This window comes from Rhineura floridana, chromosome 3 (assembly GCF_030035675.1).
Source record: "Rhineura floridana isolate rRhiFlo1 chromosome 3, rRhiFlo1.hap2, whole genome shotgun sequence".
Classification (NCBI taxonomy): Eukaryota; Metazoa; Chordata; class Lepidosauria; order Squamata; family Rhineuridae; genus Rhineura; species Rhineura floridana.
The window spans coordinates 221,490,837-221,562,925 of NC_084482.1; the positions used below are offsets into that span (position 1 = coordinate 221,490,837).

At 43.0% G+C, this 72,089-nt stretch overlaps 1 protein-coding gene, 1 long non-coding RNA gene and 1 pseudogene across 4 annotated transcripts; all 3 read left to right on the top strand.

Annotated features, from left to right (window-relative positions):
- The first annotated feature begins 3,960 nt into the window (after positions 1-3,960).
- On the top strand, positions 3,961-19,973 carry LOC133381709 (zinc finger protein 91-like). Of its 3 annotated transcripts, XM_061621113.1 has the most exons (3): positions 3,961-5,202; positions 9,232-9,239; positions 17,964-19,972. In XM_061621113.1, the coding sequence occupies exons 1-3, from the start codon at positions 4,003-4,005 to the stop codon at positions 19,603-19,605; spliced, it is 2,850 nt and encodes a 949-aa protein (XP_061477097.1). In that variant the 5' UTR covers positions 3,961-4,002; the 3' UTR covers positions 19,606-19,972. The 3 variants fall into 3 exon arrangements, with proteins under 3 accessions (XP_061477097.1, XP_061477099.1, XP_061477098.1); XM_061621115.1 differs by lacking the exon at positions 9,232-9,239 and having other exon boundaries at positions 17,701-19,973; XM_061621114.1 differs by lacking the exon at positions 9,232-9,239 and having other exon boundaries at positions 17,875-19,972.
- Positions 19,974-22,738: 2,765 nt separating this feature from the next.
- LOC133381727 (uncharacterized) lies at positions 22,739-42,311 on the top strand. Its single transcript, XR_009761714.1, has 5 exons — positions 22,739-22,802; positions 24,612-24,711; positions 37,876-38,046; positions 39,125-39,269; positions 42,237-42,311. It is a non-coding gene; the product is annotated as an uncharacterized LOC133381727 (long non-coding RNA).
- A 5,271-nt stretch (positions 42,312-47,582) lies between these two features.
- Positions 47,583-70,312, top strand: LOC133379024 (zinc finger protein 208-like; annotated as a pseudogene).
- Positions 70,313-72,089: the final 1,777 nt, after the last annotated feature.

Below are 72,089 nucleotides of genomic sequence, written 5' to 3' on the forward strand. Positions count from 1 at the left end.
CAGAGGGAGTACCCCAACACCTCAAATACCCCACGCTTCCCCCACATAGGTGTAGGGTTGGCAATAGCGTGTGCTATGTGTCTTTGAAGCACTCTCTATTTTCAGCAGTAATCAAAAGTGTGACATCAAATATAAATGCTTTATTAAAAGAGGAAAGAGGAAAATTACAAGCATGCACACTTGCTCTCAGATCAGCAAAGCTTCTCCAATGGATCCTTAGCAGCAATGAAGTAGCTTGTAGGCATGAAAGATCTTCCTTACTCTGCCTGCTGAGGAACTCAGCAGAGGGGCACCCCCATGCTCCAAAAGCAATGCCCAGGCTGCTGGGACTAAGTGCTAGCTCAGAGAACATAGGATCCGCCTCTGGATGGTCAGGGAGTGATGACGTGTTCTTTATATACCCTCACGGATGTTCCCCCCTCCTACTTAAAGATGTTTTAATGTCAAATCTCTGAAATTAGTTGGTCACTAGCCTTCCACATCTCCTTCTTTCCTGGAAAGTGTCTGCCCTGACTACATAAGTTGTTTTCAAAGTGCACACTTGTTCGACTTTTTGAAATTAAACTTTGTGGTTTCTGTCTCCTTTTGGTTTTGCTATTTGTGACCTTCGGGACTTTCTAAACCTCAAATATCAATCATTGGTGACCCAAAGTGACCTGCTCTTTTAAAGCTTTTCCCTAACAAATACTGATGCCATTTTATGATTAATTGAAACCTATAGAAACCCTAAAGTTATAATCTCTGTTTAATCAGTACCACTCTATTGGCATTATATTAGCATTTAAAGCATCTTCCTTTCTTGCACGTGCGTCCCAGGTTACCTTCCTCAGTTTATCCAGGATGTCTCCCTTTCATCTCTGAAATTAGTTGGTCACTAGCCTTCCACATCACCTTCTTTCCAGGTTACCTTCCTCAGTTTAGCTTTCTTGGAGCAAACCAGGATGTCTCCCTTTGCAATCCTCCAGCTTGCTACTGTGCTTTGCATAGAGACATTTAAAATTTCTTGTAACGAATTCACTCTTGCTTGCATTCATTTGTAAATTACTCCCTATATATGATGAAGCTTCATCTCCTTTGAAACTAGATTTTATAGAGTTTAAATCATTTGAACATTGACATGAAATCGAGCCTTCAGTGTCATCGGCCCAGTTCTCTGGAAAGCTCTGCCAACAGAGGTTCAGCAGGCGTCTTCTGTTTTAACTTCGAAGCGCCTGCTGAAAACCTTTCTGTGCCACCAGGCAGGCAATTAAGAGCATGCTCTTTTCACAACACTTGACCTTTGTTTGTATTGTATATTTGATGTTTTTAATTTATCGTGGTTGCCTTTTCTTAACGTGTTGTAAACTGCTTTGACGTTTCTAATGAAATAGCGGTATACAAAGAGCCTATAAATGAATAAATAGATGTGATATCTCTGGAATCAGAAAAACAGCTGGAGCTAAGTGATGCCTTCATGTGCTCCCTGTAGACTTCCCATCTGCATCCACTTTGGCACTGTGAGGATGCTGGAATAGATAGGCCTGTGGTCTGATCCAGCCAGGCTGTTCATATAAGGAGGGAGAATGGCATCCAGGTTGAAGTTTCCTTCCCATCTGCTGAGAAATCCCCCAAATTAAGATAGCTGGATTGGTTTCCACAGTGTCACTGAATTGAGATTTTTGAACAGTTTCTTGTCCACAAGAGACATTTGGATCTACATGTCCCTGTGCTATTCATCTCCAGGAGATCTAAGATCGTTCTTTGTTTTGGAGAGAGGAGAATAATTTCAGTTCAGAATTAATTAGCTTATCTGTATCTTTGAAAGAAATGTCAAACCTGGGCTTAGTCTCTTGGCTAGAAGAACAAGATCTAATTGTACAGGGCTTTGATGAAGGGGAGAGATCAGTCGGGCATTCCCCTTTCGGTTCAGAGCATCATTGCAAACTCGTGTAGTGTTGGTCTTTGGCCATCCCTGTCTTAGCTCAGCTAAGTTTAATCCCTTGAATCTTCAGGTGGAATTTAGAAGTGTCTTTATCTGAAAACCTGCAGCGCAGCTGCCAGCCAGTATTGACAGTACTGACCTCGAGGGACCAGGGTCTGATTCAGTATATCACAACTTCATTTGTTCCTATATTCCTGTCTGACCAGCTGTTTTGACTGCAGTCAAATTATTAAGAATCAAGGAGAAGTGAGCTGTGCCCAGTTTGTCCTGTTCTGCAGTCTTGCTGCCCTTCTCTTCCCCCACACCCCACTTTTCATTCCATACTATTTTAGAAATATATATCACAGTTGTATGGCAGTAGGAGGAAAATCCAGACAAATCTGGGCTTAATGACATCAAGTGTTATATGGACCTGAAAGGAATTTATGTTGCTGTGTGAGACTGTAGGATATTCAGGTAACCTTGCTTTCATCTGGCCATGCAAAGATAACGTAAAATCTTTATTACGGTCCAAGACCAGCGGTATAATTACGGATCCTCTGAATATCAGAGTGGAGATAGAATACAATACAGTATCATTGCAGTGAGAAAGCTAAAAAGCTAAAACCGGGTCCACATAGTAATCTAGCTAAAACCTTCATCTAATAGACATCGCATTAGGTCCCTCCTGTGAGCCATAGCAGCTGTGCAGAACGAGGCGACCTCAGACTGATCCGTGATTCTGAATCTGCCATTAAATATTGTAAAATCATAGCTTCTGGGCTCAGAGGAAGATTAGATAAAAGTGGGGAGATGAACTTAAGGCGGAGATCTGAATAAAAAGGGCAGCAAAGTAGTACAAGGTTCACTGTCTCCACCGCATCTGCTCCACAGGGGCAAGTTCGATCATAATTATCAACGCCCCTGTATCTACCATCCATAGTGCCGAGGGCAGAACATTGAATCGTGCCAGGGTAAAAGCTCTCCTGAGTTTTGGGGTAGATAAACTTGGAATGTAAGTGGCCAAGTTACAGGGATTTACATTAATACTGCATTGTGAATAAGCGGCAACTAGGCTCATGTTGTTCTGATACTCAACATCTTTGAGGTGTTGGATGATTGTTGTGTTAGCGGTCGTATGGCCTAGGGCACCAATCGCTGGGAGCGAAAAACCGAGAGTTCCGAGTTTGTGAACCATTACCCGTTGCCATTGAGATTGGAAGGAATCTTCCAAAGTTAATGGGGACAATCCAGTGGGTAAAAATAGCAGCTTCATCTAGTAGTTAAATTTTAATATCCAAGCGTGGGTCTCAATCAGAAGGGCACCTAATTCCAAGCATAAGGTCACACTGGGGACACATCTCAGAGCGCCCAAAACAGACCTCATGAATTTAGATTGTACCCTCTCCAACAATGCGTAATTGCCTGCACTACAAATTTGGGTCCCGTAAAGCAGTTGAGGAAGCACCTTGGCGTTGAATACCTGGACTGCTGCCGGAATGTACTGACCGCCCTTTGTATAAAAGAAGGTCAGTAAAGCTCTGGCTGATTTCTGTGCAGTCGCAGCAGACTGGACAAAATGCGCATTCCAAGAACCTAAGGGATGGAATGCAATGCCAAGGTAACTGAAGGCGTTGACTTGGTCAATAATATGGTTGTCAATTTGCCAGCGGTGTTTATGTCTACTTTTGGCAAAAACTAAAACCTTGCATTTCGCATAGTTAATTCTCAAAAGTTCATCCACACAAAAGGAGGCAAGTTCTCTTAAGAGATGACATAAGCCCACCTGCGTTTGGCATAACAGGGCAATGTCGTCGGCATATAGAAGGCAGGTTAAGTGTCTCCTTGCCAAGACAGGAGGGTGAGAGTTTACTGCCAACAGGCGTTTTGTCAGCGAGTTTATATAGATATTGAATAGGGAGGGAGGGCCATGCAAAGATAAAAGGGGGAGAATTATGGAGATGTAAAAATAGAGAAGCAGATAATTGGGCTTCATCTGTGATGAAATGCTTTGTTTTTGCCTTGAAATTCCAATGTGTTTTTTTCAACCCTCTTCCCCCTCAGCAGGTGACCGGCAGAATGAGAATTATAGAAAACCACAGATGGTGCCACTGGTAATAGCCAAGACTGAGAGTCAAAAAGAGATATTTGGAAATCACAGGGGACCAAAATCATCTGAAAGAAAGCAGCCAAAGAATGGGAGCAAGAAATCCTCTACTTGTCATAGTTTTCATCAAAGAACACACACCGGAGAAAAACCATTTAAATGCATGGAATTTGGAAAGAGCTTCAGTGTAAAAACTAGCCTTACTTCACATCACAGAACCCACACAGGGGAGAAACCATTTAAATGCAGGGAATGTGGAAAAAGCTTTACTCGGAACGATCATCTTACTTCACATAAAAGAACCCACACAGGAGAGAAACCTTTTAAATGCAGAGAGTGTGAAAAGAGCTTCAGTCTAAGCAGTAGCCTTAAATTACATCACCGAAAACACACAGGGGAGAAACCATTTAAATGCATGGTGTGTGGAAAGAGCTTCAGTCAGAGCAGTGACCTTACTTTGCATCAAAGAACCCACACAGGGGAGAAGCCATTTAAATGCAAAGAGTGTGGAAAGAGCTTCAGTCAGAGTGGTAACCTTACATTACATGAAAGAACACACACAGGGGAGAAACCATTTAAATGCATGGAGTGTGGACAGGGCTTTAGTCAGAGAAGTAAGCTTACTTCACATCAAAGAACCCACCCAGGGGAGAAGCCATTTAAATGTAAGGAGTGTGGAAAGAACTTCAGTCATGGCGGTCACCTTACATCGCATCAAAGAACCCATACAGGGGAGAAGCCATTTAAATGCAGTGAGTGTGGAAAGAGCTTCAGTGTAAGCAGTAGCCTTACTTCGCATCACAGAACCCACACAGTGGAGAAACCATTTAAATGCAGGGAATGTGGAAAAAGCTTTACTCAGAACAATCATCTTACTTCACATCAAAGAACCCACACAGGAGAGAAACCTTTTAAATGTATGGAGTGTGGAAAGAGCTTCAGTGTAAGCAATAAACTTATTTTACATCAGAGAACTCACACAGGGGAGAAGCCATTTAAATGCAAGCAGTGTGGAAAGAGCTTTAGACACAAGCGGTACCTTACAGTACATGAAAGAACCCACACTGGAGAAAAACCATTTAAATGCAGTGAGTGCGGAAAGAGCTTCAGTGTAAGCAGTAGCCTGAAATTACATCACCGAACACACACAGGGGAGAAACCATTTAAATGTATGGAGTGTGGAAAGAGCTTCAGTGTAAGCAATAATATGGTTGTCAATTTGCCAGCGGTGTTTATGTCTACTTTTGGCGAAAACTAAAACCTTGCATTTCGCATAGTTAATTCTCAAAAGTTCATCCACACAAAAGGAGGCAAGTTCTCTTAAGAGATGACATAAGCCCACCTGCGTTTGGCATAACAGGGCAATGTCGTCGGCATATAGAAGACAGGTTAAGTGTCTCCTTGCCAAGACAGGAGGGTGAGAGTTTACTGCCGACAGGCGTTTTGTCAGCGAGTTTATATAGATATTGAATAGGGAGGGAGGGCCATGCAAAGATAAAAGGGGGAGAATTATGGAGATGCAAAAATAGAGAAGCAGATAATTGGGCTTCATCTAGTGTAAGTCACTTTATTTGCTGTCAAAGACCCATAATACAAGGTAAAATACAAGAGAAAAAAATAAAATACATGGTTAAACTGTTTTGTACTATATACAGAAATCAGAGTGGAAATAATTCGCAGGCTAGACAGACTACAGCTTTGGAGTGGGCCAACGTGACATGAGATGGATTAAAGCCTGCCCGAGGGTTGGAATTGGGCATTGGACTGTTTGTTTTGGTTATTACTTTTGACTAAGGTCATGGACATGGAACAATAATATGTATTTCTGGGTATAGGGTACTGACATTGGAAATTACTCCAGGAACTTGTGCTGTTCTGGGGGAGGAATTTGGTTTTATCTTCCGACTTGTGGTCGGAGAGCCCAATTCTTCGGGTTGCAGGAAGCGCATCTCAAGCCAAGAAGAGCTAGTTGATGGCTTGGATACACCCGGAATCGGATCATAATGTTGGGGTCTAAGTATCTTCCTTCCTTTATCTGGGGTTAGGGGTCTATTAATATTGCTTGATAGCAAACTGTGTGAAAGAGATTGGTTTGTCATAGTTCTAGACGGAGATTTGTTAAAATTATCTGAAACTAAAGGGAAGGCTTGGGGGGAATCAGCTCTGTTTGATTCGGAGCATCGCTTTGTTAAGCTTTGGATAAGATAAGCCAATCTCTTAGTAATTCCTTCCTGATCTGGTTTAGGTAGACGGTCATAAGATTCCATAAGGAGGAGCTCTTCATGATCTAGTCCCTCCTGCCAGTGAAGTTGAAGTTGGCATTGGGCCGGGGGGTTAGTCCGAATGGGGAGCTCCTGACTATTCTGACTAGTAGGGGGTGTCTGGGGCCGAGATCTTTCTTCCCTTGATTGCAGGAGGGAGCGGTTAAGCAGTGAATTAAATGGAGCCTTATTTACAAAGTAGCGATGAATCCGGATACCATGGGTATAGAGGTCTTCTCTAATTTTGTAAATCTGTTCGGCGATAAATATCAATTGGAAGGTGAAAATGACACGTTTTTCGGGAAATTGTGAATAGAGATAAGACACATGCTTAACGCAGTTCTTGTATGGAATGTTCGGAGAGTAAAGTCTAAGGCAGGACTTACATGTTTTATCCATGTAGTCGATCTCTGCTCCAATTGCGTAGGTAAGAATGTTACTGCTAATTTGTCTCTCGCCAATTGCAAGTTCCAGTTTGAGGCGTTGCAGAATCTGTCCGGAAGTAGGTGGGCATCGGTAGATTCATTGATATCTGAAATCCTGGATCCATTCTCTGACGTTTCTGTGCTGGGCTCTATTAAGGATTTAGTTTTCTTTCTTTTTTTTTAATAATTTTTATTCAAATTTTTCAAAAAACAAACAAAACAAAGTCAAAAAAACATAACAATACAACAGAAAATAAAAATAAAATAGTTGACTTCCGATTTGTCGCAGATCAGCTATAGGTATATAGTATACATCAAACCTGTCCCTTAATGTATACATACAGAATCCCTTTTCTCCATAGGCTGTCTTAATTAATCGTCAAATCCCAGTATCATCATTTTATTTTGATCTTTCAACAAAAAGTCTAAGAGAGGCTTCCATTCCTTAAGAAATGTATCTGTCGATTTTTCTCTAAGTAAACACGTCAATTTATCCATTTCTACTAAGTCCATTAATTTCAATAGCCATTCTTCCATTGTTGGTGTTGATTCCATTTTCCACTTTTGTGCATATAATAATCTTGCTGCCGTAATCATATATAATATTATTCTTCCATATTTCTTTTCTATTTGTTTATCCATAAAACCCAATAAAAAAAATTCTGGTTTTGACTGAATATTTATCTTTAGAATTTTTTGCATCTTCCTACCTATCTGTGCCCAAAATGATTTTGCCTTTTTACACAGCCACCACATATGATAAAATGATCCTTCTTGTTGTTTACATTTCCAACAAACATTAGAAACATTACTATACATTTTTGACAACTTTTCTGGAGTCATGTACCAACGGTACATCATTTTATAAAAATTTTCTTTAAGATTATAGCATAGTGTAAATTTCAAGCCTTTTTTCCACATATTTTCCCATTGATCCATTTGTATGTTATAACCAAAAATTTTTGCCCACTTTACCATACACTCTTTTACTTGTTCTTCCTCCATATCCATTTTCAGTAAGAGTTTATACATTTTCGCAATTATATTTTCATCATTTGTACACAATCCTATTTCAAAAGCAGATTTACTTATTTCAAACCCATACATTTTCTTGTCCATTTTATATCTTTCTAACAATTGTAAGTAGGCAAACCATTGAAAACTATATCCTTCCTTTGTCAGTTGTTCTCTCTCTTTCATTATATATTCTCCATGTACATTTTCTAATAGTTCTTGATAAGTTGACCATTTCTCTTTTCCAGCCATTTCTCTTCTGTAAAACGCTTCTTGACTTGAGACACATAATGGTATTTTCGAATAAAACCTTGGTTTATATCTATTCCATATTTTCAACAGAGGACGTCTTATAAAATGATTGTTAAAGTCTACATTTACTTTTACTTTGTCATACCATAGATATCCATGCCATCCCCACTTCAAATTATGGCCCTCCAAATCCAATAGTCTTTTATTCCTCAATAAGATCCATTCCTTTATCCAGACTAGACAGCAGGCAGCAAAATAAAGTCTCAAATTTGGTAATCCCAGTCCTCCTCTTTCTTTGGCATCTTGTAGTAGTTTAAATTTAACTCTTGGTTTTTTTCCTTGCCATACAAATTTAGAGATATCTTTTTGCCATTGTTTAAAAGGTAAATCAGAGGATATTACAGGTATTGTTTGAAACAAAAACATCATTCTCGGTAATACATTCATTTTTATCACAGATATTCTACCCATTAATGACAGTTGTAGTTTATCCCATCTTAGCAAATCTTTCTTAATCTCTGTCCATAATTTTTCATAATTATTATGAAACAACTTTGAGTTTTTATTTGTCATAATGATACCTAAATATTTCAACTTTTTCTCTATTGTAAAATCTGTCTTGTCCATTAACTCTTTCTGTTCCCTTAAAGTTAAATTTTTCACCAACATCTTTGTTTTTTGATTGTTGATCTTAAATCCTGCTAACGGTCCAAATTCTTTTAATTTGTCCATCAATACATTAATTCCTTCCAGAGGGTTTTCTAGTACAATTATCAAATCATCAGCAAATGCTCTCAATTTATATTCTTTTTTTATCTTTAATCCTGAAATTCTTTTATCTTGCCTTATATCTCTAAGCAGCACTTCTAAGACCAGAATAAATAAAAGGGGAGATAAAGGACATCCCTGTCTTGTACCCTTTTGTATTTCACATGAATCCGTTAAATCTCCGTTAACAATTATCTGAGCCTTCTGAGATGTATAAATCGATCTAATCCATTTTATAAAATTGTCTCCAAAATCCATTTGCTCCAAAACCTGAAACATAAATTTCCAATTCAAATTATCAAATGCTTTTTCAGCATCTAAAAAAATCAAAGCTGCTTGTTTATCATTTCGTTGTTCTAAATATTCCAAGACATTCAAGACATTCCTGACGTTGTCACGTAATTGTCTTTTAGGTAAAAACCCTGATTGATCTTCCTGAATAAATTGTTTTTTCAATCTTTCCGCCAAGATCATTGTAAAAATTTTATAGTCATTGTTCAATAGAGATATTGGTCGATAGTTTTTTGTTTTAGTTAAATCTTGCTCCTCTTTAGGTATTAATGTTATATTAGCATTTTTCCAACTATCCGGTATCTTTCCCTCTTGCAGAATAAAATTCATTGTAGACTGTAAAGGTAGTAAGAGTTCTTCCTCCAAACATTTATAATACATTACAGATAACCCATCTGGTCCTGGTGCCTTTCCTAATTTAATTTTGTTTATAGCTTCAGATATCTCTCTGGACGTAATAGGGCCATTAATAGCTTGTCTCTGAAAGTCTGTAATTTTAGGCAAATTCTGTTTAGATATATACTCTTCTATTTTTTCAGATGGAATTTCCTGACATTTGTACAATGTTGAGTAATATTGATGAAAAATCTTTTTGATTTTTACATTATCTGTCAACGTCTCATCTCCTTCTTGTATCTTTAAAATAATATTTTTTGACGTTCTTTTCTTAATTTATATGCTAACCATTTCCCAGGTTTATTTGCAAATTCAAAAGTCCTTTGTTTAGCAAAATTTAGTTTTCTTTCAATTTCTCTAACTGTCAGCATTGATACTTGCTTTTGTAACATTTTAATTTGATTTACAATAGAAACTTTAGTTGGATTCTTTTTCAATTCTTCCTCTTTTTGTTTTATTTCTTCCAAAATTAATTGCATTTTCTGTTGTTTCTTTTTTTTTAATTCAGAGTTACATTTAATAAAATATCCCCTCATCAATGCCTTACTTGTATCCCAAACGATATTTTCACTTGTTCCTTTATGTAAATTATGTTCAAAAAACTCTTTTAATTTCTTCTTACATTCTTGTACTACTTTGTCATTCTGTAATAAAGATTCATTTAGTCTCCATCTAAATCCAAGATTTTTTTTTTTAAAGTTAATATCACAGGATTATGATCCGAAAAAGTTTTTGGTAATATATCCATTTTAAAAGTATCCTTCGCTAAAATTTTAGACATCCAAATCATATCAATCCTCGAGAATGTTTTGTGTCTTTCTGAAAAATAAGTAAATTCCTTTGCATTATCATTTATATATCTCCAGGTATCCACCAATTCTAAATGTTCCATCAGTTCAAAGCAAATCTTCGGTAATTTACCCTGTGTCTCTTTGATATTTTTTTCAGAAAGCCTATCAATTTTTGGTGAGATTACCCCATTCCAATCACCCATGACACACCAATGATCATATGAAAACTCTGACAATTTTTCCATAAGTCCTGTGTAAAACCTTGTTTTATCTTCATTGGGGGCATAGATACCCACTATCAAAATGTTTGTACCCTGTAGAGTAATTTCAACCCCCACAAATCTACCACTATCATCCAGTAATACCAATTTAGGAAGCAATTGTGGGTTAATGTAGAGAACAACTCCATTTTTTTTTTTTGGTCCAGCCGAAATAAATTCTTCACCCAAATTTTTACAAATCAGATATTTGGAATCTTTCTTCTTAATATGAGTTTCTTGTAAACAAATTATATCCAATTTTAATTTTTTCAAATAATGAAACACTTTCTTTCTCTTCTGCGCCGTGTTAGCTCCATTTATATTCCAAGTTAGATATTTGTAATCCATCTTTAAGCGTGTAATTTAAAATGTGCCTGATGCTCCTTTTAATCCATCATCTTCCTTCCCTTCCTCTGCATATCTTTGTTGACTTTGTTCCCCAGGAATTATATCCATATCTTTGAGTTTATCTTCATCCATATCTTTTGAAGCTTTTCTCAAGAAGTCCCTTGCTTTTTGAACAGTATTCAATCTATATTTCTGTTGTCTGAATGTAAAGATCACTCCTTCTGGAACATCCCATCTAAATTGAATTTTACGTTGCTTAAGTTTCTCTGTAAGGAAAGCATATTCTTTTCTCTTACGTAAAAGTCTAATAGGAATTTCTTTCATCACCAGTATTTCCTTACCATCAATTTTAAAGGTATTTTTAAAGTGTTGCTGTAATACCATATCTCTGGTCGTCTTCTTTATAAAATGAACAAGCACATCTCTTGGAATTTTATTCATTGTTGCATATCTGGAATTAATTCTATACACTTTGTCTATTTCAAATTCCATCCGATCTTCATTCAAATCCAGAAATTTTGCTAGAGCATTAACAATTTTATCTCTGATGTCTTCACCTGTTTCCTCAGGGATTGCACGGAATCTCAAACAATGTTCTTTATTTCTAAATTCAGTCACAGCCATATAGTCCAAGTTTTTTTCTAATTCCAGATTTAATATATCTGTTCTATTCTCCAAGATTTGTACCTTTTCTTTAGTGTTTTTTGCATCCTCCTTTATTTGCCCAATTGTCCCTTTAATCTCATCCACTTGTGTTTTAATATAGTCTTTTATATCTGTCAGTTCAGTTTTCATTTCCTGTTTTATATCATTAATCCCTTCCATTATTTTTTGAAACAAATCTGGGGGTATAGCCCCTTCCTGTGGATCAGTAGAACCTCTTCGCTCCTGGGCCTTAGTTGCTTTTTTAGTTGTCATTTTCAAGAAAAGCCTTTAATTTCTGATATTAATCACTGTTCCAAAACCTAGAGGCAGTCTATTTCTTTTTTTTTTCCTCCACCAACAAAAGAGTTAATATTCCAGGCCTGTTATTATAGTCCAGCCAGCACAGCACAGTTCTTATCTACGTCCAAGAATGCAAAACAATTCTGGTTCCCAACACCAAACGATTAGTAACATATACGAGCAGCAGATTCGTCCAAAAAGAAATAGTCCAAGCAGAAAAATAGTCCAAAATATATTTCCATCAAATAATAATTACCTCTCATCCGTTTTTAAACTTTAAAACTCCAAATTCAGGCCAGCTTTTTGTCGTAAAAAAAGTATATAAGTTGTTTACATTTTCTTTCTTCCTTAATTATATTTAAAAGAGAAAAAGTATGACTCACCCAGGTTTCTCAGTTGCTGATTCGTAAACAAATCCCTTTTATTGTAGTAATTTAAGCCGAATGATAAGATTTAGACAGAAGTGGGCTCACTGGTTAAGGACGTTTTTTTAAGAAGAAAAAAAAAACGCTTCGCTTTTTTCCAGTACAGCTTGCATGGAAATCCTGACTCCGTCTTCAGCCGCTCGGCATGCCTTCTTATCTCAGGGATTTCCTGATCAATTCCAGCCGCCGACAGCTCAACGAAGTCTTGTGGAAAATCTGATCGGTTCTCCTATACCTTGGAGAACATTTAAGCCAGTCAAAGTTTCCTCTTGACTGGCTTTTAACCTGAAAAAAGCTTCCTCTGAGGCAGAGATCTCTCAGAGACAGTCACCAGCTGAGCACTCACTTCCGGGAAGTCAAGGATTTAGTTTTCTCCAACAAGGGACTTAGCTTATTTAAATGTTGAGGGCTGGTTTTGGGGGGTATTTTTGTTTTGCAAGCTTGCATGGAAGTTAGCTGAGTTTTAATTGGTGCGTTCAATAGCTTGAATAAAGGGTTAAAATTCATTCTCTTTGTTAAAACAGGTTTAAAATTCTTTATATTCTTTGGTTTCTTCATTTTGTTAGCCCTCCGGTAAGCCCGATGCAAAGACGTAGCGTTTTTTGCTTTCAGTTCTGACTTCCGTGTCGAGCATTCTCGAATAGCTGGGGTAGCAGAGGTGGAGTCAGGGGGGTTTAGTTCCTCCGACAAAAGCGGCCCCAAAGACTTAATCAGAGTACTGAGTAGACTATTTGTTTCAGCTAGGTAGGCTTTTATCAAACTCAGTTCTTCGGTAACAGCTATTCCCCAGCCTAATGACGGCAGGTTCAGTCCTGTCATACTCTGCTGTGTTGAAAATTTATTTGTGGACTGATTCTCTGGATGGGCACACCTAGGTTCTTGTGATTCATTTATATCGTCTATGGTTAATATTTCTGAAGGAATCTCCTCATCCCTCAGAGTTAGATTGCAATTAAAGCCTGCATCCTGTAATTCTTCACCCAGGCTTTTACTATGATTATCCTCCTTAGGTAGCTTGATTGTTAGTTGATGGTCTAATGACCAATCATGTTGGAATAGTGGCTGGGAGGTCATCGTTTGCATTGTTTGTTGATAAGGACTGGGAATAGTGAATAGTAAAGTTTGGTGGAAAGAATTATCAGAGCTTGAGATAGTTGAGATGGTTCAGGGGGGGTTCCCTTCCCCCAAGGAGATACCTAGGGGGGGACTTCCGGTTCTGGTCCCGGTAAGACGCTTTCTTCTTCAGCTCTAATCTCAGCTCCCTTAGTTTACAACTTGTAATCTTTTAATTCCTACCTGCCTTCTGGCAATAGAGATGGCAGGATGCTTAAAGACTTGGCGATTAGCCCAACATTGTTAATTCTACTTCAAAGCTAATGGGTAGCAGTAATTAAGATAACAACCTGACTCCCTCCACAGAGCGTATGCTAAAGGAGCAGGAGAAATAGGACATCAAAGCAAAATACTTATGTCCCTGCTACATGACCCCTGAATAAGAACATAAGAATATAAGAACATAAGAAGAGCCTGCTGGATCAGGCCAGTGGCCCATCTAGTCCAGCATCTTGTTCTCACAGTGGCCAACCAGGTGCCTGGGGGAAGTCCGCAAGCAGGACCCGAGTGCAAGAACACTTTCCCCTCCTGAGGCTTCCGGCAACTGGTTTTCAGAAGCATGCTGCCTCTGACTAGGGTGGCAGAGCACAGCCATCATGGCTAGTAGCCATTGATAGCCCTGTCCTCCATGAATTTGTCTAATCTTCTTTTAAAGCCGTCCAAGCTGGTGGCCATTACTGCATCTTGTGGGAGCAAATTCCATAGTTTAACTATGCGCTGAGTAAAGAAGTACTTCTTTTTGTCTGTCCTGAATCTTCCAAAATTCAGCTTCTTTGAATGTCCACGAGTTCTAGTATTATGAGAGAGGGAGAAGAACTTTTCTCTATCCACTTTCTCAATGCCATGCATCATTTTATACACTTCTATCATGTCTCCTCTGACCCACCTTTTCTCTAAACTAAAAAGCCCCAAATGCTGCAACCTTTCCTCTTAAGGGAGTCGCTCCATCCCCTTGATCATTCTGGTTGCCCTCTTCTGAACCTTTTCCAACTCTATAATATCCTTTTTGAGATGAGGTGACCAGAACTGTACACAGTATTCCAAATGCGGCCGCACAATAGATTTATACAACGGCATGATGATATCGGCTGTTTTATTTTCAATACCTTTCCTAATTATTGCTAGCATGGAATTTGCCTTTTTCACAGTTGCCGCACACTGGGTCGACATTTTCATTGTGCTGTCCACTACAACCCCGAGGTCTCTCTCTTGGTCGGTCACCGCCAGTTCAGACCCCATGAGCGTATATGTGAAATTCAGATTTTTTGCTCCAATATGCATAATTTTACACTTGTTTATATTGAATTGCATTTGCCATTTTTCCGCCCATTCACTCAGTTTGGAGAGGTCTTTTTGGAGCTCTTCGCAATCCCTTTTTGTTTTAACAACCCTGAACAATTTAGTGTCATCAGCAAACTTGGCCACTTGACTGCTCACTCCTAATTCTAGGTCATTAATGAACAAGTTGAAAAGTACAGGTCCCAATACCGATCCTTGAGGGACTCCACTTTCTACAGCCCTCCATTGGGAGAACTGTCCGTTTATTCCTACTCTCTGCTTTCTGCTTCTTAACCAATTCCTTATCCACAAGAGGACCTCTCCTCTTATTCCATGACTGCTAAGCTTCCTCAGAAGCCTTTGGTGAGGTACCTTGTCAAACGCTTTTTGAAAGTCTAAGTACACTATGTCCACTGGATCACCTCTATCTATATGCTTGTTGACACTCTCAAAAAATTCTAATAGGTTACTGAGACTGGACTTTCCCTTGCAGAAGCCATGCTGGCTCTGCTTCAGCAAGGCTTGTTCTTCTATGTGCTTAGTTAATCTAGCTTTAATCATACTTTCTACCAGTTTTCCAGGGACAGAAGTTAAGCTAACTGGCCTGTAATTTCCGGGATCCCCTCTGGATCCCTTTTTGAAGATTGGCGTTACATTGGCCACTTTCCAGTCCTCAGGCACGGAGGAGGACCTGAGGGACAAGTTACATATTTTAGTTAGCAGATCAGCAATTTCACCTTTGAGTTCTTTGAGAACTCTCGGGTGGATGCCATCCGGGCCCGGTGATTTGTCAGTTTTTATATTGTCCATTAAGCTTAGAACTTCCTCTCTCGTTACCACTATTTGTCTCAGTTCCTCAGAATCCCTTCCTGCAAATGTTAGTTCAGGTTCAGGGATCTGCCCTATATCTTCCACTGTGAAGACAGATGCAAAGAATTCATTTAGCTTCTCTGCAATCTCCTTATCGTTCTTTAGTACACCTTTGACTCCCTTATCATCCAAGGGTCCAATTGTCTCCCTAGATGGTCTCCTGCTTTGAATGTATTGATAGAATTTTTTGTTGTTGGTTTTTATGTTCTTAGCAATGTGCTCCTCAAATTCTTTTTTAGCATCCCTTATTGTCTTCTTGCATTTCTTTTGCCAGAGTTTGTGTTCTTTTTTATTTTCTTCATTCGGACAAGACTTCCATTTTCTGAAGGAAGACTTTTTGCCTCTAAGATCTTCCTTGACTTTGCTCGTTAACCATGCTGGCAACTTCTTGGCCCTGGTGGTACCTTTTCTGATCTGCGGTATGCACTCCAGTTGAGCTTCTAATATAGTGTTTTTAAACAACTTCCAAGCATTTTCGAGTAATGTGACCCTCTGGACTTTGTTTTTCAGCTTTCTTTTTACCAATCCCCTCATTTTTGTGAAGTTTCCTCTTTTGAAGTCAAATGTGACCGTGTTGGATTTTCTTGGCAATTGGCCATTTACATGTATGTTTAATTTAATAGCACTGTGGTCACTGCTCCCAATCGGTTCAACAACACTTACATCTTGCACCAGGTCCCGGTCCCCACTGAGGATTAAGTCCAGGGTTGCCGTCCCTCTGGTCGGTTCCATGACCAACTGGTCTAGGGAATAGTCATTTAGAATATGTAGAATTTTTGCTTCTTTGTCATGACTGGAACACATATGCAGCCAGTGTATGTCCGGGTAGTTGAAGTCACCCATTACTACCACATTTCCTAGTTTGGATGCTTCCTCAATTTCATATCTCATCTCAAGGTCTCCCTGAGCATTTTGATCAGGGGGACGATAGATCGTTCCCAGTATTAAGTCCCTCCTGGGGCACGGTATCACCACCCACAATGATTCTGTGGAGGAGTCTGCCTCTTTTGGGGTTACGAGCTTGCTGGATTCAATGCCGTCTTTCACGTATAGAGCGACTCCGCCACAAATACGTCCTTCCCTGTCCTTCCGATATAGTTTATATCCAGGGATAACCGTATCCCACTGGTTTTCTCCATTCCACCAGGTCTCCGTTATGCTCACTGTATCAATGCTCTCCTCTAAGACCAAGCACTCCAGTTCTCCCATCTTGGTTCAGAGGCTCCTAGCATTAGCGTACAGGCACTTTTAAGCAGTGTCTCTCTTCAAGTGTCTTTGGCACTTGTGGTTAGGCCTGTGGTAATTTTGCTCTTCTGAATTTATATCCTGTGCCCCTGCTCTCACAATGCCTACTTCTAGGCCTACCCCTTTTAAAATTTCATCATTTCTTTGGTTTTTATCCCAGGGGGGAGGTTTATTCCGAACCGGACCTTTTTCAGCTCCTGTCGGGTTTCCCCGCTCAGTCAGTTTAAAAGCTGCTCTGCCACCTTTTTAATTTTAAGTGCCAGCAGTCTTGTTCCATTCTGGTTCAAGTGGAGCCCGTCCCTTTTGTACAGGCCCGGCTTGTCCCAAAATGTTCCCCAGTGCCTAACAAATCTGAACCCTTCCACCCGACACCATCGTCTCATCCACGCATTGAGACTGCGAAGCTGGGCCTGTCTGGCTGGTCCTGCGCATGGAACCGGTAGCATTTCAGAGAAAGCCACCTTGGAGGTCCTGGCTTTCAGCATCCTACCTAGCAACCTAAATTTTGCTTCCAGGACCGCACGGCTGCATTTCCCCATGTCATTGGTGCCAACATGCACCACGACCACTGACTCCTTCCCAGCACTGTCTACCAAACTATCTAAATGAAATAATCGAAATAAATCAAACCATAGAGACCTTTGCAACATAACGTATAAGAGTATAAGAGTACTCATATATCTTCTGCTAAACTTGATACCAAAAGAATTGAACAGTGATATCGGCGTCCATTTTAAGGCTTATCCTGGCGATTACATAATGATTTTTACAAGGAAAAAATGTCAGGAGCTGGGCTTCATCTGTGATGAAATGCTTTGTTTTTGCCTTGAAATTCCAATGTGTTTTTTTCAACCCTCTTCCCCCTCAGCAGGTGACCGGCAGAATGAGAATTATAGAAAACCACAGATGGTGCCACTGGTAATAGCCAAGACTGAGAGTCAAAAAGAGATATTTGGAAATCACAGGGGACCAAAAACGTCTGAAAGAAAGCAGCCAAAGAATGGGAGCAAGAAATCCTCTACTTGTCATAGTTTTCATCAAAGAACACACACTGGAGAAAAACCATTTAAATGCATGGAATGTGGAAAGAGCTTCAGTGTAAAAAATAGCCTTACTTCACATCACAGAACCCACACAGGGGAGAAACCATTTAAATGCAGGGAATGTGGAAAAAGCTTTACTCAGAACGATCATCTTACTTCACATAAAAGAACCCACACAGGAGAGAAACCTTTTAAATGCATGGAGTGTGGAAAGAGCTTCAGTGTAAGCAGTAGCCTTAAATTACATCACCGAACCCACACAGGGGAGAAACCATTTAAATGCATGGTGTGTGGAAAGAGCTTTAATCAGAGCAGTAATCTTACTTCACATCAAAGAACCCACACAGGGGAGAAGCCATTTAAATGCAAGGAGTGTGGAAAGAGCTTCCCTCAGAATGGTCAACTTACATTACATGAAAGAACCCACACAGGGGAGAAACCATTTAAATGCAAGCAGTGTGGAAAGAGCTTTAGCCACAAGTGGTACCATACATTGCATGAAAGAACACACACAGGGGAGAAACCATTTAAATGCAGGGAGTGTGGAAAGAGCTTCAGTGTAAAAAACAGCCTTACTTTACATCACAGAACGCACACAGGGGAGCAACCATTTAAATGCAGGCAATGTGGAAAGAGCTTCAGTGGAAATGGTAACCTTAAATTACACCACAGAACCCACACAGCGGAGAAGCCATTTAAATGCAAGGAGTGTGGAAAGAGCTTCTCTCGGAATGATCAACTTTCATTACATGAAAGAACCCATACAGGGGAGAAACCATTTAAATGCATGGAGTGTGGAAAGAGCTTCAGTGAAAGCAGTAACCTTAAATTACATCACAGAACCCACACAGGGGAGAAGCCATTTAAATGCAAGCAGTGTGGAAAGAGCTTTAGACACAAGTGGTACCTTACAGTACATGAAAGAACCCACACTGGAGAAAAACCATTTAAATGCAGGGAATGTGGAAAGAGCTTCAGTCAGAGCAGTAAACTTACTTTACATCACAGAACACACACAGGGGAGAAACCATTTAAATGCAGAGAGTGTGGAAAGTACTTCAGTCAGAGCACTAGCCTTACTTTACATGAAAGAACCCACACAGGCGAGAAACCATTTAAATGCAGGGAGTGTGGAAAGAGAATCAGTCAGAGCAGTAGGCTTACTTTACATGAAAGAACCCACACAGGCGAGAAACCATTTAAATGCAGGGAATGTGGAAAGAGCTTCAGTGTAAACAGTAGCCTTACTTTACATCACAGAACCCACACAGGGGAGAAACAATTTAAATGCAGTGAGTGTGGAAAGAGCTTCAGTCAGAGCAGTGACCTTACTTCGCATCAAAGAACCCACACAGGGGAGAAGTCATTTAAATGCAAAGAGTGTGGAAAGAGCTTCAGTCAGAGTGGTAACCTTACATTACATGAAAGAACACACACAGGGGAGAAACCATTTAAATGCAGTGAGTGCGGAAAGAGCTTCAGTGTAAACAGTAGCCTGAAATTACATCACCGAACACACACAGGGGAGAAACCATTTAAATGCATGGAGTGTGGACAGGGCTTTAGTCAGAGAAGTAAGCTTACTTCACATCAAAGAACCCACACAGGGGAGAAGCCATTTAAATGTAAGGAGTGTGGAAAGAACTTCAGTCAGAGCGGTCACCTTACTTCACATCAAAGAACCCATACAGGGGAGAAACCATTTAAATGCAGGGAGTGTGGAAAGAGCTTCAGTCAGAGCAGTCACCGTACTTTGCATCAAAGAACCCATACAGGGGAGAAACCGTTTAAATGCAGAGAGTGTGGAAAAAGCTTCAGTGTAAGCAGTAGCCTTGTTTTACATCACAGAACCCACACGGGAGAAACCATTTAAATGTAGTGAGTGGAAAGAGGTTCAGTCAGAGCACACTTACTTCGTATGAAAAAACACTGTGGAGTAACTTTTTTAATGCATGGAGTATGGAAAGAGATTCAATGAAAGCAGTAGGCTTACATCACAGGGGATACGCAGGAGAAACAATTGAAATGTAGGGAGTATGGAAAGAACTTCAATGGGAGCTTTATTCTTCATCTTGCAGGCTACATAGATTAAAGCCCTATACAGGTTGGGGCCAGGATGCTTAAAAAATTATCTCACCTGTTATATATGCAGCCCATCACTGAAGTCTGCAGAAGATGGCCTCTTACGCATACCATCTCATTGGGAAGTCCACTCTGCATGATAGAGAAACCTGGCCTTTTGTGTGGTGGCAACTACTTTTTTGAACTTCCTCCTGTTACATATCAGACAGGTTTTTTTTTTTTGTGGTGCCTATAGAAGACCTACCTTTTTCAACAAACCTTTTAAGGGCAGAGCTTTATTACTGTTTCTGTGGGATTTTAAAAGGTAAAGGTGTCCCCGCACTTGTAGTGCGAGTCGTTTTCGACTCTTAGGGTGATGTCTTGCGACATTTACTAGGCGGACCGTATATATGAGGTGGGACTGCCAGTTCCTTCCCCGGTCTTTCTTTACCCCCCAGCATATGCCGGGCACTCATTTTACTGACCACGGATGGATGGGAGGCTGAGTGGACCTCGAACCCTTTTACCGGAGATTCGACTTCCTCCTTCCGTTGGAATCGAACTGCAGACGTGAGCAGAGCTTCGGCTGTGTTACTGCCGCTTACCACTCTGCGTCACGGAGGGTCTGTGTGGGATTTTAAAATATTTTTAATTGGTTTGCATATGAAATGTTTTTTTTTGGTGGTATTTTTGAGATACTTTCTGGGAAGTGATTTCTAAATGAAAATAAAATAATACTAGTCCTTGTTTCTAAGGGTCTCCTTACTCAGTATTTTCATATAGTTTAGTTTAGCATACCTTTAACTGTTGATTTTATTGATTTTTAGTGTTTTTTAAATGTTGATTTTTTTATTGACCATTTTAATGTACATTTTATATTCTTTATAAAATTCTTCTGCAGTGTACACATTTTATTAATATAAATAACTAAAAATGTATTTTTGTGTATAACATGGTTTTTATTTTGCTTAGATGTTTTTTGTATTGGCTATTCTAACATCTTTCATAAAGTAAAATGAATTCACTAGTTTTCTGCTGATGTATTTTAAATACATTTTCCAAACTGATTTCACTCCACAGTCTCATCTGGTCTCAGTGCTATTTCCTAGCAGGCAAAAGAAGGACCTCACTGTCATCTGGTGCACATAGAGAAAAGGAGTGAGAATTGGGTTTTGTCAGCGGTCACATAGCCAAATGGCTTCTCCAGGCAATAGAAGGGCCTTTAGGAAAGGCAGCAAAGCTGCAGAAAATCTCTGCTTAAATTATTGGGGGAGGCAGTTTGTTGGGATAGATAGTTCTGGGCCAGATATATGAATGGTCTGGTAACTTCAAACTAATCCATGTTGTGTAACTAATCCATGTTATGCAATTGTTAATGATGCTTCCCTGTAGTTTCTCTCTGGGAAGCAGTATGCCTCTGAATGCCATTTTCTGGGAATCAGAAGTGTGAAGATTACTGACTGGGAGGTCAGTTGCACAACTGCTGAACTCGGGGACCAGGTTGCTTGAAGCACTTCCTGTTCCTGTCTCCTCCTGCCTCTTCCTTGGGATCTAGCCAGTAAAAGTGATTAGACTGGTGAGCTGGTGTTGTTGTTGTTGTTCCCAATGTAAATAACAGGTGCATGTCAGGACCCCACTAGGGATCAGCTGCCCTGCACCTTCAATTTAGTGTTGCAAAGCTCATCGTGCAATTGTTTGTTGCATGATTGGTATCTCCTCTAGTTTGGCCCTCAGACTGGCAGTGGCTGTCCAAGGTCCTGTTCTCCAGCCTTCTTGCCTGAGAGCCTTTTGACTGGAAAGTTCTTCTGCCTCCACCTTATGCGCTCTGCTCAATGAGTAGGAGTCCCTCCCACAGGTTCCAGACTTTAATAACCTTGATTTTGAAAGTAGTTGTGTCAGAAACTCATTTCACAGAAAGCAAACTGGTGAGGTTTGGCCCAGAACTTGAATACAAGGCAGAGGTGGAGTCTGAGCCCAAGCACACAAGAGCACTTCTTTGAACCCAGTTTTTTTCCTGTGATAGCACATCTATTTCACAGAAGGCAAACTCTATTTCTCTCCCCCTTCTGCCAGCCGACTTGCCCCTCCAATCTCTCTTTCTCTCTCCCTCCCCAATTCACCAGCCATTCACAACCTGATAGCAGCACCAATAGTGCTGCTTAGCGGACCTACAAACAGCAAGAAAAGGTATTGCTGATCACCCCAGAGGTTCCTGGGTCATCCTGTGTTATCTCCCATTTCCCAACACAACGAGAGGCAGCAACATGTGTGGTTGGTGAATTTTGGTAGGTCTGGCTGATTCGGAAGTTTCTGTTCTGGGCTGGTTTACGTAAAAATGTATTATAGCCCGGAACAGGTATCGGAACGTGGTTTGCGTGGACGTTTTGTGTCTTACTGCATGCATCCCATGTAGTCATGTGGGACTGGTGAATTTCAGAGGTCTGGCTCGCTGGGAAGTCGCCGTTTGGGGCTGTTCATTCCATTCCGGAGGGCATTTTGGTTGTTAAAGGGTTGATAAAAATGCTATCGGAATGGTTTTTGTTCCTAAATGTTGTTCTCATGTGTCTCTAACACATCCTAGTGTTTTTGGCATCAATTTCTTTTCTAAAGAGCCCATTCCGGCGTGTTCCTTTCCAGCTTTTACACTGTCCCTCCTGAACACTTTACTTTTTACACACAAACGTGTATATTGTATATATCACACAGCACACACACCTATCTTGCCGCTGCTTCTGCAGGAGGCAAGAGAGGAAGATGAGCTGCAATATTGGGACAGAAGGCAGGGAGGAAAATGTTGGCAGTGGGGGGCAGAAGCAGCTCTTGCCACTTAGTCCTCCGATGGGTTAAGGCAAGGAGTTCTGGTTCCTAGAGAGGCAGGAAGTCTTAATCACATGGAGGGGGTGAGAGCATATTGAAGGGGAAGTAGGAGGGCTGTCTTCATTGGTATTCAAGGTAAAGAAAGTATTAGGCCCAGAGAGGAGGAAGCTGGAGCGTGCAGAGGGCAAAGAGGTGCAAGGGGGGGGATTTGGTATTTTTGTTGGGGGGTGAGGGAAAAGGAGGGAAGAGCCCCACTCCCCTGCTGCATGCAATCCATTTGCAGAGGGGGGTCCGAAGTGCCGCGGGGTTGGCCTTTCGAGGCCCTCTTGGAAGCCATCGCCCAGGCAAAGGGATGCAGCTGTTGGGGGTTGATGTCCTGTGTTGGTTTTGAGGGCCACAGCTGGGGGAGGGGAGCTGCCTTTGCAATTCCTGGGCCTGACAGGGGACTGGTGGGGGGAGGGGAGAGAGAAGGAAGATTTGTTTTTTGGGAGGGGGAGGGGGTTGATGGAAGAGGCCCCTCTTCTGTCTGGGAATCCCTAGAAAGTGCCCTAGAGCTGGAGGAAGAGCCCGTTTTGGATTTCCTAAACTGGAAGAGGGACTGGTCAGTTTCCTTCCTGCGAGGCAAGAAAATTGGAGGGTTGAAGAGAGGAATCTGAACCTGACCAGGCTCTGAATGGGCTTCTAGAAGCTTTCAAGGCAGAGGATGGAGGAAATGGGTGAATAAATGCCCCCTCCTCAGCTGGGCTCCAGGGGAAGGGCTTCTCCAGACATCCCCTTGGGAGTGTATTGGAGGGGAAGACCCTAGAGGAGTGGACCTCAGCTTCTCTTGCAGGATTGGTCCATCTGTGGGGGTGCTGGGGGCAGAGTTTGGAAAAGTTACTGTTTTAAACTACAACTCCCATCAGCCGCAGCCAGCATGGCCACTGGATTGGGCTGATGGGAGTTGTAGTTTAAAAAAGTAACTTTTCCAAGCTCTGACTGGGGGTCTGTGTCTCCTGGCGTGGCCAGCATTCCCCCTGTCCAAAGCACAATATCTTGGCAGTGGTCGCAACAGCCCTGTAAGGTGGTCTCGGATGAGAGCCTGTGGCTAATGGAGTGGTTAGGGAATATTCTTCAACCCGAGGGCCACATTTACGCACAAGCAGCAGTCCAAGGGCCAATTTCCAGTCAAAGGCCAGAGAGGGTGGAGCTATGGATGTGTCACTGACATGTGTATAGTAGAGTCTCTTGTAGACACGAACAAGTCAGACATTTCTTCAGTGCAATTAATTAATTATTAGATTTATACCCTGCCCTTCCTCCCAGAAGGTGCCCAGGGCTGCAATACAGAGCACTCTAAGGAGCGGGGTCAGAGCACGGGAGAGGGGAGAAAAAACTGCTTTCCCTCCAAATTTTTCCACTGTTGTTATGGGCCTTCACATCTCTACAGTAGTGTAGTGGCAAATTCAGAAGTGCAGGGTCCCTTCATGATAGCCATGCCCCCTCCCATCCTGTTCCTGCTGGGTTGAGAATGAGATGCATGTTAATGCCTTCTCCCACAGCTAGGAGCCAAAAAGCATGGAAGGGCAAAGTGTTGCCTCCTGAGAAGAGTCTCAGTGGCTGACTTCACCTCCTTTCACTCTGATTCACTCTAATTAACAGGAAAGAACAAGGAAGCATGTTAGAAGACTCTTCTCAGTTGCTAATACACTCTCCTTTCTTGCTGATTGGCTCATAGGTTGCTGGAGACATGGGGAGTCTGCTGAGAGCCTGCTCCCAAAAAAATAAGGTGTCTATGATCTCCCCCCCCAAATCTATGCAGGTCCCTGGGTGACCCTGGGGCAGTGACCACTTTTGTTCAGCCCAGCCCACCTCACTGGATTGTTGTGAGGATAAACTGTGCAGAATTTTTATGTGCCACTCCAGATTTCGGACATCCACTCTGTGTGGGACCTTCAACGTCTGTGCAGGTGTGTGTGTCTGTTGTATTATTGGAATCATAGTTTAATGCTATGTCCACAGGAACCCAGATTCAAATCCCTCCTCAGGAGTGAAATTCAGGTGGTGTCCTGTGCCCAGTGACAGTGTTGTTGTGAAGACAAAAGGAGGGGGACAAATCATGGTGAGCTCATTAGAGGAAGGCCTGCATAGAAATATAAAAATATAATAAAATGTATCGGTAATAATAATAATAATTAAATCAACTTATTGCCTCAGTTGTTCAACCCAATACAGTAGATGAGTTTGCTGTTCAGCTTTCCACCTCGTGCATCACCTGCTCAACTTGGAGCAGCGTTCTGTAACCTGGTGCCCTCCAGGTATTATTAGACTGCATCTCCCATCAGCCCCAGACAACATGGCCAAATGCCAGGGAAGATGGGGGTTGTAGTCCAGAAATGTGTAAAGGTTAACTTGGATTATACGAGTGGATGGTACTAACAAGGCATCCTGCTGATTTTGACATGGATGTATTGCAAGTAGTTTTTCATACGCTTTTCATTGCCCAGTGAGCTGAACCAGACTGAATGTATCTCACTGTTCCTCTCCGCATATTTCTGATGGAAAGACTGGAGGTGTTTTGCATCCCCAGGAAGCTCCAAGATGGAGTCATTTGACCAAATTCACCCCTAATATTTCTTTACAATGTGTGCAAAACCTATTTTTATGCCAACTGTCGGGCATGACATGGAATTAATACCTGTGCAGATTAAGTTTTTCATAAGAACATAAGAAGAGCCTGCTGGATCAGGCCAGTGGCCCATCTAGTCCAGCATCCTGTTCTCACAGTGGCCAACCAGGTGCCTGGGGGAAGCCCACAAGCAGGACCCGAGTGCAAGAACACTTTCCCCTCCTGAGGCTTCCGGCAACTGGTTTTCAGAAGCATGCTGCCTCTGACTAGGGTGGCAGAGCACAGCCATCATGGCTAGTAGCCATTGATAGCCCTGTCCTCCATGAATTTGTCCAATCTTCTTTTAAAGCCATCCAAGCTGGTGGCCATTACTGCGTCTTGTGGGAGCAAATTCCATAGTTTAACTATGCGCGGGGTAAAGAAGTACTTCCTTTTGTCTGTCCTGAATCTTCCAACATTCAGCTTCTTGGAATGTCCACAAGTTCTAGTATTATGAGAGAGGGAGAAGAACTTTTCTCTATCCACATTCTCAATGCCATGCATAATTTTATACACTTCTATCACGTCTCCTCTGACCCGCCTTTTCTCTAAACTACAAAGCCCCAAATTCTGCAACCTTGCCTCGTAAGGGAGTCGCTCCATTCCCTTGATCATTCTGGTTGCCCTCTTCTGAACCTTTTCCAACTCTATAATACCCTTTTGGAGATGAGGCGACCAGAACGGTACACAGTATTCCAAATGCAGGCGCACCATAGATTTATACAACAGTATTATGATATCGGCTGTTTTATTTTCAATACCTTTCCTAATTATCCCTAGCATGGAATCTGCCTTTTTCACAGCTGCCGCACACTGGGTCGACATTTTCATCATGCTGTCCACTACAACCCCGAGGTCTCTCTTCTGGTCGGTCACCGCCAGTTAAGACCGCATGAGCGTATATGTGAAATTCAGATTTTTTGCTCCAATATGCATAATTTTACACTTGTTTATATTGAATTGCATTTGCCATTTTTCCACCCATTCACTCAGTTTGGAGAGGTCTATTTGGAGTTCTTCGCAATCCCTCTTTGTTTTAACAACCCTGAACAATTTAGTGTCGTCAGCAAACTTGGCCACTTCACTGCTCACTCCTAATTCTAGGTCATTAATGGGACTTCCCAGGAGGATCCCTATGCCTGTGCAGCCTCCGAAATGGGCTCCTGTCTTGGATGAAACTTATTGAGCTTTAAATCCAGTCAGAAGGGTCTTTTTTGACTGGGGATAACTTCTTCCAGATAAGGAAGAAACGTGAGATTTTCCACATAGCTTTGTTGTGAGTATTGGAGACTGGAATTCATCAGAAAGAAGGTCTTTCAGCAGCTCGGACGGAGAGAGGATTTCTAGCTAGCTCAGCTGAATAAGTGATCCATTTTTTTTCTTTTTAAAGAAAACGGAGTAACAGGCAAATATTCTCCTGTCTGCGCTCATTATTTTCTTATCTATACAGCTAAAGAGATTTGTCAGAGGATCAGTAATTAAGAAAACCTGGGTGAGCCAAAACTTTCCTTCTCTTTACTCACGGAATTAAGGGGGAAGAAAATAAAAATAGCCTATCTTTTTTTTATTGCAAAAAGCTGACTTTGAAAATAGCATTATAAAGATTACAACGGATGAGGGGTTTCTGACTGGAAGAGATAAGAAAAATCTTTTTGATCTATAAGATTTTTGTGTAATATAAGTCTGGGACTATTTTTCCTGTTCTACTTTTTTTTTTTTGACGAATCTGCACATTCTTTCTGTTACTAGTCATTTGGACGCTGTGAACTAAAGCTGTTTTTGTACTTCTGGACATATAAGAGATAAGGGCTGTTTAGAGTGTGACGCCAGTTGGTTTGAAAGATTAACTCCTTTGTAACTGGATAAAGAAATAAACTGCTCTTTGCTTGGGACATTGAAAATTGAAAGAGTTTTGTTCCTTTGGCTTTAAGAATGACAATTAAGAAGATCATGGATGTACAAGAAGGGACTTTATCTTTAGACATGTTTCAGAAAATAATGAATGGGATTAAGTCAATAAAACAAGAACTGAGAAATAATAGTCAAGAGTTGAGAACTGAATTTGATGAAATGAGATAGGTGCTGAAAGAAATGCAGGATTCTATGAGAAAGGAGAATAAAGATAGCTCTGGAAAACCAAAAAAAGATGAAAGAGAAATTAAAGGCAAGGTTCAAACTATGGAGATTGGATTAAATATGGACATGGAAAAAGATTTGGATTTCCTGGCTGTGATGGATCCTGGAGATAAATATTATGCTTTGGAACTCAGCTCTGTCCCTGAAGGAATTGAAGAGATTGGAGATAAAGATATTATTGGTTCAAAAAAATTCCTGGACTGGAAGGACTTGATGGAACTTGAAATGGAGAAAGTTAACAGAATTAATCCCTGCTCTGTGTCAATGGAAAAATCTTCAAGAGATATGCTAGTGTATCATGTAAAAAAGAGGAACAGAGATGCGGCTTTGCAACAATACTTCAGTGATACGTTCGGAATTGATGGCAAGAAAATATCTGTGATAAAGGAAATTCCTATCAGACTCTTATTATATGACTATGACAGCAAGATTACTGGGTGCATAAAGATGGAAGATGGAAGATGGAATCAATACGGATAATGGAAGAAGAGCGATTTGAAATTACTGGACTAAGTAGACTTGATGAGTTGGATTAATTGACATGTTTATCTAGAAAAAAAATTGATGGACATATATCTCAAGGATTGGAAACTTCTCTTTGACTTTTTGTGGAAGAATAAAATGATATGATGTTAATGAGATTTGAAACCAATTAAGATAACCGTTGGAGGAAGGTGATTTTATAATCTATTAAGAGACAGGCTTTTTATATATTATAGATTTATAGCTGAACTATGATAAATCGGAAGTCAATATTTTATATATATATATATATTTTATTGTATAAGTTTATGATTTGTGTTTCTTCTTTTTGTATTGTCTTGGTTTTGAAAATTTGAATAAAAATTAATTGAAAAAAAAACAAATTCTAGGTCATTAATGAACCAATTGAAAAGTACAGGTCCCAATACTGATCCTTGAGGGACTCTACTTTCTACAGCCCTCCTGTGCTGTAATATCTCTTTAAGGTCTTGGAATTGTCAGTTGAGTTCAGTTGGTGTTTCAGCTGAGATGGGTTAAGCACAGCATAAGCAGATGTAAAGACTGTGCCCTGTGGAATGGTGATTAAAGTATACTATTCTTACGTTAAAGAATCAAGATGTGTTTATTGTGAAAAAAGCACATTATATGGTGTCAGAAGTCCAAAATAGACTCATTCCGGCCTCCACCTCCTCTGTTATTGCAAGGTAATCTGGCTGAGACATGGAAGTGATGGGAGCAAGCTTTTATTTTATATCTTTCTGCAGCTGGAGTTGATAATGTTGCTAAGAATCAACAAATTGCTATTTTGTTACATTGTGTTGGAGAGGAAGCGTTGGCAGTTTACAATACTTTTGATTTGCCTGAAGGGGGTCCACAAGATAAAGAGGAAGTTCTTGAACAATTTAGGATATATTGTACTCCTCGTAAGAATGTGATATTTGAACACCTTGCCTCTGGTATCCATAACTCTGCTGAATCCATAACTTGACAAAGAATCTGATCATGCTGCTCTGAGGTTGCTGCTGCAATAATCATATCATCAGCTATCATATAAACCCCTCTTATATGACCAAAAACTTCCTCATTTTTCTGTTGAAACACTTCACTAGAAGACTTAAGCCCAAATGGCAAACAATTAAAACAATATCGTACCCAAGGTGTATTAAATGTACATAACCGTGAAGAATGTGCATCTAGCTTGACTTGCCAATAACCATCCTTTTCATCTAAAATAGTAAAAAACTTCATTCCTGCTAGACGGCTCAAAACATCCTCTGTTGTAGGAATTGTATAATGTTGTCGACGAACTGCTTTATTCAAATCCCGAGGATCAAGACATATCCGTAACTTTCCATTCTTCTTCTCTGTAATAACAAGACTACTGACCCACTCCGTAGGACCTATAACCCTGAATATCACTCCAGCATTTCTCATTTGTCCCAAAGTCTCTTTCAGTTTATTCAATATGGCAAAAGGAATTTTTCTACATCCATGAATAACAGGAGCCACAGTAGGATCAAGATGTATATGGTGGACACCTTCAAATTCACCAAGCCCATCAAACACATCAGAATTTTTCTTAAGTAGCTGTTCTTGCTTTAATGATTGAACTGTAATCACATTATCAGTTTGACGAACTAAATCCAGAGTCTCACAAGCTGCTCGTCCAAGCAATGGAAGAGAGGATCCATCTGTTACATAAAACATCAGCCTTGCTGCCCCTCTGGAAGTACGACAATCAAGAACAATAGCTCCCACAGGCTTTATACGAGTTCCACCATAAGACACAAGACAAACATCAGTTTTAAACAACACCTTCTTGTCTGGTAACTCATGAAATATTTGTAGAGGCAAAACATTTGCCTCAGCTCCTGTATCCAACTTAAACCTTACTGAGAGTCCTTGCAGAACTATATCAACATACCATCCACTCACCAAATCTTCACCAGCTTCATGAGTTAATTCTCCTATAAACAAACTGTTTAAATCTAGCTCATGCATCGAATAATTCTGTTGCCCCTTTTTGGCACTGAGTAAATTTACTTTGCATACTCTAGCAAAATGATTTTTCATATGACATTTATAACAGGTTTTTCCAAACGCTGGACAATTTCGAGGTGGATGCACAGTACCACAACAGGAGCATCTACTATATTTAATCTGCTCATAGTTATCTTTAGATTGGACTTCCGGGAAGGGTGACTTAGCCTGTGCCTGCTTTTGAGACGGGCTCCTGCCTCAAAAGAAGCTTATTCAGATATATCAGTCAGTTTTTTCTTTTTTTTTTGACTGATTAAACTTCTCCCGGGTAGGGAGAAACGAAGAGATTAACCTCAAAGCCTATTTTTGTTGGGACGACCAGATCTCATTAATTTATGGGACGAGGTCCAGCCGACGAAGGTGGGACGGATTTTTAACAGCAAGCTCTATCTGATAAAGCGAACGTTCACCTTATCTTCTAAGAGAGAACGCACTAACAGGCAAGCACCCTTCTTTCTATATTTTTCTTTTACTTGACTTAAATTGTTGCTGTTTAAAAGAGATTTGCCAGATTGATCAGTTTTTGACATCTCACTGGGGAGCCATAACTTCTCTCTGCTACGCACTAATTAATAGCTTATCTCTGTTTTTGTTGCAAAAAGCTGTCCTGGATTTGCATTCTAAAGATATACACAGAAGAGGGATTTCTATTCCAGATTTTTATTTTGAAAAATATTATACTGTTTTGAGACTACTCTCTTTTTGGTCTATTTTATTTTGACGAATCTGTTTCTTGACGATTGCCATTAATTGTTTCGATCCTGGGAACTGCATTTTGTTTACTTAACTATTGGAGAGATAAGGCTGTCTGCTCTGTTTATACTGTGATGTCACCAAGTTTGGAGTATTAACCCAATTGTTGCTGAAATAAGAAGTGGTTTTCCTATATTTTTCTTTTAAAATGGCAATTAAGAAAGTGGCTGAAAATCTGGAAATAACTATGTTTCAGAAAATAATGGATGAGATTGAGATAATGAAAATTGAATTGAGTAAAATGAAGCAGGAGATTAAAGATATAAGGGTCCCTGTGAGAGAGGTGACCCTGGAAGGGGTCCCTGTGAGAGAGGAGACCCCGGAGATTGGAACAGGGGTCCCTGTGAGAGAGGCGACCCTGGAGACTGGAATAGGGGTCCCTGTGAGAGAGGAGATCCCGGAGATTGGAACCAACGTGGAACAGGAACAAGATTTGGAGTCTATGGACTTTAGAAATAAAATCTATTGTTTGGAACTCAATGTTATCTCTGAAGAAATGAATGAAGATTCTAGAGATAAAGTTATCAATGGCATGGATAATCTTCTGGACTGGAATGATGTGATGGAGCCCAATATAGAGAAAATCTATGGAATTATCTGCAGCCATGTGACAATGGAAAAACTTTTAAGAGATGACCCAGTGTATTTTGAAAAAAAGAACAGAGATATGATTTTACAGCAGTATTTCAGCAACCTATTCAGAATGGATGGCAAGAAAATATTTGGGATAGAGGTAATCCCCATCAGACTCTTACTATATGACTATGGCTTTGACAGCAAGATTATTATGGAATACTGATAATGGAAGATTGGATATTGAAATTACTGGACTTAACAAGACTACTGAAGATGGAAGATGGAAAATGGAACTAATAGAGATAATAGAACAATGGCTACTGAAATTATTGAACCTAACAGATTCTGATGTGATGGATTAATTGAAATGTTTATTTTGACTATGGTTATGACAATAAGATTATCATAATTAGTAATGAGATGGATTAATCGATATGCTTATCTGGAAAAAAAAATTGATAGATATATTTCTTAAAGAATTGAAACCTCTCTTTGACTTTTTGTGGAAAGAATAAAGTAATGTTTATGAGATTTGATGATTAAGTAAGATAACTACTGGAGGAAAGTGATTTTATAATATGACTTAAGAGACAGGATTGTTATATATTATAGACTTATAACTGATTTGATCTTTGACAAATGGGAAGTCAATATTTTACTCTTTATTTTTTATTTTTGTTTTTTTTTTCTTTTTTTCTTTTTGTTTAACTATTTTTGATTTTGTTTTTTGTCTTTGAATGTTTTATGATTTTGTTTTGTATGTTTTATGAAAATCTGAATAAAAATTATTGAAAAAAAAAAATAGTTATCTTTAGATTGAAACTTATCAGATCCAAAAGCCTGTACTGGACTTTGTCCATGGGTCTTATCAATCACAGATACTGTATGTAACTCTTGGCCATCTCTTGAGGGAGTTGACATAGCTTGTAGTTGAACTCTTGTTATTTCCTCTAAATGACATATTTCAATCGCCTTCTCCAAAGTAAGCTCAGGTTCCGCAATCAATCTTTTCTTCAATTTTTCATCTTTAACGCTGAACGCAATCTTATCTCGTATCATATCATTAACTGTTGCACCAAACTCACACTTACTAGCCTTAAGCTTAAGCTCAGTCACAAACTGTTCACTGGTTTCTTGATATCTCTGTGAGTGGTTCCAAAAAGCATAGCATTCAAATATCATGTTCTTACGAGGAGTGCTTGTTGGCATGAGGCCTGGTAGTTTTCCATCAAGTCTGAAAGTTCTGAAAAACTGTAGTTAAGGGGGAGTTATGTCTTTGCCCAGTCTGGGAATGGACTGCCAGGGCCGTTGCTATGGTAATCATCTGATAGCGACTGGGAAAGTTCTAACAGAGTCTGTGAGTTTTGTCTTCTGTATCATGCCTCTGAACTGAGAGGTTGTGTTCTATGTTTACCTTTGGAGAGAGATGTACCAGAAGGGGGGGGTGACAGAAGAAATTCTACATGTGTTTACTCTTAAGCCTTAAGCCATAATGTCTTAATAAAAGACTCTTAACATGCTCTACTGCTCTGAAGAAGTTTCTTGCTCAACTTAACTCCAACGTAACGTATGCTGTTTCACACAACAACGCACACACACCAACAGGGGTTATGGCCCAGATCCACAGCGTATTACATGGGAGTAAGTTGCTGGTCTGAACGGCAGATGGAGTTCCAGAGGGCAGCTTGATTGATTGTACTAGACGGAGGTGAGCAACATGGCTGTAAACCTGTCTGGGGGAGGCTTGCTGATGGAACGGCTTAATGAAAAGAATTATGGCAGCTGGAAGCCGAGAATGCGGGTTTGCTAGTAAAAGAAGATTTATGGGAAGCTATTGAAGGTACACCCCCTGCACCCCTTACAGCGGCTTGGACTAGGAACAATGAGCGAGCTCAAGCTTTTATACTTCTGGCTCTATCAGACTCTCAACTGCTGCACGAGAGGGATGCTACAAACGCCAAACAGATGTGGGACCGGTTGGAAGGCATTCATGTGCAACAGACCGCGGGATCTAGATTGTGTTTGGCACGGAAGCTGTATCAGATGCGCTTCACGGGTGAGTGCAACTTGAGTGAGCATCTCACGGAATTCAGACGCCTGTTTGCTGAGCTGACAGACCGAGGCGTCGAACACTCTGAGCTTCAGAAGACCTATCTGATCCTGGCTTCGCTCGATGGGACTTGGAATAATATGGTCATGGCTTTTGAAGCCATGCCTGACGGAGGTTTGAACGTTGCATTTATTGAGGAAAAGCTGACCCAAGAATGGCAGCGGAGACAGGAGGCGAAAGGAGCCGAGTCGATGGAAGCTGTCAGGAGGCAAGAGGTGAAATATGCCGTGCTGAAGGATTATAAACAGGAGCAGCAACAGAGGCTGAAGTCTTGTTTTGTTTGCGGAGATCGTAGGCATCTACAGCGGGACTGTCCAGTCAAGCGAAACTCCAGGGATGGAGGCTTGAAGCAGGGCAGTGTGAACTTTGTTTGTAAACAGAAGTCTCAAGATTTAGGACCTGTTACCTGGATTATTGACAGCGGGGCAAGCCATATATTAATTAAAGACAGACGTTTGTTTTACATTTCAGAAAAAGTGCAAGACTTTGTTTACCTGGCAGATGGATCACGTAAATCTGTGGAAGCTAAAGGTCTGGTGAAATTTGACAAGCTTGGAATAATGTCAGACTGTTTGTTTGTTCCGGAATTGGCTCATAATATTTTATCAGTTAGCAAACTGGTGAGTTGTAATTACTCAATTTTGTTTCACAAAGACCAATGTTTTGTAATGAGGGGAGATCAAGTGTGCATGCAGGGAAGCCTGAATGATTCACAGTTTGTAATAAAGAGCAGTCAAGCAGGGTGTGCTGTGTTAAACGCTGAGGCACAGGTACATCAGGGCTGCGTCCATGAATGGCATCAAAGGCTGGGGCATGCAAACCTTGACACAATTAAGAAAACCCCAATGCATAGTGAAGACATGCATTTAAGAGATTGTGGTCAGTTAATGGATTGTGATTCTTGTCATAAAGCTAAAATGACTATTGCACCAATAAACCGGGAGGCTGAAAGAACCACAACAGCTCCCTACCAGCTAGTTCATGTTGATTTATCAGGGCCAATAAATGCTTCACGAGGAGGTGCGAAATTCTTCATGGTACTGGTAGATGATTTTTCAAGATTTTCTCATGTTTTTCTGTTAAAGCATAAAAGTGAAGCTGAGCAGAAGCTGAAACTGTTCATTAAGAGAATCGAAACTCAACATGGCACCACAGTGGGGGCCATACGCTCGGACCAGGGAGGGGAATTCACGAATAAGGCATTGAGTGACTTTCTGGAGAGTAAGGGAATAAACCAGAATTTCATTGCTCCATTTAGCCCGTTTTCCAATGGAACTGCTGAGAGAAAAAATAGGGTGCTGCAGGAAGCAATGAGAGCCATGCTGATGGATTGCAGTTTAGGGAATTCTTTCTGGGCAGAAGCAATTCTTTATGCGAATTATATTCACAACAGGGTGTTACATAGTGCACTTGGAATGTCTCCTTATGAGAAACTTACTGGCAGAAAGCCTAAAATAGAACACATTCAAAAATTCGGAGCTAGATGCTGGGTACACATTCCACAACACAAGAGAAGAGGCAAGCTTGCACCTCGAGCACAGCAATGTTTTGTTTTGGGTTTTCAGAATGCATATTTCAGAGTGTGGTGTCCAGAAACACAGCAGTTAATTCTGAGCAGAAGCATTCAAGTCTCAGAGAAACCTTGGGATCAAAAGCAGACAGTCATTCTTACAGGAACAGATGACACACAAACACGAACACAAGCACAGACATTTAAGCGAAATCTTGACATTAAAGTGGAAGGCACACAAATTCCTCTCAAAGATGCATTAAATGAGCTCATTTGTGGGAGACGCAGATCGAAGAAACGAAAAGCTGAGGAAATGGAATCTCCTGGGCACGCGGTGCCAAGCACAAGCGCAAGTACAAATGGGGGGGCAGAGAGAGCTGAAGCCCTGGTTCCTTTAAGATGCTCTACAAGAGTGAATTTAGGCAAACCGCCTGAAAGATTTACCGTGGGATTAATAACAAGTCCTGGAATGAATAAAGTTGTAGAAATGGATCCTGAGCCACTTTATTTGACTTGTGTTCAACCAAAGTTTGATTGAATAAAGTTCTAGCTAAATGTACAGAGATGTTCTGAAATGTACTGTAATGTACTGTAATGTACTGAGATGTAATTTTAAATGTATTACTGTATGACTATGTATTGTGGAGATGTATTGTTGAGATTTATTTGTAATTGACAGACATGATGGGAAAAAGGGGGACTTGTTGGCATGAGGCCTGGTAGTTTTCCATCAAGTCTGAAAGTTCTGAAAAACTGTAGTTAAGGGGGAGTTATGTCTTTGCCCAGTCTGGGAACGGACTGCCAGGGCCGTTGCTATGGTAACCATCTGATAGCGACTGGGAAAGTTCTAACAGAGTCTGTGAGTTTTGTCTTCTGTATCATGCCTCTGAACTGAGAGGTTGTGTTCTATGTTTACCTTTGGAGAGAGATGTACCAGAAGGGGGGGGTGACTGAAGAAATTCTACATGTATTTACTCTTAAGCCTTAAGCCATAATGTCTTAATAAAAGACTCTTAACATGCTCTACTGCTCTGAAGAAGTTTCTTGCTCAACTTAACTCCAACGTAACGTATGCTGTTTCACGCAACAACGCACACACACCAACAGTACAATATATCCTAAATTGTTCAAGAACTTCCTCTATGTCTTGTGGCCCCCCTTCAGGCAAATCAAAAGTATTGTAAACTGCCAATGCTTCCTCTCCAACACAATGTAACCAAATAGCAATTTGTCAATTCTTAGCAACATTATTAACTCCAGCTGCAGAAAGATATAAAATAAAAGCTTGCTCCCATCGCTTCCATGTCTCAGCCAGATTACCTTGCAATACCAGAGGAGGTGGAGGCCGGACTGAGTCCATTTTGGACTTCTGACACCATATAATGTGTTTTTTATTTCACAATAAACACATCTTGATTCTCTTTAAGGTCTTGGAATTGTCAGTTGAGTTCAGTTGGTGTTTCGGTTGAGATGGGTTAAGCACAGCATAAGCAGATGTAAAGACTGTGCCCTGTGGAACGGTGATTAAAGTATACTATTCTTATGTTAAAGAATCAAGATGTGTTTATTGTGAAATAAAGCACATTATACCTCCATTAGGAGAACTGTCCATTTATTCCTACTCTCTGCTTTCTGCTTCTTAACCAATTCCTTATCCACAAGAGGACATCTCCTCTTATTCCATGACTGCTAAGCTTCCTCAGAAGACTTTGGTGAGGTACCTTGTCAAAAGCTTTTTGAAAGTCTAAGTACACTATGTCCACTGGATCACCTCTATCTATATGCTTGTTGACACTATAGGTTACTGAGACAGGACTTTCCCTTGCAGAAGCCATGCTGGCTCTGCTTCAGCAAGGCTTGTTCTATGTGCTTAGTTAATCTAGCTTTAATAATACTTTCTACCAGTTTTCCAGAGACAGAAATTAAGCTAACTGGCCGGTAATTTCCAGGATCCCCCCTGGATCCCTTTTTGAATATTGGCGTTACATTTGCCACTTTCCAGTCCTCAGGCACGGAGGAGGACCCGAGGGACAAATTACATATTTTAGTTAGCAGATCAGTAATTTCACATTTGAGTTCTTTGAGAACTCTCGGGTGGATGCCATCCGGGCCCGGTGACTTGCCAGTTTTTATATTGTCCATTAAGCCTAGACCTTCCTCTCTTGTTACCACTATTTGTCACTATTACATCCATGATGGAAAGGGCCCAATAATAAAAGCCTGAAATGATTCACAACGTGGAGAAGACACTCTGCGGTGAGCAGGAATTAAGGCTTTGCGGATGCAGAAGCAGAGATGAGAGGCGAGGGGTCCAAGAGGATGTCCTGTTGATCTTGAAGTGGATGTATTGAAAGTAGTTCTTCATACTCTTTTCATTGCCCAGTGAGCTGAACCAGACTGAATGCATCTCACTTTTCCTCTCCCCATATCTCTGATGGAAAGACTGGAGGTGTTTTGCATCCCCAGGAAGCTCCAAGATGGAGTCATTTGACCAAATTCACCCCCAGTATTTCTTTAGGGTTAGGGTTAGGGTTAGGGTGTGTGCAAAACCTATTTTTTTGCCAACTGTCAGGGAGATGACATGGAATTAATATCTGTGCAGATTAAATTTTTAATTATATCCATGATGAAAAGGGCCTAATAATAAAGCCTGAAATGGTTCACAATGTGACGAAGAAACTCTGTGGGGCTCAGGAATTAAAGACTTTGAGGAAGCAGATGGAGAGATGAGAGGTGAGGGGTCCGAGATGGGTGAAATTCCTGGGGGTAGCAAAGGACAGAAGAGGTGCCCAAGCATGGAGAAAAGTCTGGAAGAAACTGGAGAATGTTCTGAGAGAGATTTGGGGCCTTTAAGGCCTTTTGCAGATCAAGCATTGTGGGGGGAAACAACAGAGGAAAGGGACGTGCCATTTATTTATTTGGATTGAGGCTGCTTATAACATTCAAACCTCTGGAACCCAAATTTGCATGAAGGATGAAATTCCTCCCATCCTCCGTCTCTTCTCTGCAGGCCCTTGAGAGCTGCTCCCTACAAAACGTGCATCGTGGTGAAAGCTGTGGGAGTCCCAGAGCTGGCCTAGTTTACTCCTCCCTCTCAGGCAGCGCCATGGCCTCAGAGGCACCGTCCGGATTGTCTCTTCTGTAGGATAGAGTGGAAAGAGCAGCCGGGCAGCCCAATCAGGTAAGGGGAGGATCATTGGGGGAGAGACCGAGGGGACAGCTGGGGTGCATCTCCCTGAGCATAGCGGGGAGGGCTCTGGGAGAATACTACCTCTGAGGCTGCATAAGGAGAGCCTGCCGGATCAGGCCAATAGCCCGTCTGTTCCAGCAGCCGGTTCTTGCAGTGGCCGACCAGATGCCTGTGGGAAGCCTGCAAGCAGGACCTGAACACATGAGCACTCGCCCCACTTGTGATTCGGTGACACGTGTCTGGCAGAACTCTGGCAAAACTCCTAAAATACACTCTTGGAGAGGTGGGATCTTTTTCGAGAGTCAATCAAGCTCTGCCCTGCAATTGTGTCTGAGCAGTGTAAAATCCAGAAATACTCACCCCCACAAAAGCTAAATAAAAAGTAACTGTACTAAAGAAATGCAAAGAAAAAGAGAGTGGGACAGCTTCAAGAGAGTCACACGGCTTGGTACCAAAATACCTGATGGAACGCCTCTCCTGACACGAACCCACCCGTACACTACGCTTAACATCTAAGGCCCTCTTCCGGGTGCCCACTCCGAGGGAAACTCGGAGTCTGGCAACAAGGGAGAGGGCCTTCTGAGTGGTGGCCCCCAAATTATGGAATGATTTCTGTGATGAGGTGAGCCTGGCGCCAACACTGTTATCTTTTCGGCGCCAGGTCAAGACTTTCCTCTTCTCCCAGGCATTTTAGCATGTGCTTTTAAATTGCTTTTTAAAATGTATTTTTAGATTTCTATATTGTTTTTGTGGTAAACCACCCAGAGAGCTTCGGCTATGGGGTGGTATATAAATGCAATAAAATCAATCAATTAATTAATTAATCCCAGTGTGCCCCACTGGTCAGGCTATTAGTACGATATGAACCAAAGTGTAGCTGCTAAGTGTCCTGCTCTGTTGCCATTCCCAGCATACTGCCTCTGGCAGTGGAGGGAATGCATTGCCATTGTGGCTCATAGCCACTGATGTCCTGATCCTCCATGGATTTGTCCAATCTTCTTTGAAAGCTATTCAAGTTTTTGGCTGAGCAAATGGTACATGTTGGAGAAACTGCCTCTTCTTTTTCCAGGATCTGTTGCCCTTCCAGGGTCTGGTGACCTTTGAGGAGGTGGCCGTCTATTTCACGGAGGAGGAATGGGCCCTGCTGGATCCTGGCTAAAGAGCTCTGCACAGGGAAGTCATGGAGGAGAATTATGAGACGGTGGCCTCTCTGGGTAAATATACTTTCCCCCCCTTGACTGATGAATGTTGAAGGTATGGATTTAGTACCTGTGCTATTTAATCTTCCACTGCAGGAATGCTGTCGTGGAAATGGGTGCCTGGGCCCTGGATATTTGGGGAGGGACTGCAGCTCAGAAGGGGAACACCTGCTTTGCATGTACAAGGTCCGAGGTTTAGTCCCTGGCAGCTCCAAGAGGGGTGAAAGGATCCGGTAGGAGGTGCTGGGAAAGGTCTTTCTCTGCCTGACATCCACAGCTAGTTGCTGTAAGCAGGCGGGACTAGATGGACCAATTCTCTGATCTGGTAGAATGCAGCTTCCTCTGTTCTTGGGGCTTTTTGATCATTCAGTGCGAAAAGTGCCCCTCCCTGCCACCTTCTGCTGCCCCATGATGAAAAATCTTACCTTGCAGCAGGAGGAGGAGAGGGCAGAAGCTCCCAAACTCCAGCAGAGCATCTTCTCCTGCATCCTCAACAGATCATTGACACTCTGTGCCTTGTACTCTAAACCCCCAATGGGAAGAGATGCTCCCGGGAGCACCTCCTGCCTCCTCCCTCTTCCTTCCTCTGCCGAAAGGTCAGCTTTTGTCTTTGAAGCAGGAAGATCGGCAGTTTGGAGAAGAGGAAGCGGAGGTGGAGGCTACAGTTTGTAGGGAATGACCTCCAGAAGACAGGACAGAGAGCAAGATTTAGCTTTGCCAGCCCTGGTGGGAAGTCTGGAAGCAGAACTGGAGCACAGAGACTCTTTGACTCAGGCAGAGACACAGCAAAGGCAGCAGGCAAGAAGGTCCCCGAGAAAGGTTCCCTGGCAGCTGGAACAAGGGCCGTTCCCTCAGCTAGCAGAGATCCCGGGAAAGCAGGAATTGCAGCAGCGCCCTTGAAAAGGGGACCTTTGCTCCAGCAGGAAAGGGTCCAGAGAAGGCAGGAACCTGCGGTGATGAATGAAAAGCAGGGGAGGGTGATGGAGTCAGACCCCAGTTGACATCTGGGGCTAAGAGAGATTTCAAGCAGCAAAAGGAACCGCACAAACTGGAACCCAGAGTGGGACCAATTTTACTCCTTAGGCTACTTTTTCCCATCAGGCCTCTTTGTTTCTGTTGCAAAGTGACCCATATAGAAGCCATTTTTAAAGCTCATATTATCAATATTGAGCTGGAGGGTCTCCGAGGCTCATAAAGTAGTAGCCAGCCAACAACACCCTCACCTGTATGAATCTCCCGTGCTTTAAGATCAACAGATGAGGCCTTCCAGGTGGTCCCTACACAGGATGAGGTACATGGTGATTTTTCAGTAAAGGCTCCTCGACATGGAACATTCTCCCTACGTCGGGCCTCGTCTCTTTATATTTCCATGCCGTCGGTGAAGACATCTTTTTGGGAAGGTGTTCGGAGGAAGACAGACCCGAAATTCCTGCTGCTTTTAATAGTTGTCATTCAGTGTTTTATTGTGTGTTTGGATAGACTGTGGGAGTTTTTTGGGATGTTTATATATTCTTATCTACTTCTTCCTTATTATAAACTGTCCTGTCCAAAAAGGTGACGTATAATTCACCTACATGACAATGAATAAGTAAATATCCACTAATAGCAGAGCTGTAAAAAACTGGAAGAAAATAACGAACTGATAACAGAAACCAGCAATGCGCAATATTGCACCTCATCTTCGTCTCTTCCCTCCTGCAGTAGCAGAAGCAAGACAGGCGTGTCCGTGTGTGATATACATAATAGTTTTTGCCGGCAGTTAGGTCTGACCAGGTGAACCAAGTGGCCAGAGATCCCAGCCAAGAATCTTTTTACGTCTAGGAATATCTAATGGCCGATCAAGAAAGGAAATCTTTATCAGTGTCTATGTATAATTAAGACGTCTAATTTACTATACTTTGTGGACATAGCCACATATCAGAACATAGGTCTTACACAGCACATACAAAGGGGATGTACGCTAACGTGTTGCATTTCAAAGGACAGCATAGGTCACATTGATTTCCATCTGAAAAGGAGTGATCTCACCTTTGCTGCGTGTGGACCTTAACACTCAGAGCAGGTGGTTCTTTCTTCGACCAGTGTCACGGACAACTGGTAAAAATCCCCAAGGCTGTCTGTCTTTTATAGCTCAAGTTTGTATCTATCTAGACCAGGGTTTCCCGACATTTGAGCCACAGACGTTGTGGGACTACAACTCCCATCAGCCCCATCCAGCATGACCAATGGTCAGGAATTATGGGAACTGTAGTCCAGCAACATCTGTGGACCAAAGGTTGGGAAACCCTGATCTAGACTCTGTCAGTTCATGCTCATATTACTACTATACTCTTGTTTCCATCATTTGAACTCTCATCCTAACCTGCATCTTGATGCTGATGTTGTATTCTAATAAGTTCTCCTGACTCACCCCTGTACAGCTTCAGCCATATATAGACATGATCATTGGCTGAATGCCCGGACTCCTTATAAAATGTTGATACTTTATGGGAAAGAATTTATTTTGGAACTATGTAAAGAAAACTCAAAGGAAAAAAGACACTTTAACTGGCAGCTTGTCTTTTTACTCATGTTTTGGCTTGTATTGTTTGCGCTACTTTTCCACACATAATTTTATGTAAATCAATTATAAAGAATTGGAGATGGCCAATTTCTGTAAATACAGGTGGCCTGTGACACAGTGAATTGCATCCACTGTTGCTGACTTTACTAGGTTCTGCCCTAGTAGTTTGCAGCCTACTAAGAAGCTGGCTTTACTAGGTTCACCCCCAACAAGCATTTCAAGATGAGCTTCATGCCCAGTGGACGCATGTTCACAAGTGCCAGACTGACCCTACTTGGTCCACACAACTCTGTTGTATTCACCGAGAGCAGGACTTACCAGATCAAAATTATACCTTTTCTTATCTATAAAAATCTCTGTTTGTAAGGGCTGAATATTTTCTGGTCAAAAGTAACTAGTCTTGTCTATTTCCTTCAAAGAGTCGGACCTCCATTCGTGTTGGGAAGAAAGAAAAGATCCCTTTATCCAGTATCCCAAAGATGCGACATCAACAGGTAGATGTTCAGCTGCGTTGAGGCCCCATTTTGGTTTGGAAATTGTAGGATTTTTCAGTTCCTGTGTAATATGATTCGTTGCAGATTAATTGACCCATCAGGGTGTGAGTTGTCCTGGAGAACATCTTTGATGTCTTTAAGAAGAGCCTGCTGGATCAGTCCAATGGCAGCATGCCTATAGGAAGCAAGCAAGCAGGACCTGAGTGCAACCCTTGCCCCGTTGGGAGCACAGTGACTGTCTTAAAGCTGCAAAGCACCCTTCCCCCTCCTTTCATTGAGCAGGGGGGGAGGGGAAAAAGGTGCCTTTCAGATGGGCTGCCTGCCAGAGAAGTCCCATGCACAGCCGATCTTTCTAAAAACCAGTGGCTTCCGAAAGGGAACAGGCACCCACAGCCAAGCTGAACCCTTGGCTTGCCACCCCACACTGCTTCTTTCAACTTCAGGAGCTGAATGGGGCTGCTTCACAGAGCAGCGCTGGGAGGGAGAAGTGATTTCCATTCATTGGAAACAGCTTCCCCTTCCTTGAGCAAAGCCCCCTCCAACCGCTGATCAGCTGACTGGCAGGTGCAAGTGCGCCCCAGTCCAGCAAAGGAGCAATTGGCAGCCCATTTCAAGGTCCTGGTGGTTCTTTTGAAGCCTCACCTTTATCTGCCGCACATCTGATGTCAGATCGGAGGGTGGTGCCTTTATGTCCTCCCTGTAGACTTCCCATTCGCATCTGATCAGGCACTGTGAGGATGCTGGACTAGATAGGCCTGTGGTCTGATTCCACAGGGCTGTTCTGAGGAAGAGCCGCTAGGTTGAAGTTTCTTTTCTACCTGCTGAGGAATCCCCCAAATTAAGATGGCTGGATTGGTTTCCACAGAGCCCCTGAGTGGAGATTTATGTACACCTCCAGGCAACTGGTCAGGAGGATAACATGGGTCCCTGTACTAATCGGTTCCAGATCTAAAATCTTTGTTTGCTTTGGGGAGGAGAGGATAATTTGGGAATGTCAAAACTAGGCTTCACCTCTTGGCTGGAAGAGCATGATCCAGTTGTATGTGGCTCTGATGAAAGGGAGAGATCAGTAGGTATGGACTTGAAAGATTACTCAGGGAAGCTGTAGAAGGATTTCACAACACTGAATCTTGGTGGTCTCCAGGAACCTAGAGGGAGTACCCCAACACCTCAAATACCCCACGCTTCCCACACATAGGTGTAGGGTTGGCAATAGCGTGTGCTACGTGCCTTTGAAGCACTCTCTATTTTCAGCAGTAATCAAAAGTGTGACATAAAATATAAATACTTTATTAAAAGAGGAAAGAGGAAAATTACAAGCGTGCACATTCACTCTCAAATCAGCAAAGCTTCTCCAATGGATCCTTAGCAGCAATGAAGTAGCTTGCAGGCATGAAAGATCTTCCTTACTCTGCCAGCTCAGCAGAGGGGCACCCCCATGCTCCAAAAGCAATGCCCAGGCTGCTGGGACTAAGTGGTAGCTCAGAGAACATAGGATCCGCCTCTGGATGGTCAGGTAGTGATGACATGTTCTTTATATACCCTCACCGATGTTCCCCCCTCTTTCTTAAAGATGTTTTAATGTCAAATCTCTGAAATTAGTTGGTCTCTAGCCTTCCACATCACCTTCTTTCCTGGAAAGTGTCTGTCCTGATTGCATAGGTTGTTTTCAAAGTGCACACTTGTTCGACTTTTTGAGATTAAACTTTGTGGTTTCTATCTCCTTTTGGTTCTGCTTTTTGTGACCTTCGGGACTTTCTAAACCTCAAATGTCAATCATTGGTGACCCAAAGTGACCTGCTCTTTTAAAGCTTTTCCCTAACAAATACGGATGCCATTTTATGATTAATTGAAACCTATAGAAACCCTAAAGTTATAATCTCTGTTTAATCAGTACCTCTATATTGGCATTATAATTGCATTTAAAGCATCTTCCTTTCTTGCACGTGCGTCCCAGGTTACCTTCCTCAGTTTATCCAGCATGTCTCCCTTTCATCTCTGAAATTAGTTGGTCTCTAGCCTTCCACATCACCTTCTTTCCAGGTTACCTTCCTCAGTTTATCCAGGATGTCTCCCTTTCATCTCTGAAATTAGTTGGTCACTAGCCTTCCACATCACCTTCTTTCCAGGTTACCTTCCTCAGTTTATCCAGGATGTCTCCCTTTCATCTCTGAAATTAGTTGGTCACTAGCCTTCCACATCACCTTCTTTCCAGGTTACCTTCCTCAATTTAGCTTTCTTGGAGCAAACCAGGATGTCTCCCTTTGCATCCTCCAGCTTGCTATTGTGCTTTGCGTAGAGACATTTAAAATTTCTTGTAACGAATTCACTCTTGCTTGCATTCATTTGTAAATTACTCCCTATCCATGATGAAGCTTCATCTCCTTTGAAACTAGATTTCATAGAGTTTAAATGATTTGAACATTGACATGAAATCGAGCCTTCAGCGTCATCGGCCCAGTTCTCTGGAAAGCTCTGCCAACAGAGGTTCAGCAGGCGTCTTCTGTTTTAACTTCGAAGCGCCTGCTGAAAACCTTTCTGTGCCGCCAGGCAGGCAATTAAGAGCATGCTCTTTTCACAACACTTGACCTTTGTTTTTATTGTATATTTGATGTTTTTAATTTATGGTGGTTGCCTTTTCTTAACGTGTTGTAAACTGCTTTGACGTTTCTAATGAAATAGCGGTATACAAAGAGCCTATAAATGAATAAATTGATGTGATATCTCTGGAATCAGAAAAACAGCTGGAGCTAAGTGATGCCTTCACATGCTCCCTGTAGACTTCCCATCTGCATCCACTTTGGCACTGTGAGGATGCTGGAATAGATAGGCCTGTAGTCTGATCCAGCCAGGCTGTTCATATAAGGAGGGGGAATGGCATCCAGGTTGAAGTTTCCTTCCCATCTGCTGAGAAATCCCCCAAATTAAGATAGCTGGATTGGTTTCCACAGTGTCACTGAATTGAGGTTTTTGAACAGTTTCTTGTCCACAAGAGACATTTGGATCTACATGTCCCTGTGCTATTCATCTCCAGGAGATCTAAGATCGTTCTTTGTTTTGGAGAGAGGAGAATAATTTCAGTTCAGAATTAACTAGCTTACCTGTAACTTTGAAAGAAATGTCAAATCTGGGCTTAGTCTCTTGGCTGGAAGAACAAGATCTAATTGTACAGGGCTTTGATGAAGGGGAGAGATCAGTCGGGCATTCCCCTTACGGTTCAGAGCATCATTGCAAACTCGTGTAGTGTTGGTCTTTGGCCATCCCTGTCTTAGCTCAGCTAAGTTTAATCCCTTGAATCTTCAGGTGGAATTTAGAAGTGTCTTTATCTGAAAACCTGCAGCGCAGCTGCCAGCCAGTATTGACAGTACTGAGCTCGAGGGACCAGGGGTCTGATTCAGTATATCACAACTTCATTTGTTCCTATATTTCTGTCTGACCGGCTCTTTTGACTGCAGTCAAATTATTAAGAATCAAGGAGAAGTGAGCTGTGCCCAATTTGTCCTGTTCTGCAGACTTGCTGCCCTTCTCTTCCCCCACACCCCACTTTTCATTGCATATTATTTTAGAAATATATATCACAGTTGTATGGCAGTAGGAGGAAACCCAGACAAATCTGGGCTTAGTGACATCAAGTGTTATATGGACCTGAAAGGAATTTATGTTGCTGTGTGAGACTGTAGGATATTCAGGTAACCTTGCTTTCATCTGGCCATGCAAAGATAACGTAAAATCTTTATTACGGTCCAAGACCAGCAATATAATTACGGATCCTCTGAATATCAGAGTGGAGATAGAATAGAATACAGTATCAGTGCAGTGAGAAAGCTTTAAAGCTAAAACCGGGTCCACATAGTAATCTAGCTAAAACCTTGATCTAATAGACATCGCATTAGGTCCCTCCTGCGAGCCATAGCAGCTGTGCAGAACGAGGCGACCTCAGAGTGATCCGTGATTCTGAATCTGCAGTTAAATATTGTAAAATCATAGCTTCTGGGCTCAGAGGAAGATTAGATAAAAGTGGGGAGATGAACTTCAGGCGGAGATCTGAATAAAAAGGGCAGCAAAGTAGTACAAGGTTCACTGTCTCCACCGCATCTGCTCCACAGGGGCAAGTTCGATCATAACAATCGACTCCCCTGTATCTACCCTCCATAGTGCCGAGGGCAGAACATTGAGTCGTGCCAGGGTAAAAGCTCTCCTGAGTTTTGGGGTAGATAAACTTGAAATGTAAGTGGCCAAGATACAGGGATTTACATTAATACTGCATTCTGAATAAGCGGCAACTAGGCTCATGTTGTTCTGATACTCAACATCTTTGAGGCGTTGGATGATTGTTGTTTTAGCGGTCGTATGGCCTAGGGCACCAATCGCTGGGAGCGAAAAACCGAGAGTTCCGAGTTTGTGAATCGTTACCCGATGCCATTGAGATTGGAAGGAATCTTCCAAAGTTAAGGGGGGCAATCCCGTGGGTAAAAATAGCAGCTTCATCCAGTAGTTAAATTTTAATATCCAAGCGTGGGTCTCAATCAGAAGGGCACCTAATTCCAAGCGTAAGGTCACATTGGGGACACATCTCGGAGCACCCAAAACGGACCTCATGAATTTAGATTGTACCCTCTCCAACCATGCGTAATTGCCTCCACTACAAATTTGGGTCCCATAAAGAAGTTGAGGAAGCACCTTGGCGTTGAATACTTGGACTGCTGCCGGAATGTACTGACCGCCCTTTGTATAAAAGAAGGTCATTAAACTCTGGCTGATTTCTGTGCCGTCGTAGCAGACTGGACAAAATGCGCATTCCAAGAACCTAAGGGGTGGAATGCAATGCCAAGGTAACTGAAGGCGTTGACTTGGTCAATAATATGGTTGTCAATTTGCCAGCGGTGTTTATGTCTACTTTTGGCAAAAACTAAAACCTTACATTTCGCATAGTTAATTCTCAAAAGTTCATCCACACAAAAGGAGGCAAGTTCTCTTAAGAGACGACGTAAGCCCACCTGCGTTTGGGATAACAGGGCAATGTCGTCGGCATATAGAAGACAGGTTAAGTGTCTCCTTGCAAAGACAGGAGGGTGAGAGTTTACTGCCAACAGGCATTTTGTCAGCGAGTTTATATAGATATTGAATAGGGAGGGAGGGCCATGCAAAGATAAAAGGGGGAGAATTATGGAGATGCAAAAATGGAGAAGCAGATAATTGGGCTTCATCTGTGATGAAATGCTTTGTTTTTGCCTTGAAATTCCAATGTGTTTTTTTCAACCCTCTTCCCCCTCAGCAGGTGACCGGCAGAATGAGAATTATAGAAAACCACAGATGGTGCCACTGGTAATAGCCAAGACTGAGAGTCAAAAAGAGATATTTGGAAATCACAGGGGACCAAAAACGTCTGAAAGAAAGCAGCCAAAGAATGGGAGCAAGAAATCCTCTACTTGTCATAGTTTTCCTCAAAGAACACACACCGGAGAAAAACCATTTAAATGCATGGAATGTGGAAAGAGCTTCAGTGTAAAAAATAGCCTTACTTCACATCACAGAACCCACACAGGGGAGAAACCATTTAAATTCACGGAATGTGGAAAAAGCTTTACTCGGAACGATCATCTTGTTTCACATGAAAGAACCCACACAGGGGAGAAACCATTTAAATGCATGGTGTGTGGAAAGAGCTTTAGTCAGAGCAGTAATCTTACTTCACATCAAAGAACCCACACAGGGGAGAAGCCATTTAAATGCAAGGAGTGTGGAAAGAGCTTCCCTCAGAATGGTCAACTTACATTACATGAAAGAACCCACACAGGAGAGAAACCATTTAAATGCAAGCAGTGTGGAAAGAGCTTTAGCCACAAGTGGTACCTTACATTGCATGACAGAACACACACAGGGGAGAAACCATTTAAATGCAGGGAGTGTGGAAAGAGCTTCAGTGTAAAAAACAGCCTTACTTTACATCACAGAACGCACACAGGGGAGCAACCATTTAAATGCAGGCAATGTGGAAAGAGCTTCAGTGGAAATGGTCAACTTAAATTACATGAAAGAACCCACACAGGGGAGCAACCATTTAAATGCAGGCAATGTGGAAAGAGCTTCAGTGTAAGCAATAAACTTACTTTACATCAGCGAACACACACAGGGGAGAAACCATTTCAATGCATGGAGTGTGGAAAGAGCTTCAGTGTAAGCAATAAACTTACTTTACATCAGAGAACTCACACAGGGGAGAAGCCATTTAAATGCAAGCAGTGTGGAAAGAGCTTTAGACACAAGCGGTACCTTACAGTACATGAAAGAACCCACACTGGAGAAAAACCATTTAAATGCAGGGAATGTGGAAAGAGATTCAATCAGAGCAGTAAACTTACTTTACATCACAGAACACACACAGGGGAGAAACCATTTAAATGCAGGGAGTGTGGAAAGTGTTTCAGTCAGAACAGTAGCCTTACTTTACATGAAAACCCACACAGGGGAGCAACCATTTAAATGCAGGGAATGTGGAAAGAGCTTCAGTCAGAGCAGTCACCTTACTTTACATCACAGAACACACACAGGGGAGAAACCATTTAAATGCAGAGAGTGTGGAAAGAGCTTCAGTGACAGCAGTAACCTTAAATTACATCACAGAACTCACACAGGGGAGAAGCCGTTTAAATGCAAGCAGTGTGGAAAGTGCTTCAGTCTGAACAGTAGCCTTACTTTACATGAAAGAACCCACACAGGCGAGAAACCATTTAAATGCTGGGAGTGTGGAAAGAGCTTCAGTCAGAGCAGTAAACTTTCTTTACATCGAAGAACCCACACAGGGGAGAAGCCATTTAAATGCAGGGAGTGTGGAAAGAGCTTTAGTCGGAGCAGTGACCTTACTTCGCATCAAAGAACCCACACAGGGGAGAAGCCATTTAAATGCAAAGAGTGTGGAAAGAGCTTCAGTCAGAGTGGTAGCCTTACACTACATGAAAGAACACACACAGGGGAGAAACCATTTAAATGCAGTGAGTGCGGAAAGAGCTTCAGTGTAAGCAGTCACCCTACTTTACATCACCGAACACACACAGGGGAGAAACCATTTAAATGCATGGAGTGTGGACAGGGCTTTAGTCAGAGAAGTAAGCTTAGTTCACATCAAAGAACCCACACAGGGGAGAAGCCATTTAAATGTAAGGAGTGTGGAAAGAGTTTCAGTCAGAGCGGTCACCGTACTTTGCATCAAAGAACCCATACAGGGGAGAAACCGTTTAAATGCAGGGAGTGTGGAAAAAGCTTCAGTGTAAGCAGTAGACTTGTTTTACATCACAGAACACACACGGGAGAAACCATTTAAATGTAGTGAGTGGAAAGAGGTTCAGTCAGAGCACACTTCACATGAAAAAACACTATGGAGTAACTTTTTTAATGCACGGAGTATGGAAAGAGATTCAATGAAAGCAGTAGGCTTACATCACAGGGGATACACAGGAGAAACAATTGAAATGTAGGGAGTATGGAAAGAACTTCAATGGGAGCTTTATTCTTCATCTTGCAGGCTACATAGATTAAAGCCCTATACAGGTTGGGGCCAGGATGCTTAAAAAATTATCTCACCTGTTATATATGCAGCCCATCACTGAAATCTGCATAGGATGGCTTGAAAGCACATAACAACAACAACAAAGTCCTGCCCTCTGTGAACAGAACAAAGTTATGTGGACAAAACAGGCTCAGTCTGACACTTGTGAACATGCATCCACTGGGCATGAAGCTCATCTTGAAATGCCTGTTCGGGGTGGCACTGGAGAACCTAGTAAAGTTAGGAACAGCGGATGCAATTCACTGTGTCACAGGCCACCTGAATTTTTATAGAAATTGGCCATCTCAAATTCTTTATAATTGATTTATATAAAATTATGTGGGGAAAAGTGGTGCAAACAATACAAGCCAAAATGAGAGTAAAAAGACAAGCTGCCACTTAAAGAATCTTTTTTTCCTTTGAGTTTTGTTTACAGTAGTTCCAAAATAAAATGTTTCTCATAGTATGAACATTTTATAAGGAGTCTGAGCGTTCAGCCCATGATCATGTCTATATATGGCTGAAGCTGTAAAGGGGTGAGTCAGGAGAATTTATTAGAATACAACATCAGCATCAAGATGTAGGGTTAGGATGAGAGTTCAAATGATGGAGTATAGTTGTAATATGAACATGAACTGACAAAGTCTAGATAGATACAAACTAGAGCTATAAAAGACAGACAGCCTTAGGGATTTTTACCAGTTGTCTGTGACACTGGTCGAAGAAAGAACCACCTGCTCTGAGTGTTAAGGTCCACACGCAGCAAAGGTGAGATCACTCCTTTTCAGATGGAAATGCAATGTGACCTATGCTGTCCTTTGAAATGTAACACATTAGTGTACATCCCCGTTGTATGCGCTGTGTAAGATCTATGTTCTGATATATGGGTATGTCCACAATGTATAGTAAATTAGATGTATTAATAATAAATAGACACTGATAAACATTTCCTTTGTACCTGTGGAATATTCTTCCTGATGAGATACGCCTGGCGCCAACATTATTATCCTTTCGGCGTCAGATAAAAATCTTCCTCTTCTCCCAGGCATTTTCAGCATTTTAGTAGTATTTAATATGCATTTTAGTGTGTGTTTAATTATGTTTTAATTCTTGATATTTTTAACTTATTTTTAAACTGCTTAATATGAGGTTTTAATTGTATGTCAGATGTTTTTTACCTGTTGTAAACCGCCCAGACAGCTTTGGCTATGGGGCGGTATATAAATTGAATTAATAAATAAATAATAATTTATTTATTTATTTATTATTTATTTTATTACATTTTTAGACCGCCCTATAGCAATAAGCTCCCAAATAATAAATTTGTTGATTGTCCATTAATTACCTGAGATATTCCTATACCTGAAAAGATTCTTGGCTGGGATCTCCGGCCACTTGGTTCACCTGGTCAGACCTAACTGCTGGCAAAAACTGTTGGAAGCTCAAGTGACCGCAAAGTTTGTCATATGGTAGCTGGCAGAGAGCGGACCAAGGGGAGAGACGCCAGAATTCTCAATCCCCTGCATTCAGATTGAGATGATTTGAGGCCATCGCAACAGCAACCTGAACAGTGACTGCTGCGAGGTGGAACCATGCCACACGGGGAGGAATAAGGATGCGGCAACCCTCTGAGATTGGTTGAAGTTGGACATTTCCCTGCATCGGAGACAAGGGCAGAAAGTGCCGCAGGGTGGGAGATGCAGGAGGAGAAGGTGCCCAGGCAGGAGATGAGAAAGTCAGCATTGGGAAGAGGGAGTGTACTAGTGGGGAAGACACCAGCACTGGAAGCAACTGTGGGAATGGGGGCACTTTAGCTCTGTTATCTTGAACACATTACCTTTTACACACAAATGCGTATATGATATATATCACACAGCACACACACACACACACACACACACCTATCTTGCTGCTGCTACTGCAGGAGGCAAGAGAGGAAGATGAGGTGCAATACTGGGACAGAAGGGAGGGAGGAAAATGTTGGCAGTTGGGGGGGGCAGAAGCAGCTCTTGCCACTTAGTCCTCCGATGGGTTAAGGCAAGGAGTTCTGGTTCCTAGAGAGGCAGGAAGTCTTAATCACATGGAGGGGGGAGGGAATATTGAAGGGGAAGTAGGGGGGCTGTCTTAATTCGTATTCCGGGTAAAGAAAGAATTCGTGCAGAGGAGAAAGAGGTGCAAAGGGGGTGGAGGATTTGGTATTTTTGTTGGGGGGTGAGGGAAGGGGGGGCCACTCCCTCCTTTTCCTCTGGCGGTCCCTGGTGCATGCAATCCATTTGCAAAGTGCCGCGGGGTTGGCTTTGCAAGGCCGTCTTGGAAGCCAGAGCCCGGGCAAGGGGATGCAGCTTTGCAGAGGGGCACTTGGGGGGCGGCTGTATGTTGGGGGTTGATGTCCTGTGTTGTTTTGAGGGCCACAGCTGGGGGAGGGGAGCTGCCTTTGCAATTCCTGGGCCTGACGGGAGACTGATGAGGGAAGGAAGATTTGTTTTTTGGGAGGGGGAGGGGGTGATGGAAAAGCCCCCCCTTCCCTCTGGGAACCCATAGAAAGTGTGTGGAGGGGGCCTGATCCACGCAGTCCAGAGGCAAAGTGTGGCCAAAACTGTTTCCACTGAAGCTGCCCCCCAACCCTTTTGCAGGTCAGCCCATTCCCCCCAAGGATGGAACGCAGCTCAGGCAGGGGGGAAAGGGGGACCTCTTGATGCAGCCTTGTTGGGGGGCACATTGGAGGGGAGGGGAGAATGCTGTGCTGCTTTTCTGCCCCACAGCTGGAGGGAGAGCCCCTTTTGGATTTCCTCCACTGGAAGAGGGGCTGGTCAGTTTCCCTCCTGTCAGGCAAGAAAGATGGAGGGATGGAGAGAGGAATCTGAAACTGACCAGGCTCTGAATGGGCTTCTAGAAGCTTTCAAGGCAGAGGATGGAGGAAATGGATGAATAAATGTCCCCTCCTCAGCTGGGCTCCAGAGGAAGAGGCTTCTCCAGACATCCCCTTGGGAGTGTGTTGGAGGGGAACATCGAAGCCCCCTTGGGGTGGATCTCAGCTTCTCTTGCAGGATTGGCCCATCTGTGGGGGTGCTGGCAGCCAGCGTCCCCCCTGTCCAAAGCACAATAGCTGGGCAGTGGTCGCAAGAGCCCTGTAAGGTGGTCTCGGATGAGAGCCTGTGGCTAATGTAGTGGTTAGGGAATATTTTTCAACCCGAGGGCCACATTTACGCACAAGCAGCAGTCCAAGGGCCAATTTACTGTCAAATGCCAGAGTGGGTAGAGCTATGGATGTGTCACTGACATTTGTATAGTAGAGTCTCTTGTAGCCAGGAACAAGTCAGACATTTCTTCAGCGCAATTAATTAATTATTAGATTTATATCCTGCCCTTTCTCCCAGTAGGAGCCCAGGACAGCAATACAGAGCTCTCTAAGGAGCGGGGTCAGAGCATGGGGGGGGGGGAGAGAAAAAAACTGCTTTCCCTCCCAAATTTTCCACTTTTGTTATGGGCCTTCACATCTCTACAGTAGTGTAGTGGCAAATTCAGAAGTGCAGGGTCCATTCATGATAGCCATGCCCCCTCCCATCCTGTTCCTGCTGGGTTGAGAATGAGATGCATGTTAATGCCTTCTCCCACAGCTAGAAGCCGAAAAGCATGGAAGGGCAAAGTGTTGCCTCCTGAGAAGAGTCTCAGTGGCTGACTTCACCTCCTTTCACTCTGATTCACTCTAATTATCAGGAAAGAACAAGGAAGCATGTTAGAAGACTCTTCTCAGTGGCTAATACACTCTCCTTTCTTGCTGATTGGCTCATAGGTTGCTGGAGACATGGGGACTCTGCTGAGAGCCTGCTCCCAAAAAAGTAAGGGGTCTAAGACCTCTCCCCCCCCCCCAGATCTATGCAGGTCTCTGGGTCTACTTTTTTTCAGCCCAGCCCACCTCACTGGATTGTTGTGAGGATAAACTTTTATGTGCCACTCTAGATTTCAGACATCCACTCTGTGTGGGGCCTTCCACATCTGTGGAAGTGTGTGTGTCTATTGTATTGGAATCACAGTTTAATGCTGAACTATGTCCACAGAGACCCAGGTTCAAATCCCTGCTCAGGAGTGAAATTCAGGTGGTGTCCTGGTCCCAGTGACAGTGTTGTTGTGAAGACAAAAGGAGGGGCACAAATTATGTTTCCCACGGTGAGCTCATTAGAGGAAAGCCTGCACAGAAATATAAAAATATATTGAAATGTTTGGATAAACCTATAATAAGCAAATCAACTTATTACCCCAGTTGCTCAACCCTGTGTGGTGAGTTTGCTGTTAAGCTTTCCACCTTGTGCATCACCTCTCCAACTTGGAGTAGTGTTCTGTAACTTGGTGCCCTCCAGGTATGGTTGGACCAACTCCCATCAGCCCTGGACAACATGGCAAAACGCCAGGGATGATGGGAGTTGTAGTCCAGAAATGTCTAAAGGTTAACTCAGATTATACAAGTGGATGGTACCAAATAACGTGTCCTGCTGATCTTGAAATGGATGTATTGCAAGTAGTTCTTCATACTCTTTTCATTGCCCAGTGAGCTGAACCAGACTGAATGCATCTCATTTTTCCTCTCCCCATATTTCTGATGGAAAGACTGGAGGTGTTTTGCATCCCCAGGAAGCTCCAAGATGGAGTCATTTGACCAAATTCACCCCCAGTATTTCTTGACAATGTGTGCAAAACCTATTTTTTTGCCAACTGTCAGGAAGATGACATGGAATTAATATCTGTGCAGATTAAATTTTTAATTATATCCCTGATGAAAAGGCCCAATAATAAAGCCTGAAATGGTTCACAATGTGACGAAGAAACTCTGTGGGGCTCAGGAATTAAAGACTTTACGGAAGCAGAAGCAGAGATGAGAGGTGAGGGGTCCGACATGGGTGAAATTCCTGGGGGTAGCAAAGGACAGAAAAGGTGCCCAAGCATGGAGAAAAGTCTGGAAGAAACTGGAGAATGTTCTGAGAGAGATTTGGGGCCTTTAAGGCCTTTTGCAGATCAAGCATTGTGGGGGAAAACAACAGAGGAAAGGGACGTGCCATTTATTGATTTGGATTGAGGCTGCTTATAACATTCAAACCTCTGGAACCCAAATTTGCATGAAGGATGAAATCCCTCCCATCCTCCGTCTCTCCCCTGCAGGCCTTTGAGAGCTGCTCCCTACGAAACGTGCATCATGGTGAAAGCTGTGGGAGTCCCAGAGCTGGCCTAGTTTACTCCTCCCTCTCAGGCAGCGCCATGGCCTCAGAGGCACCGTCCAGATTGTCTTTTTTCTGGGATGGAGTGGAAAGAGCAGCCGGGCAGCCCAATCAGGTAAGGGGAGGATCATTGGGGGAGAGACCGAGGGGACAGCTGGGGTGTGTCTCCCTGAGCGTACTGGGGAGGGCTGTGGGAGAATACTACCTCTGAGGCTCCATAAGGAGAGCTTGCCGGATCAGGCCAATAGCCCGTCTGTTCCAGCAGCCGGTTCTTGCAGTGGCCGACCAGATGCCTGTGGGAAGCCTGCAAGCAGGACCTGAACACATGAGCACTCGCCCCACTTGTGATTCGGTGACACGTGTCTGGCAGAACTCTGGCAAAACTCCTAAAATACACTCTTGGAGAGGTGGGATCTTTTTCGAGAGTCAATCAAGCTCTGCCCTGCAATTGTGTCTGAGCAGTGTAAAATCCAGAAATACTCACCCCCACAAAAGCTAAATAAAAAGTAACTGTACTAAAGAAATGCAAAGAAAAAGAGAGTGGGACAGCTTCAAGAGAGTCACACGGCTTGGTACCAAAATACCTGATGGAATGCCTCTCCTGACACGAACCCACCCGTACACTACGCTTAACATCTAAGGCCCTCTTCCGGGTGCCCACTCCGAGGGAAACTCGGAGTCTGGCAATAAGGGAGAGAGCCTTCTGAGTGGTGGCCCCCAAATTATGGAATGATTTCTGTGATGAGGTGAGCCTGGCGCCAACACTGTTATGTTTTCCGCGCCAGGTCAAGACTTTCCTCTTCTCCCAGGCATTTTAGCATGTGCTTTTAGATTGCTTTTTAAAATGTATTTTTAGATTTCTATATTGTTTTTGTGGTAAACCACCCAGAGAGCTTCGGCTATGGGGTTGTATATAAATGCAATAAAATTAATTAATTAATTAATTAATCCCAGCATGCCCCACTGGTCAGGCTATTAGTACGATATGAACCAAAGTGTAGCTGCCAAGTGTCCTGCTCTGTTGCCATTCCCAGCATACTGCCTCTGGCAGTGGAGGGAATGCATTGCCATTGTGGCTCGTAGCCACTGATGTCCTGATCCTCCATGGATTTGTCCAATCTTCTTTGAAAGCTATTCAAGTTTTTGGCTGAGCAAATGGTACATGTTGGAGAAACTGCCTCTCCTTTTTCCAGGATCTGTTGCCCTTCCAGGGTCTGGTGACCTTTGAGGAGGTGGCCGTGTATTTCACGGAGGAGGAATGGGCCCTGCTGGATCCTGGCCAAAGAGCTCTGCACAGGGAAGTCATGGAGGAGAATTATGAGACGGTGGCCTCTCTCGGTATGGGCACTTTTCCCCCTTGACTGATGAATGTTGAAGGTATGGATTTAGTACCTGTGCTATTTAACCTTCCACTGCAGGGATGCTGTCGTGGAAATGGGTGCCTGGGCCGTGGATATTTGGGGAGGGACTGCAGCTCAGAAGGGGAACACCTGCTTTGCATGTAGAAGGTCCAAGGTTTAGTCCCTGGCAGCTCCAAGAGGGGTGAAAGGATCCGGTAGGAGGTGCTGGGAAAGGTCTTTCTCTGCCTGACATCCACAGCTAGTTGCTGTAAGCAGGCAGGACTAGATGGACCAATGTGATCTGGTAGAATGCAGCTTCCTCTGTTCTTGGGGCTTTTTGATCATTCAGTGCAAAAAGTGCCCCTCCCTGCCGCCTTTTGCTGCCCCATGATGAAAAATCTTACCTTGCAGCTGGAGGAGGAGAGGGCAGGAGCTCCCAAACTCCAGCAGAGCATCTTCTCCTGCATCCTCAGCAGATCATTGACACTCTGTGCCTTGAACTCTAACCTCCCAGTGGGAAGAGATGCTCCCGGGAGCACCCGCTGCCTCCTCCCTCTGCCTTCCACTGCCCAAAGGTCAGCTTTTGTCTTTGAAGCAGGAAGAAGCGGCAGTTTGGAGAAGAGGAAGCAGAGGTGGAGGCTACAGTTTGTAGGGAATGACCTCCAGAAGACAGGACAGAGAACACGATTTAGCTTTGCCAGCCCTGGTGGGAAGTCTGGAAGCAGAAATGGAGCACAGAGACTCTTTGACTCAGGCAGGGACACAGCAAAGGCAGCAGGCAAGAGGGACCCTGAGAAAGGCTCTCTGCCAGGTGGAACAAGTGCCATTCCCTCAGCTAGCAGACATCCCAGGAAAGCTGGAATTGCAGCAGCGCCCTTGACGGGACCTTTTCTGCAGCAGGAAAGGGTCCAGAGAAGGCAGGAACCTGCGGTGATGAATGAAAAGCAGGGGAGGGTGATGGAGTCAGACCCCGGTTGACATCTGGGGCTAAGAGAGATTTCAAGCAGCAAAAGGAACCGCACAAACTGGAATGCAGAGTGGGACCAATTTTACTCCTTAGGGTACTTTTTCCCATCAGGCCTCTTTGTTTGTTTGCAAAGTGACCCATATAGAAGCCATTTTTAAAGCTCATATTGGCAATATTGAGATGGAGGGACTCCCAGGCTCATAAATTAGTAGCCAGCCAACAACACCCCCACATGTATGAATCTGCCTTTGCTTGAAGATCAGGAGATGAGGCCTTCCTGGTGGTCCCTACACAGGATGAGGTACATGGTCATTTTTCAGTAATGGCTCCTCGACATGGAACATTCTCCCTACGTCAGGCCTCGTCTCTTTATATTTCCATGCCGTCGGTGAAGACATCTTTTTGGAAGGTGTTCGGAGGAAGACAGACCCGAAATTCCTGCTGGTTTTAATAGTTGTCATTCAGTGTTTTATTGTGTGTTTGGATAGACTGTGGGAGTTTTTTGGGATGTTTATATATTCTTATCTACTTCTTCTTTATTATAAACTGTCCTGTCCAAAAAGGTGACGTATAATTCACCTACATGACAATGAATAAGTAAATATCCACTAATAGCAGAGCTGTAAAAAAATGGAAGAAAATAACGAACTGATAACAGAAACCAGCAATGCCCAATATTGCACCTCATCTTCCTCTCTTCCCTCCTGCAGTAGCAGCAGCAAGACAGGCGTGTGAGTGTGTGATATACATAATAGTTTTTGCCGGCAGTTAGGTCTGACCAGGTGAACCAAGTGGCCAGAGATCCCAGCCAAGAATCTTTTTAGGTCTAGGAATATCTAATGGCCGATCAAGAAAGGAAATCTTTATCAGTGTCTATGTATAATTAACACGTCTAATTTACTGTACTTTGTGGACATAGCCACATATCAGAACATAGGTCTTACACAGCACATACAAAGGGGATGTACGCTAACGTGTTGCATTTCAAAGGACAGCATAGGTCACATTGATTTCCATCTGAAAAGGAGTGATCTCACCTTTGCTGCGTGTGGACCTTAACACTCAGAGCAGGTGGTTCTTTCTTCGACCAGTGTCACGGACAACTGGTAAAAATCCCCAAGGCTGTCTGTCTTTTATAGCTCTAGTTTGTATCTATCTAAACCAGGGTTTCCCGACCTTTGAGCCACAGATGTTGTGGGACTACAACTCCCATCAGCCCCATCCAGCATGGCCAATGGTCAGGAATTATGGGAACTGTACTCCAGCAACATCTGTGGACCAAAGGTTGGGAAACCCTGATCTAGACTCTGTCAGTTCATGCTCATATTACTACTATACTCTTGTTTCCATCATTTGAACTCTCATCCTAACCTGCATCTTGATGCTGATGTTGTATTCTAATAAGTTCTCCTGACTCACCCCTGTACAGCTTCAGCCATATATAGACATGATCATTGGCTGAATGCCCGGACTCCTTATAAAATGTTGATACTTTACGGGAAAGAATTTATTTTGGAACTACTGTAAACAAAACTCAAAGGAAAAAAGACACTTGAACTGGCAGCTTGTCTTTTTACTCATGTTTTGGCTTGTATTGTTTGCGCTACTTTTCCACACATAATTCTATGTAAATCAATTATAAAGAATTGGAGATGGCCAATTTCTATAAATACAGGTGGCCTGTGACACAGTGAATTGCATCTGCTGTTGCTGACTTTACTAGGTTCTGCCCTAGTAGTTTGCAGCCTACTAAGAAGCTGGCTTTACTAGGTTCACCCCCAACAGGCATTTCAAGATGAGCTTCATGCCCAGTGGACGCATGTTCACAAGTGCCAGACTGACCCTACTTGGTCCACACAACTCTGTTCTATTCACCGAGAGCAGGACTTACCAGATCAAAATTATACCTTTTCTTATCTATAAAAATCTCTGTTTGTAAGGGCTGAATATTTTCTGGTCAAAAGTAACTAGTCTTGTCTATTTCCTTCAAAGAGTCAGACCTCCATTCGTGTTGGGAAGAAAGAAAAGATCCCTTTATCCAGATGTTCAGCTGCGTTGAGGCCCCATTTTGGTTTGGAAATTGTAGGATTTTTCAGTTCCTGTGTAATATGATTCATTGCAGATGAATCAGGGTGTGAGTTCTCCTGGAGAACATCTTAGATGTCTTTAAGAAGAGCCTGCTGGATCAGGCCAATGGCAGCATGCCTATAGGAAGCAAGCAAGCAGGACCTGAGTGCAACCCTTGCCCCGTTGGGAGCACAGTGACTGTCTTAAAGCTGCAAAGTGCTCTCTGAAGCACCCTTCCCCCTCCTTTCATAGTGCAGGGAGGGAGGGAAAAAAGGTGCCTTTCAGATGGGCTGCCTGCCAGAGAAGTCCCATGCACAACCGATCTTTCTAAAAAGCAGTGGCTTCCAAAAGGGAACAGGCACCCACAGCCAAGCTGAGGCCTTGGCTTGCCACCCCACGCTGCTTCTTTCAACTTCAGGAGCTGAATGGGGCTGCTTCACAGAGCAGTGCTGGGAGGGAGAAGTGATTTCCATCCAATGGAAACAGCTTCCCCTTCCTTGAGCAAAGCCCCCTCCAACCGCTGATCAGCTGACTGGCAGAAGTGCGCCCCAGTCCAGCAAAGGCGCAATTGGCAGCCCGTTTCAAGGTCCTGGTGGTTCTTTTGAAGCCTCACCTTTATCTGCCGCACATCTGATGTCAGATCGGAGGGTGGTGCCTTTGTCCTCCCTGTAGACTTCCCATTCGCATCTGATCAGGCACTGTGAGGATGCTGGACTAGATATTTATTTATTTATTTAATTTAATTGATATACCGCCCTAAGCCAAAAAGGCTCTCTGGGAGGTGTACATGAGAGATAAAACAAGCACAATATATAAATACAATAAGTATAACAAAATCAAAGATCAAAACAAACAATTACAAAGAACCAACAACGTCAAAATACAACAATAATGAAAATACTGATAAAATACACTATAAAATACAATTTAAAATGCCTGGGAGTATAAAAAGGTTTTCACCTGGCGCCGAAAGGATAGCAGCGTCGGTGCCAGGCGTACCTCATCGGAGAGACTATTCCACAGTTCGGGGGCCACTACCGAAAAGGCCCTAGTTCTAGTCACAACCCTCTGGGCTTCTCGATGGGATGGCACCCGTTGGAGGGCCTTAGATGTTGAGCGCAGTGTACGGGTAGGTTCATATTGGGAGAGGCGTTCCACCAGGTATTGCAGTCCCATGCTGTGTAGGGCTTTATAGGTCAAAACCAGCCCTTTGAATTTAGCCCGGAAACAAATAGGAAGCCAGTGCAGATGAGCCAGAACAGGTGTTATATGAGCAGACCTTCTGGTCCACGTCAGTAATCTGGCCGCTGCATTCTGGACTAGCTGTAGTTTCTGAACTATCTTCAAGGGCAGCCCAACGTAGAGCACATTGCAGTAGTCCAGCCTAGATGTTACCAGAGCGTGAACAACTGAGGCAAGGTCATCACTGTCCAGATAGGGACGTAGCTGGGCTACCAGTCGAAGATGGTAGAAAGCATTCCGTGCCACCGAGGCCACCTGGGTCTCGAGAGACAAGGAAGGATCGAAAAGAACTCCCAAGCTACAAACCTGTTCCTTCAAGGGGAGTGTAACCCCATCAAGAACAGGATGAACATCCTCCATCTGGGCAGTGAAGGCACTCACCAACAGCATCTCGGTCTTGTCAGGATTGAGCTTCAGTTTGTTAGCCCCCATCCAGTCCATTATCACGGCCAGGCAGCGGTTTAGCATATTAACAGCCTCACCTGAAGAGGATGAAAAGGAGAAATAGAGCTGCGTGTCATCAGCGTACTGGTGATAACGCACCCCAAAACTCCTGTTGACCACACCCAGTGGCTGCATGTAGATGTTAAAAAGCATGGGGGACAGTACCGATCCCTGTGGGACTCCACAATGGAGAGTCCAGGGTGTCGAGCAATGTTCCCCAAGCACTACCTTCTGGTGACGACCCACCAAGTAGGAGCGGAGCCACTGCCAAGCAGTACCCCCGACTCCGAACTCCGTGAGTCTCCCCAGAAGGATACCATGGTCGATGGTATCAAAAGCAGCTGAGAGATCAAGGAGAATCAACAGGGTCACACTCCCCCTGTCCCTCTCCCGACAGAGGTCATCGTACAGGGCGACCAAGGCTGTTTCGGTGCCATAACCGGGCCTAAAACCGGATTGAAATGGATCAAGATAATCAGTGTCATCCAAGAGCGTCTGGAGCTGGCCGGCAACCATCCGCTCCAGGATCTTGCCCAGGAACGGAACATTCGCCACAGGTCTATAGTTGTTCAAGTTATCTGGGTCCAAGGAGGGTTTCTTCAGGAGTGGTCTCACCACCGCCTCTTTTAGGCAGTCAGGGACCACTCCCTCTCTTAAAGAGGCATTTATTACCTCCTTGGCCCAGCCGGCAGTTCCGGTCCTGCCAGCTTTCACCAGCCAAGAGGGGCAAGGATCCAGTACAGATGTGTTCGCCCGCACCAGTCCAAGGATCCTGTCAACATCCTCAAGCTGCACAGACTGAAACTCATCCAATAAATGAGGACAAGACCGTGATCTGGATACTTCATTAGGTCCAACTGCTATAATATTGGAGTCTAAGTCCCGGCGAATGCATGCGATCTCATCTTGGAAGTGCTCGGCGAACTCATCACAGCGGGCTACAGATGAATCTATAATATCCCGAGGACCAGAATGTAAAAGCCCTCGCACAATTTTAAAGAGCTCCGCTGGGCGGGAGAGTGATGACTTAATAGTATCAGCAAAATATCTCTTTTTTGCTGCCCTCACCGCTACTATATACTGCTAAGAACAAGCACTTACCAAGGTGTAATTGCATTCATCGGGAGTTCACCTCCATCTGCACTCAAGCCTCCTCCTCTCTTGCTTCATCGCTCTCAGCTCCAAGGTATACCATGGAGCTGTATGAGCTCTGCATAGGAGGGGGCGCATGGGAGCGATCGTGTCAACCGCCCGGGTCATTTCCGTATTCCACAGTTCAACCAGGGCTTGGACAGGAGCGCCAGTCTTCTCAGTCGGAAAAACCCCCAGAGCCCTTTGGAAACCCTCAGGATCCATTAGTCTCCGGGGGCAGACCAATTTAATAGGTCTCCCGCCCTTGCAGAGGGAAAGGGCTGCTGTGAGCCTAAACTTCAGCAAGCGGTGATCTGTCCATGACAAAGGAATAGATGATAAATCCCCAACCTCCAGATCACCATCTCCATGTCCAGTGACGAAGATCAAATCAAGGGTATGTCCCGACACATGCGTCGGGCCAGAAACAAATTGAGACAGCCCCATGGTTGTCATGGAAACCATGAAGTCCTGAGCCGCCCCAGATAAAGCAAATAGGCCTGTGGTCTGATTCCACAGGGCTGTTCTGAGGAAGAGCCGCTAGGTTGAAGTTTCTTTTCTACCTGCTGAGGAATCCCCCAAATTAAGATGGCTGGATTGGTTTCCACAGAGCCCCTGAGTGGAGATTTATGTACACCTCCAGGCAACTGGTCAGGAGGATAACTTGGGTCCCTGTACTAATCAGTTCCAGATCTAAAATCTTTGTTTGCTTTGGGGAGGAGAGGATAATTTGGGAATGTCAAAACTAGGCTTCACCTCTTGGCTGGAAGAGCATGATCCAGTTGTATGTGGCTCTGATGAAAGGGTGAGATCAGTAGGTATGGACTTGAAAGATGACTTAGGGAAGCTGTAGAAGGATTTCACAACACTGAATCTTGGTGGTCTCCAGGAACCCAGAGGGAGTACCCCAACACCTCAAATACCCCACGCTTCCCCCTTATCTTCTAAGAGAGAACGCACTAACAGGCAAGCACCCTTCTTTCTATATTTTTCTTTTACTTGACTTAAATTGTTGCTGTTTAAAAGAGATTTGCCAGATTGATCGGTTTTTGACATCTCACTGGGGAGCCATAACTTCTCTCTGCTACGCACTAATTAATAGCTTATCTCTGTTTTTGTTGCAAAAAGCTGTCCTGGATTTGCATTCTAAAGATATACACAGAAGAGGGATTTCTATTCCAGATTTTTATTTTGAAAAATATTATACTGTTTTGAGACTACTCTCTTTTTGGTCTATTTTATTTTGACGAATCTGTTTCTTGACGATTGCCATTAATTGTTTCGATCCTGGGAACTGCATTTTGTTTACTTAACTATTGGAGAGATAAGGCTGTCTGCTCTGTTTATACTGTGATGTCACCAAGTTTGGAGTATTAACCCAATTGTTGCTGAAATAAGAAGTGGTTTTCCTATATTTTTCTTTTAAAATGGCAATTAAGAAAGTGGCTGAAAATCTGGAAATAACTATGTTTCAGAAAATAATGGATGAGATTGAGATAATGAAAATTGAATTGAGTAAAATGAAGCAGGAGATTAAAGATATAAGGGTCCCTGTGAGAGAGGTGACCCTGGAAGGGGTCCCTGTGAGAGAGGAGACCCCGGAGATTGGAACAGGGGTCCCTGTGAGAGAGGTGACCCTGGAGACTGGAATAGGGGTCCCTGTGAGAGAGGAGATCCCGGAGATTGGAACCAACGTGGAACAGGAACAAGATTTGGAGTCTATGGACTTTAGAAATAAAATCTATTGTTTGGAACTCAATGTTATCTCTGAAGAAATGAATGAAGATTCTAGAGATAAAGTTATCAATGGCATGGATAATCTTCTGGACTGGAATGATGTGATGGAGCCCAATATAGAGAAAATCTATGGAATTAACTGCAGCCATGTGACAATGGAAAAACTTTTAAGAGATGACCCAGTGTATTTTGAAAAAAAGAACAGAGATATGATTTTACAGCAGTATTTCAGCAACCTATTCAGAATGGATGGCAAGAAAATATTTGGGATAGAGGTAATCCCCATCAGACTCTTACTATATGACTATGGCTTTGACAGCAAGATTATTATGGAATACTGATAATGGAAGATTGGATATTGAAATTACTGGACTTAACAAGACTACTGAAGATGGAAGATGGAAAATGGAACTAATAGAGATAATAGAACAATGGCTACTGAAATTATTGAACCTAACAGATTCTGATGTGATGGATTAATTGAAATGTTTATTTTGACTATGGTTATGACAATAAGATTATCATAATTAGTAATGAGATGGATTAATCGATATGCTTATCTGGAAAAAAAAATTGATAGATATATTTCTTAAAGAATTGAAACCTCTCTTTGACTTTTTGTGGAAAGAATAAAGTAATGTTTATGAGATTTGATGATTAAGTAAGATAACTACTGGAGGAAAGTGATTTTATAATATGACTTAAGAGACAGGATTGTTATATATTATAGACTTATAACTGATTTGATCTTTGACAAATGGGAAGTCAATATTTTACTCTTTATTTTTTATTTTTGTTTTTTTTTTTTCTTTTTTTCTTTTTGTTTAACTATTTTTGATTTTGTTTTTTGTCTTTGAATGTTTTATGATTTTGTCTTGTATGTTTTGTGAAAATCTGAATAAAAATTATTGAAAAAAAAAAAATACCCCACGCTTCCCCCACATAGGTGTAGGGTTGGCAATAGCGTGTGCTATGTGCCTTTGAAGCACTCTCTATTTTCAGCAGTAATCAAAAGTGTGACATCAAATATAAATGTTTTCTTAAAAGAGGAAAGAGGAAAATTACAAGCATGCACATTCACTGACCGGCTGTTTTGACTGCAGTCAAATTATTAGGAATCAAGGAGAAGTGAGCTGTGCCCAGTTTGTCCTGTTCTGCAGTCTTGCTGCCCTTCTCTTCCCCCACACCCCACTTTTCATTCCATACTATTTTAGAAATATATATCACAGTTGTATGGCAGTAGGAGGAAAATCCAGACAAATCTGGGCTTAATGACATCAAGTGTTATATGGACCTGAAAGGAATTTATGTTGCTGTGTGATACTGTAGGATATTCAGGTAACCTTGCTTTCATCTGGCCATGCAAAGATAACGTAAAATCTTTATTACGGTCCAAGACCAGCAGTATATTTACGGATCCTCTGAATATCAGAGTGAAGATAGAATACAATACAGTATCATTGCAGTGAGAAAGCTAAAAAGCTAAAACCGGGTCCACATAGTAATCTAGCTAAAACCTTGATCTAATAGACATCGCATTAGGTCCCTCCTGCGAGCCATAGCAGCTGTGCAGAACGAGGCGACCTCAGAGTGATCCGTGATTCTGAATCTGCTGTTAAATATTGTAAAATCATAGCTTCTGGGCTCAGAGGAAGATTAGATAAAAGTGGGGAGATGAACTTAAGGCGGAGATCTGAATAAAAAGGGCAGCAAAGTAGTACAAGGTTCACTGTCTCCACCGCATCTGCTCCACAGGGGCAAGTTCGATCATAATTATCAACGCCCCTGTATCTACCCTCCATAGTGCCGAGGGCAGAACATTGAATCGTGCCAGGGTAAAAGCTCTCCTGAGTTTTGGGGTAGATAAACTTGAAATGTAAGTGGCCAAGTTACAGGGATTTACATTAATACTGCATTGTGAATAAGCGGCAACTAGGCTCATGTTGTTCTGATACTCAACATCTTTGAGGCGTTGGATGATTGTTGTGTTAGCGGTCGTATGGCCTAGGGCACCAATCGCTGGGAGCGAAAAACCGAGAGTTCCGAGTTTGTGAATCATTACCCGTTGCCATTGAGATTGGAAGGAATCTTCCAAAGTTAATGGGGGCAATCCCGTGGGTAAAAATAGCAGCTTCATCTAGTAGTTAAATTTTAATATCCAAGCGTGGGTCTCAATCAGAAGGGCACCTAATTCCAAGCATAAGGTCACACTGGGGACACATCTCGGAGCGCCCAAAACAGACCTCATGAATTTAGATTGTACCCTCTCCAACAATGCATAATTGCCTCCACTACAAATTTGGGTCCCGTAAAGACGTTGAGGAAGCACCTTGGCGTTGAATACCTGGACTGCTGCCGGAATGTACTGACCGCCCTTTGTATAAAAGAAGGTCAGTAAAGCTCTGGCTGATTTCTGTGCAGTCGCAGCAGACTGGACAAAATGCGCATTCCAAGAACCTAAGGGATGGAATGCAATGCCAAGGTAACTGAAGGCATTGACTTGGTCAATAATATGGTTGTCAATTTGCCAGCGGTGTTTATGTCTACTTTTGGCAAAAACTAAAACCTTGCATTTCGCATAGTTAATTCTCAAAAGTTCATCCACACAAAAGGAGGCAAGTTCTCTTAAGAGATGACATAAGCCCACCTGCGTTTGGCATAACAGGGCAATGTCGTCGGCATATAGAAGACAGGTTAAGTGTCTCCTTGCCAAGACAGGAGGGTGAGAGTTTACTGCCAACAGGCGTTTTGTCAGCGAGTTTATATAGATATTGAATAGGGAGGGAGGGCCATGCAAAGATAAAAGGGGGAGAATTATGGAGATGTAAAAATAGAGAAGCAGATAATTGGGCTTCATCTGTGATGAAATGCTTTGTTTTTGCCTTGAAATTCCAATGTGTTTTTTTCAACCCTCTTCCCCCTCAGCAGGTGACCGGCAGAATGAGAATTATAGAAAACCACAGATGGTGCCACTGGTAATAGCCAAGACTGAGAGTCAAAAAGAGATATTTGGAAATCACAGGGGACCAAAATCGTCTGAAAGAAAGCAGCCAAAGAATGGGAGCAAGAAATCCTCTACTTGTCATAGTTTTCATCAAAGAACACACACCGGAGAAAAACCATTTAAATGCATGGAATTTGGAAAGAGCTTCAGTGTAAAAACTAGCCTTACTTCACATCACAGAACCCACACAGGGGAGAAACCATTTAAATGCAGGGAATGTGGAAAAAGCTTTACTCGGAACGATCATCTTACTTCACATAAAAGAACCCACACAGGAGAGAAACCTTTTAAATGCAGAGAGTGTGAAAAGAGCTTCAGTCTAAGCAGTAGCCTTAAATTACATCACCGAAAACACACAGGGGAGAAACCATTTAAATGCATGGTGTGTGGAAAGAGCTTCAGTCAGAGCAGTGACCTTACTTTGCATCAAAGAACCCACACAGGGGAGAAGCCATTTAAATGCAAAGTGTGTGGAAAGAGCTTCAGTCAGAGTGGTAACCTTACATTACATGAAAGAACACACACAGGGGAGAAACCATTTAAATGCATGGAGTGTGGACAGGGCTTTAGTCAGAGAAGTAAGCTTACTTCACATCAAAGAACCCACACAGGGGAGAAGCCATTTAAATGTAAGGAGTGTGGAAAGAACTTCAGTCAGGGCGGTCACCTTACATCGCATCAAAGAACCCATACAGGGGAGAAGCCATTTAAATGCAGTGAGTGTGGAAAGAGCTTCAGTGTAAGCAGTAGCCTTACTTCGCATCACAGAACCCACACAGTGGAGAAACCATTTAAATGCAGGGAATGTGGAAAAAGCTTTACTCAGAACAATCATCTTACTTCACATCAAAGAACCCACACAGGAGAGAAACCTTTTAAATGTATGGAGTGTGGAAAAAGCTTCAGTGTAAGCAATAAACTTATTTTACATCAGAGAACTCACACAGGGGAGAAGCCATTTAAATGCAAGCAGTGTGGAAAGAGCTTTAGACACAAGCGGTACCTTACAGTACATGAAAGAACCCACACTGGAGAAAAACCATTTAAATGCAGTGAGTGCGGAAAGAGCTTCAGTGTAAGCAGTAGCCTGAAATTACATCACCGAACACACACAGGGGAGAAACCATTTAAATGTATGGAGTGTGGAAAGAGCTTCAGTGTAAGCAATAAACTTATTTTACATCAGAGAACTCACACAGGGGAGAAGCCATTTAAACGCAAGCAGTGTGGAAAGAGCTTTAGACACAAGCGGTACCTTACAGTACATGAAAGAACCCACACTGGAGAAAAACCATTTAAATGCAGTGAGTGCGGAAAGAGCTTCAGTGTAAGCAGTAGCCTGAAATTACATCACCGAACACACACAGGGGAGAAACCATTTAAATGCAGAGAGTGTGGAAAGTGCTTCAGTCAGAACGGTAGCCTTACTTCGCATCAAAGAACCCACACAGGCGAGAAACCATTTAAATGCAGGGAATGTGGAAAGAGCTTCAGTCAGAGCATTCACCTTACTTTGCATCACAGAACACACACAGGGGAGAAACCATTTAAATGCAGAGAGTGTGGAATGAGCTTCAGTCAGAGCAGTGACCTTACTTCGCATCAAAGAACTCACACAGGGGAGAAGCCATTTAAATGCAAGCAGTGTGGAAAGTGTTTCAGTCAGAACAGTAGCCTTACTTTACATGAAAGAACCCACACAGGCGAGAAACCATTTAAATGCAGGGAATGTGGAAAGAGCTTCAGTCAGAGCAGTAAACTTACTTTACATCAAAGAACCCACACAGGTGAGAAGCCATTTAAATGCATGGAGTGTGGAAAGAGCTTCAGTCGAAGCAGTGACCTTACTTCGCATCAAAGAACCCACACAGGGGAGAAGCCATTTAAATGCAAAGAGTGTGGAAAGAGCTTCAGTCAGAGTAGTAGCCTTACTTCACATCAAAGAACCCACACAGCGGAGAAGCCATTTAAATACAGTGAGTGCGGAAAGAGCTTCAGTGTAAGCAGTAGCCTGAAATTACATCACCGAACACACACAGGGGAGAAACCATTTAAATGCATGGAGTGTGGACAGGGCTTTAGTCAGAGAAGTAAGCTTACTTCACATCAAAGAACCCACACAGGGGAGAAGCCATTTAAATGCAGTGAGTGCGGAAAGAGCTTCAGTGTAAGCAGTAGCCTGAAATTACATCACCAAACACACACAGGGGAGAAACCATTTAAATGCATGGAGTGTGGACAGGGGTTTAGTGAGAGAAGTAAGCTTACTTCACATCAAAGAACACACACAGGGGAGAAACCATTTAAATGCAGTGAGTGTGGAAAGAGCTTCAGTCAGAGAAGTAAGCTTACTTTGCATCAAAGAACCCATACAGGGGAGAAACAATTTAAATGCAGTGAGTGTGGAAAGAGCTTCAGTCAGAGCAGTGACCTTATTTTACATCAAAGAACCCACACAGGGGAGAAGCCATTTAAATGCAAAGAGTGTGGAAAGAGCTTCAGTCAGAGTGGTAACCTCAGATTACATGAAAGAACACACACAGGGGAGAAACCATTTAAATGCAGTGAGTGCGGAAAGAGCTTCAGTGTAAGCATTAGCCTGAAATTACGTCACCAAACACACACAGGGGAGAAACCATTTAAATGCAAGGAGTGTGGACAGGGCTTTAATAAGAGCAGTCACCTTACTTCACATCAAAGAACCCACACAGGGGAGAAGCCATTTAAATGTAACGAGTGTGGAAAGAGCTTCAGTCAGAGCGGTCACCTTACTTCACATCAAAGAACCCACACAGGGGAGAAACCGTTTAAATGCAGTGAGTGTGGAAAGAGCTTCAGTCAGAGCAGTAACCTTGTTTTACATCACAGAACCCACACGGGAGAAACCATTTAAATGTAGTGAGTGGAAAGAGGTTCAGTCAGAGCACACTTACTTCACATGAAAAAACACTGTGGAGTATCTTTTTTAATGCACGGAGTATGGAAAGAGATTCAATGAAAGCAGTAGGCTTACATCACAGGGGATACACAGGAGAAACAATTTAAATGCAGGGAGTATGGAAAGAACTTCAATGGGAGCCTCTCTTCATCTTGCAGGCTACATAGATTAAAGCCCTATACAGGTTGGGGCAGAGGTGGAGTCTGAGCCCAAGCACACAAGAGCACTTCTTTGAACCCATTATTTTTACTGTGATAGCACATCTATTTCACAGAAGGCAAACTCTATTTCTCTCCCCCTTCTGCCAGCCGACTTGCCCCTCCAATCTCTCTTTCTCTCTCCCTCCCCAATTCACCAGCCACTCGCAACCTGATAGCAGCACCAATAGTGCTGCTTAGTGGACCTACAAACAGCAAGAAAGGGTATTGCTGATCACCCCAGAGGTTCCTGGGTCATCCTGTGCTATCTCCCATTTCCCAACAAAAGGAGAGGCAGCAACATGTGTGGTTGGTGAATTTTGGTAGGTCTGGCTGATTGGGAAGTTGCCGTTTCGGGCTTTTTTACGTAAAAATGTATTATAGTCCGGAACGGGTATCGGAACGTGGTTTGCGTGGACGTTTTGTGTCTTACTGCATGCATCCCATGTAGTCATGTGGGACTGGTGAATTTCAGAGGTCTGGCTTGCTGGGAAGTCCCCGTTCGGGGCTGTTCATTCCGTTCCGGAGGGCATTTTGGTTGTTAAAGGGTTGATAAAAATGCTATCGGAATGGTTTTTGTTCCTAAACGTTGTTCTCGTGTGTCTCTAACACATCCTGGTGTTTTGGACATCAATTTCTTTTCTAAAGAGCCCATTCTGGCGTGTTCCATTCCAGCTTTTACACCGTCCCTCCTGAACACTTTACTTATTACACACAAATGTGTATATTGTATATATCACACAGCACACACGCACACACCTATCTTGCCACTGCTTCTGCTGGAGGCAAGAGAGGAAGATGAGGTGCAATATTGGGACAGAAGGGAGGGAGGAAACTGTTGGCAGTGGGGGGGCAGAAGCAGCTTTTGCCACTTAGTCCTCCGATGGGTTAAGGCAAGGAGTTCTGGTTCCTAGAGAGGCAGGAAGTCTTAATCACATGGAGGGGGGGAGAGCATATTGAAGGGGAAGTAGGAGGGCTGTCTTCATTGGTATTCAAGGTAAAGAAAGTATTAGGCCCAGAGAGGAGGAAGCGGGAGCGTGCAGAGGGCAAAGAGGTGCAAGGGGGGGATTTGGTATTTTTGTTGGGGGGTGAGGGAAAAGGAGGGAAGAGCCCCACTCCCCCCTTTCTTCAGAGGGACCCCTGCTGCATGCAATCCATTTGCAGAGGGGGTCCGAAGTGCCGCGGGGTTGGCCTTTCGAGGCCCTCTTGGAAGCCATCGCCCAGGCAAAGGGATGCAGCTGTTGGGGGTTGATGTCCTGTGTTGGTTTTGAGGGCCACAGCTGGGGGAGGGGAGCTGCCTTTGCAATTCCTGGGCCTGACAGGGGACTGGTGGGGGGAGGGGAGAGAGAAGGAAGGTTTGCTTTTGGGGAGGGGGAGGGGGAGGGGGAGGGGGTTGATGGAAGAGGCCCCCCTTCCCTCTGGGAACCCATAGAAAGTGTGTGGAGGGGGCCTGATCCATGCAGTCCAGAGGCAAAGTGCGGCCAAAACTGTTTCCACTGAAGCTGCCCCCCAACCCTTTTGCAGGTCAGCCCATTCCCCCCAAGGATGGAACGCAGCTGAGGCAATGGGGGGAATGGGGGACCTCTTGATGCAGCCTTGTTGGGGGGGAGGGGAAAATGCTGTGCTGCTTTTCTGCCCCACAGCTGGAGGGAGAGCCCCTTTTGGATTTCCTCCACTGGAAGAGGGGCTGGTCAGTTTCCCTCCTTTCAGGCAAGAAAGATGGAGGGATGGAGAGAGGAATCTGAACCTGACCAGGCTCTGAATGGGCTTCTAGAAGCTTTCATGGCAGAGGATGGAGGAAATGGGTGAATAAATGTCCCCTCCTCAGCTGGGCTCCAGGGGAAGAGGCTTCTCCAGACATCCCCTTGGGAGTGTGTTGGAGGGGAACATCGAAGCCCCCTTGGGGTGGATCTCAGCTTCTCTTGCAGGATTGGCCCATCTGTGGGGGTGCTGGC

Coding starts and splice junctions, on each gene's coding strand:
- LOC133381709 (XM_061621115.1), top strand. CDS start 4,003: ATGGTGCCACTGGTAATAGCCAAGACTGAGAGTCAAAAAGAGATATTT. Junction 5,203..17,700: donor AGTGTGGAAAGAGCTTCAGT/GTAAGCAATAAT, acceptor AATGGGAGCAAG/AAATCCTCTACTTGTCATAG.